At 39.1% G+C, this 60,486-nt stretch overlaps 1 protein-coding gene across 2 annotated transcripts; it reads right to left on the bottom strand.

Moving 5' to 3' along the window:
• Window positions 1–15,091: 15,091 nt before the first annotated feature.
• Window positions 15,092–54,585, bottom strand: slc6a9 (solute carrier family 6 member 9). 2 transcript variants are annotated; one of them, XM_072440993.1, is made up of 13 exons: window positions 54,321–54,585; window positions 27,815–27,971; window positions 25,998–26,129; window positions 25,661–25,922; window positions 24,937–25,069; window positions 24,715–24,849; window positions 24,525–24,628; window positions 23,214–23,451; window positions 20,968–21,102; window positions 20,790–20,889; window positions 20,619–20,719; window positions 20,032–20,202; window positions 15,092–19,581 (listed from the first exon to the last, which is right to left on the bottom strand). In XM_072440993.1, the coding sequence occupies exons 1-13, from the start codon at window positions 54,348–54,350 to the stop codon at window positions 19,351–19,353; spliced, it is 1,929 nt and encodes a 642-aa protein (XP_072297094.1). In that variant the 5' UTR covers window positions 54,351–54,585; the 3' UTR covers window positions 15,092–19,350. The 2 variants fall into 2 exon arrangements, with proteins under 2 accessions (XP_072297094.1, XP_072297092.1); XM_072440991.1 differs by lacking the exon at window positions 54,321–54,585 and adding an exon at window positions 42,787–43,025.
• Window positions 54,586–60,486: the final 5,901 nt, after the last annotated feature.

Below are 60,486 nucleotides of genomic sequence, written 5' to 3'. Positions count from 1 at the left end.
AGCAAAAGTTAATGAAATGCACTCTGACTTCGGTATAATTGACAGATTTTTATCACAGAGCAAATGGGAAAATCAATTTAATCCTCACAAAGGAGAGGGCTTGTCCATATCCATCAGTGTGTTGAATGTTATTGTTATACACTTGGGGGCTGTGTTTTTTTTTTTTTTAGCTTTGGAAAATACATCTTAAGTCTGCATGAACTTGGATTTGACTTTACTTAGAATTGAAGACAAGAATGCATGAGGCATGAAAAAAAAAAGATTTAAAATTTCACCTGTACCGTTGAGGCTTCGCTTTGAGAGTTACCACAGACAAACCTGCATTGAATAAAGAAGAAGAAATAGCTTTAAAAAAAAAAAAAAAAATCTGTATGGACTTCATGACTCAACAAGCTCTGTGAATAAAAGTATGCTTTTGCCCTGGTGAGATTGTTTGATATCTCAACACAAATTATTATATCTAACAGCTGAATAAGTGTCAAATAATGTTAAAAGGGTTTTTGTAGTCTTGGCCATGAAGGCAAAGAAAATACCACAAGACTCAAAAGACAGATTTAATCACCAATGTAATGTGAATAGAGATGTCTAAAAATACAAAACTCAGACACTATCAAAACTAAAACTAATACCAAATAACTCTACACTAATAAATATTGCAAAAATCACTTAACCTTTCCTGATGGTCTTGAGTAACATCAGATCCAAGACAACATGGTGAAATTAAATAATTATGGCTGATTTTCCCTAAAGCTTGACTAAAATGAGCCCAAATTCCAACTGAAGCTGTTCTTAAACCCTTTGGAGTACAAACAATTCGCTGGGCTTTTTGAGAAGCAGAGACTCTGTAGTTTTGCCTTTGGTTGTCTGGCCTGATATTCTATATATATTTTGTATTATCATTTTAGGGTATTTGTTGGTTTGATGTTCAACTGACCCTGATTCTTCCCAGAGGTGTTGATTTGACTCAGACCTGACCACTTTATCTTTATTCAATCCCAGGAGTTTTTTTCAGATAGTGGACAAAATTGCAATGAATGCAAAACATGTCAAGCGGCTCTGCATTTTTTTAAGGAGGTAAAGGGACATGTTATTATTTAATGTGGTTATTGATGTCGGTATTAAGCTTTGTCATTTTTATTGTAATCAAGTTTCAGATTCTAGTGTTGACATCATTTCTGTTAATGTTGTTTTCAAATTGTTGTAAAGGTTACATTGAAACGCCACAGAGTGATTTCAGCACCATGGAGAGTTCCTCATTCTGACTGCGTTCTTGTGGTCCGTGGCCTTCTCTCTTGCTCTCTCTTTCTCTTCCTCCCTCCCTCCCTCTCTCTCTCTCTCCCTCCCTCCCTCTCTCTCTCTCTTTCTCTCTCTCTCTCTCTCTCTCTCTCTCTCTCTCCCTCTCTCCCTCCCTCCTTCCCTCCCTCTCGCTCTCTCTCTCTCCCTCTCTCTCTCCCTCTCCCTCTCTCTCTCACAATGAGTGAGTGTGCAGCAGTTTTAGCTGTGGAGGAGAAAACGTCCCTTGTGTTTGTCCAAGGCCAAGTGAATTCAAGTCGAAGCCGCGCACTTCAATATCCTCCAGAACCATATTGCACACAGGTCGCAGTCCATTACTCTACTGTGCCTCCACTATTCCACCAGCACTTCTCCGAGTTATTGTTCACCATCACTCATGAGAACTTACAAAGAATTACTGTGCACGTGAAACTGGGAGCATGCACGGCGGCGCAGATAATCCCACACTAATCACACATTCGCTGCTGCAATCTACGCTGACCCACATTTAACAACTTGATTAACAGACGAGCGAACAAATGTTTTCAGGGCTTATATCACCAGAACTGTACAAGTCCTTCCAGCTGAACTGAATTGTGGGTTTTCAAATTGTATTTGCTTAAATTGATGGAATCTGGAATGTCAAATTTGAGCCACAACTGGTCTTTTGACAACTCCTAAAGCCAAATAGGCCTGCAGCAGGAAGGGCAAATATGCAGAATTTACAAGCCAATTTCTTTCAGTCCATTTTTTGTTTTGAAAAATGTCACTATTTAAATTTCTCACAATTTTCATTCATGCCAGGCATATTTTTTAATGCTAACAAACATTAAAAAATATGTACTTTTTTATGTTTATTTGTATTTTTAATGCCGTATCACTAAAGAAAGCTCCTAGTTTGTGAATCTTTTTTAAAGTGTTTATTCACTGACAATGGTAAGAAACCTTTTTTTCTGAATCTGATTATTGATTCTGACAAACCTTTTACTGTTACTGTAATAACATTAACACTTATTTTAATATGGACTTAACAAATATCAGTTCTTCTGAATGATCAAAACTCCTCCTACATAGGGGATCCATGAATAGAGCTTGGGCTAAAATGTCAAAAACATTGCGTCATAGTCACACACACATTGATTTATTTTCTTACGCATTTATTACAAACTAATTACAGCCACTTATCCCTCTGCTTGCTATATTATATTCATATTTACTGGACTATTCTCCACAACCTGTGCAATACTAATTTACATTTACTGATATGTTCTCTACATTATGATCCCTGGTCCTGGCCAAGACAAACGTATCAGTAACAGATCAGTCATAACATCAACACACGCTGAGACAATCACATTTAATTGTTCCCTAAAACAGTTACAAACTATAGATTCTATATCCACCCTTCTATTATTTAGTTCTTTTGTAAATTGCAAAATATTGAAACGTTGCAGTACCAGTTTCTGTGCAAACAGCTGCTATGTAGAAAGTAAGCTGTGTACAGTTGTCTTACACACAATGTGATCTCTGTCATGTTAAGAAAGACTCGACACTCAACTTACAATACTAAGTTGTCAATAGGTACGAGCCTCTTCATAATATACCATGAAGTGTGTGCTTGGGCAGTAGTCTTAGCCGTGGGCATAGCTGGTGTTCCAGTGTTGTGTTCTGGAGTCTAATGATGTCCTCCTTGTTTCCCCTCTGGCCTTCTGAGCGCCCATATCAGGATAATTAACATCACACTCAGATGTCTGCAAACTACTGGGCTCTCATTGCACATCGCATTGCACTCTAAGTCTCCCCTCTGCCTTATGAAGCAACTGCAACCAACGCTAAATTGGTGCCTGTGGTCTATTTGTATGCAAAAAGAGTCCCCTCTACTTTTATTTGCACATAAATTGGACTATAAACTTTGCTAACAAGTTGTGTTTTCCTGCCATAAACAGCAAAAGTGCCTTATTAAACAGGCAGACAAATGGACTTTTTGGTTGCCAGTTTGTGTTCCCAGATGAGAGTGAAAATGGTGAGCCCTTCTCTGTCTAGCAACTAAGTGCACTCCAAACACAGAGGGTCAATTAGAAGTTCTCACACTGTGGTACAGCAGGTACAGGTACTGAACTTGTGGAAAGCTCTGGTATGATATGATTCGACCTGTATTTATCCTGGTTCAGTCTCAATATTACTTTTTTGGTCAGTCGGGTCAGTTTGGACACATACAATATTTAGTCGTATGTCCAGGTTTAAAAGCTCACACTTTGTTTTGTCCTGGTACTATAGGGAGTTAGTTGAAGAACTGGTTCAATCTGTGTTGTCCAGATTTGAAATGTACGTCTAAATGCACTGGTTTCTGCCTTAGACCTGGTTCACTGCTGATTCTTATTTAGTCCTGGCTTTAATAGTGTTAATAGTGAGGTAAACATTATTTCATTAATTATTCTGTGTGTGCGTGCATGTGCGCGCGTGCGTGCGCGTGTGTGCGTGCGAGTGTGTGTGTGTGTGTTTTTGTGGGCTGGTATTGATCACATTGCCGGGCTCTGAATGTGTACACACACTTCATGTAGACCTGCTTTGTGGGGACCAAAAATCAAGTTCATGAGGTTATCCTTCATTATTAGATTAATGTAATGTCTCTACAAATCATGGAAACCTAACATGTGTGTGTTAAAAAACAACCTTTTCACAGTGATTCCCATTGGATCTGACAATAATTAGGAGTGTTGGCTGCAACTCTTGGCTCACTGTGTTAATGAAAGCACCTTCATGGGAACACTATGGCACCTATAGTCTCCCCTCACCTCCAGTATTCATGTCATGTATTTGTACTCCTTTCTGTAAAAAGAAAATACTTGAAACAAACAGTAGCAGTAGTAGTTAACTGGCATACATTGAGTGTATATAATTTGTGTGAATGGAATGAACAACAGAGGCTGAACAATATGAGCCACTAAAGTGAGAGAGTAAATAACTGGTGATAAAAGGCTTGGTGAGGTTTTATAATAAAAGAACACGGACTATTGATGTATTCTTGCATGCATTTATGATGTTTTCATGTTCTGTTTTATCAGGAAGGAGCATGATTTGTCACTCCTTATATCAATGTATTATATTGACTAACTCCAGTTAGTCCAGTTTTGAGGACCTTTGAACTAAAATGATTGCCATGCGTGAACATCATGAGTCATCATGAATACTGTTCGCAAAAGAAACTGAAACAGAAACAACAGAGTTTAGTATAAAATGTAAAGCTGTGAAAAACTTCAAAGTTTATGATTAATGAGTCTTCTCAGCTAAACTGGTGCTTTGTATAGGCTCGTTAAACAAAGATTCAAACATGCTTTTTGCTTGGATTATTACAAACAGCACAGTTATTACTCAAAAAGCAAATAGGCATGGTCATTGTGGGATATTTACACAAAAAAACAAATGTGCAGAAGAATTTAAAGGCCATTAGTTTGTTGGAGGCTTGACCAACTTGTCTCCAGCTTTGCCTGAAATGTCCCAAAATATGGCATTAAAAATATCTATAATTAATTTTTTTGGCCTACAAAAATAAATACAACTATATCGCCTCTCCACAGATCTGACTGGTAACTTGGCTCTCTGATTCCATCTGCTTGTTTCCATGGTAATTTGAGTGCAGTGTGGTGTAGTATTTTGGGCTGAACAAAGACATCTCAGTGGATACAAGGTGGTCGACCCTCAAACAAACTCGAGGCACCTTGAAATCCTTCTGCCGTGACACTGTCAACAAACAATGTTACACACAAGTCTGAAAACAACTGTGATACATCTCGTTTATTGAACTATTAACTGTGTTTCTTCTTAGTTTTTCCTTCAGGGCTTTTCCAAATTCCACCAAATCGTAACCCAGACTGTATCAAGCTTAAACCAGGTTAAAACATGGTCTGAAATGAGACTAAGTTGTAAAATTATATTAAATCATTGATGAAGTAACTATAACACTAGATTTGTCTCCACATAAAACAAATATTCAAATGGCAGAGGGTTCTGCGTACCAACTGAGGCAGTTTGAGAAACAATAAAGAACTCTCTATCGTGTTTGTTTAATATTCAACCAGTGGAGAGTTTAAGATGACATTCTGTGCACATAGTAAGCCTATTTTTATTCTTATCTTATAGCAGGTTTTAATTGTTTTTCTTTTTGACTTATAGAGGTTGTTTTATCATTGTTCATTGTTTTATGTTGCACAGAATCACCAAAGCAAGTTTCTATATTTGTGAATTCTGTTCATCGAAAATGGAAATAAACCTTTTTTGATTCTGATTCTGAAACGTACCATTGATTTAAAAGTATTCTGACACACTAGAGGGATAAATGTATTTACCAGTAGTGGCCCAGCATTTTATTGGGTTGTTTCACTGCACTTTTGTATACTTTTTAACGTTGTATTGACTAATGTATATTTCTATGGGCTTTTTACACTGCCACTTTATCAACAACACTCATTTTTATCATTCGATTCCAATTTTTACATCCGTCTCTCTCACACAAACACAAATCATTTCACAACAGCTTTTTATACAAATGTTTTAACTGTATCAATCTACTTCTGACAAACTTTAAACAGCACTGATCTATTTTGTGTGATTCATTCATTTTCTACTTTCATGATTGATACTTGGTTTGAAACAGAAGTGAGTTTTCTAACAAGCGTAATTTGTTTTACACCTCAATGCAAAACTTATCCATGAAGAAATATTTGGAGCAGAGGGAAGACTGTAAATTTGACTGGTCATGTGTAAAAATCCAAGTTGGTTTCCCAAGTGACTAATTAAGCTTTGTTTAATGAAAACAGATGTTGAAGGGAAACTACTGGTGGAGAAACGCCTCAAATCTCTTATAATATAACTTAACACAGAAATAAACACAGAAAACAGTCATATTCTTTCCCTTTGAGCAGTTCAGACTCATCTTTTCATCTTTATAGAGAGTTTATATATCCTGTGTCCATGAAAGTCGGAGAGAAAACACAGTAACAGGGAAAAGATGGCCTTTATGTAATTGATGATGTCCCTGATGGGGGTCTCCATTCAAGGGGTTTCCATTTCCTGTCCTCAGATTTTGAGGACATTTTACCTTTCAAAAAACCTTCCTCAAAAGGTTTTGAACCTTTTACTAATGTATTCTTACATTTCATAGACCAACTATATGGTACCTTCATAGGGAATCGCTGAATGTGATCATAAGCACTTCAATTTGCTCTTTTCATACCAAAAAAATTCACTATATATGATTCCATTTTGGTCTTCATTATTGCTTTGTCAGGCGTGTTCCACAGTTTGCCATTAAATGTACATATCAATCTCAATTACAGGTAATTTTTATTGCTATACCTTGAAAAACATGCACTCTCACTGTGCGCGGGGGTCTGCGCTCCGTTGATCTGGCGTCTCATAAAAAGGAATTATTGCTAAAAGTGTGCGCGCAGACAAAACAGAAACTTCCTCAAAATCACACATCTCTCATCTCTCTGAGCACAGATCACCTCCTGCCTCATCATTGACAGCTCCGATGCACAAACTTAATCATTTTTGGACCGAACCGTGCAGTTTAGCGCAAGTTGTCGTTTTATAAATCCCAAATTTAACATTGAGAGTGACTTATAGCATTTTCTACCTACTTTTCTATCACCTGCTTGTATCCATGGAGATAGGAAAATGTAATGTCATATTGTGGATCATTTCAGGTTCTCATGAAGACAAGCAGGACCCTGATTGTGCAACTTTACCAATAACTAGTTCACCTGAATTATTCTAACCTATCGCATGTACCAGTTGTGTACCGGTAATCTAAAACCCACTTCTTCAAATGTCTATATGTTTGCTGACAGTGGCACATTTCCTCCTGACATGTGACATTAACTAAATGGCATAATGAGAAGAGCAAACGGTTGTGACATTTATGTGAATCTGCCGCAGAGCCGTGATGTCACTTCTGTCGCTGTGATTAATGACATCTTTCATCTGACGTTTGAACAAAGCTGCAGTGGACGGAGTCTGTTTGGTTTATCCTCCTGGCATTATTGCGTTTGCAGAATCATGAATGTTTTGCAAAACACAACTTGTGATAAGAGATCAGATGCAAGGACAGATGCCTGATGATGGATGGTGCATGGACTTTTTTATTATTTTAGTTTGTTGGGCATTCAACTCTATTTCTTTTTTACCCGATTTAAAATGAAACATAAGAGCACTTTCCTGGAGGTGGCACGTCTTATTGGAAATAAAAAATCAGAACACTCTCCCTGGTCACATTTTGGTTATTTTTATTGCCAATAGTCATACTCAGTTAAGTCACGTTTCTGTACAGTCACATTTCAAGTTTCATTGTATAACTTTGTCTAGTTATTAACAGACAAGGAGATGCAAGCCCATCACATTATTGTGTGATTAAAAACATTTATAAAAAGCATACTTTTATTTTAGTCTATTTTTGGCTATAAAATTAAATAAAACAGAGCCCAAAATGATAATCTGATTTTTTAAATAAATATAAACTAATTGCAACTATCCCCAAACTAGTTAAAAACAATATTGATAGAACTGTAATAAAGTACACCAGTAAAAATATATATACATCATCAATAAAAATATTACATTCATAATTTTTATTTTTTTATTTTTTAGGTAACCACTGTTGTGATTTTGGGCGTTACAATTGAAATTATTTTAAATTCAACCCTTATTTAACCAGGAGAGTCCCATTAAGATGATGACCTCTTTTACAACAGATTCCTGGTCCAACTAATGGGTTCCTCACTTGTATTATTTAATTTGATCTTTGGTTGATTGCAAAGCAAAAGAGCAAAGACAAAAACGGGACAAAACTTGAAGCAAGACAGGGACATAATAAGTCTTGTGCACATCCTCCCAGAAGTGCAGGAAATATTAGTATAATGATGCAACTTTGGTAATGCGTTTTACATTCACACAAATGGTTTTGTCCTCATGTAGCTTTGTTCTGGGTGGAACTGCTTAAGTGTTTATAGCGCTGGTTTGGTCTTGATTTGGTCCTGAGAAAATGCTACTCCTTAATCCTGAAGTTCAATATTTGCCTTGTCTATGTCTTATAAATTACCACAAAAACGACCCTGCAGTTTTTGGACCTCACACGTGAAAGATGGAGACGTGTGTCGAAGTGTGAGGTCTTAAACAAAGATGATGGACTTTAATTTGTGGTTTTATCTGATGCCATAATTCTCTCTCGGCCCCGTAGCTGACAATTCCCTGTGATTAGTGGCTCCATCTCTTTTATAGCTGTTGTTTGGGACGTTTGTGATGTTGTCGTGTCTGGTGCTTTTCACTGGGACATGATCGCATTACTTGGCCTGTCTGTGGATGTGTGCTAAGTCGCTGTTATCTCTGCAGCATCTGTTATGGCTCCAGAACAGCTTTTTGACATATAAACAGCATTTTCCTTATCTGGAGGATAAACATTAGTATGCAAATGCGGCTCACTTAAAATGTCCGTTATTTGCCTTCTTTGTTAGTGCTGTCATCTTTCACAGTAAATGATGTTCTATAAACAAACCGATTGCCATGCGATTTTATGTGATTAGTGCATATATGGTTTTACATATGTTGTTTGTAGTAGTAGTAGTTTATTCTATACGACAATTAGACAGACAGGTTAAGTAAAACGTCAGAGAAAAGAGATAAATGAATGAGAAGGTCCATCTCACATCACCAAAAGATGAAAAAAGATGCATGTGTGCAGTACTTATACCCCAGTCAAATATACTCAGTTACAGTTACTCAAGTACATTTACTTTTTAATAGAATTGTACTTCCGGGAGAACAGTTTTCAGAAGCCAGACTTTTACTCCTCTATTTATTTTACAATGACTTTTTAAACGTTTGTCTTTCTTGCACAGCTCTGTCAGATATACTTCCTAACATCTGGTCACCTGCCAACGATAAGCCAAAAAGTTGCATTAAGTTGTGGACGTATGTGTGAATGCATTATAGTTATTATAGTAGATTTGGTGTATATCTTGAACAATCTGAACATATCTGTGAACAAAATATTTGCCTTTTGTTTGTTTACGTTGACAGAAAAGACACTGAACTTTGTGCCAGTTTTTGTTTGTATAGATATAAATATTAGAACTATGAATGTGATGTTTTAATAAGTGCTATTGCCATTTTCTCATTTATGTGACATTTGAAAAGGTAAATGATAATGAATGGTAAGGAAAGTAAAATATGTATGTAATAGTCTGATCAAATCATAAACATTGGTGACTTCCTGCCGCTCGTGTCAGTGTAAGAACACTGACATTTAAGCCCCTGTTCTTATTTATCTCATTTAGAGAATGTCTTACTTTTTCACTGGTGTAGTCACAATATTCATTTTCACACTCTATTAGCTTGATTCTCCTTAGTGATTTGGATACCTCAATGACAAAAAATAAATGTAATTAAATATACGGTATTTAACAACATAACATAGTAGTTCCTATAATATTCCAATGTGGGCTAAACTAGTTCCGATTTCTGTGATTTATTTTCAGTATTGATACGTTCCAATTTGTCGTTTTGGAATTTTTTTAGCATCTGGATATTAATAGTTTTGTCAAGCCACATGCATTTAAAAGAAAAAAAGTTAGATTCACATAGAAATACTCTGACTACTGACTTTGTTATACAGTTGTAATACAGTATGCCGGGAACTACTGCAATTCCAATCTCTGTGCATTGTATTTGGTAAAAACTGACACTGGAAAGGTGTTATTTCAGTTATCATGTCGAGGTCTAATCTTATCATGTCCATCCCTTTACGTCCCACAACACTTTGGTGCGGTCACACTACACACACACATGGGGTCAGACTAAACATTTCAAATATGTAGACTTCATTTTTACACGGTGTTGTCATGTCCGCCGTGTTCAGGTGAGCATCAACAGCCGTCGTTTCACTCTCTCGTCTCTCCTCGCTCTCTCTCGGTGCGTTTCATCTCAGATCTCGCTCCATTACTATTGCAGGGGCCTATCATGCCTCTGCGCCACAATCAATACCCCTCCATTACGGTGATGAACGGCGCGATTCCCCGAGCGACAAGTCCGAGCTGCTGATCTGAATCCATCAGTGTGGGCAAGACTGACAGAGAGCTGGACATGGAGCTTAAATAGGACATTGATATTTATACCGCGGTGGACTGAGTCGGAGAAATAAAGTTTTGAAGACAAGAAACTGTTTTTATCTTGTGTTTTTTGAAGCGTCTCACACGGGTGAATACAGATTAGACCTGTCACCTTAAAACTGTCAACTGAAACTCTCTTTAGTGTGCAAGTTTTCTACCAGATGCCCTCCCTGGTGCATTTCTACAGATGTCTCACAGACAAGGGGCGATTGGACAGACTGTGGCACATGTTTTGTACTTTGGATTTGAGAGTTAACGCTTGAAAATTGATTTAAGGTTGTGCGCTGAGTAGCCAGTAATAACATAGTATTAATTTAACCTTCTCTGTCAACACGGAAGAAATAAATGAACAAAAATGCATTTTATAACATGTATTTTCTTTACTTACCAGCTGATATGTTTCATAGAGATCAGAAGTGTCCAAACTTAGGGGTCAAATGTCAGTCAGAGCACATTTTATTGGCTCGTCCCAAATTGCTGCAGTGCAAAAGGCTTATCTAACTTATTGCGGTGCGATCGCTGATATTCAGATAGTGTGACTTTGACACATTGTGATGACGGTAGGACATCCAGAGTAAACTCGACAACATAGCGTTCAGTAAAATGTTGAATTTAGAGCCCTCGTTATGACAAGGCAAAACCGTAGATGGAAAGTTTAGGGCGTACATGAACCAAAGAATAGATTTGGCATCACCCTGGATGGTTTGAATATTCTCACAAACACAATAGAAAGGGTAAAGTGTTCTTCTCTCGCTTCTGTCAGGGCACCTCAGAGGAGACGGCTGTTGTAATCTCTCAAGTGGTGGCAATACCCAACGCTGTCAATCTGGGCCAAGTCATTTCCTCCTGTCTGAGCAACCTCCGTTCTGAAGCCCAATCTGAGAGCGTTTTACTGCAGCTGGGAACCCTGTAAACACATGAAACCTCCAGTCTTGTTTCATGGACAATTTCTCTCTTTCATATTGTAGTCCATCAATTCACTTCCACATCCCACTGTAAATGCATTTTATATTTGCTTTATGCATATTTTGTTTTTTATTTACATATTTTTAATTGAGTTTATGTAAGCAATTATATTATTTAAAGGTGATGACCACTTTGTTCCTAAAAAACAAAACAAAAAAGGTTTTAGACAATGGTTTTAGATTACTCTAAATACATAGTGGTGCTCCTGATTAAGGTATTAACCAACTGTGAATCCAAGTACACAAAACAACTATTTATAAAATTCTTCTGTTCAACTCCCACAGTGTATTATTATAGCTTATAGCTGCATTGTTTATTATGCTCTTAAGCTAAGTCAAGTACCCCCTCTGCAAAACTCTATCGTCTTATAAAGTGTTTCGATAACACCATATAATGTGAGTCATATTTTCTTCCAAAAACTCTGCAAACAGGAAGTTAAATTGCAATAAATAAGGTATGAGGAGGAAGATTATAGCTTATCTGGAATGATAACACATTTTGCAATATATTGTTACAGAAAATATAACAATAAATTATAATAGTGACACAATAACCATAAAGCAAGATAATCCCAGGAAACCATTTTAGAATGTAGAGTATTATTAAAATGAGCTGCCTGCAACAGATACAGAGCAGAATGAGCACAAGTACATGGCCATACTTGGAAGCAAAGCAGGACATGCACTTGGATGGGAAACCGCTGGGGGGCCACAGTGGGGCGCTAGAGGGAATGTTGTTGTGTCTGCAGGCAAGACACTTCACTCACATTGCTTTTGAGCGCCTTGAAGGTGGAAAAGCGTTATTTAAATACACTGTAATAATAATAACTAATAATAATAATGAAACAGCATGATAATGATTCATAAAGGTTACATATTTAGCCTTCTGCAGAGTCAAATCTTATCATTTTTAAAAAGAATATTGCAAAAATAACATTCTGGAAGTCCGTACAGTAACGTGGGAACTTATAGCATTTCGAGGCAACTGCTATTGTGAATTTGGGCATTACAAAAATAAACTGAAATGAACTTATCAGACTCATCGAGCAGAAGACTCTGAGATGCCCAACAGGATGATGGGACAGCAGTTCCATTATCCAGCATGTCCTGGACTTCCGCCTCCATCACCTTACGTTAGTGGGGTGCACACCGCTGCTTGATTGGGTGCCTTCTCCCACATCAATGTCATGGTTGATCATGTGTTTGCGCGGCGGAGTGCCTCTGAATAGTTCTGGATACAATCTGATTAGACCAGTGAATCCGGAGACAAATGTGTAAACAACGTCTGCAGACTACAGAAGGTGCACACGCTTTTATAACAGACCAGCCGTGATTGTGCGCAATGGAACAGGGCTGAATACCTCGTGGTTTGGCTCAATACAATCAGCTCAAATGGGTTACTTACTTATCGCTGGGATTGGACAAAGTGGCGCTGGCTTAATTGATTGACTGGCTTTTGCAGTTAACTGACAAACGTGACAGGATTGAATGTACCTCACCACGCTTTAATTAGGCCCAAAAAATAGCGCGGCCATCGAGCACATGTTTTCCTCACTCCCAGGTGACCAGACTCATCATGGGCAATTTTCAGCACTTCGCCATGAAACAATCCAGGAACAATAATCTGAAATACGGGCTCACCCACAGTGTCACCATAACATGACACCCACTTCCACAACAACAGCCCATGTTGGATGAAGTTGCTGCAGCTGAAATGGTGGGGGGCATTTCTGGTAATCTCCATCTCCAACGGACACTGCTTAGCCCTGGTGCTTCTTGCAGTCTCATGCGGCGGGTATTTATGCACTGGGCGTAAACTCGAATGCTTAATTTGTGGCCTGATGAGTCCAAGTATCGACCAGCAGGCTGGCAACACCAGAACACCAGAGATATGCACCCACACCGAAGCTTCAACTATCGTTGTCCTGATCAAACCAAAAGGAGGTGAATCCCCTTGTGAGTAGAGCCACTACTGCCTAATAATGGACTCTTAACAAAAATATTTGAAAGTAGGACGGCCACTTACCTTCTTTTCAGATCACAAATTATCTTCAACACACAGAAACGCATGCCACAGATGAGCAACGGGCTTCTAATAATGCAAACAGGGCACGCAGCCTAGGCCTAACCAAAAACATACGGGCTGCAACAAAAAGTTCAACTGTACTTAAACTAACCGCCCCCACGTTACGTTACGTCACAGCCATGGCTCAAAGCCTCATAGAATTCAGTAGATAAACATGAACAAATACATGTACATGAACACGACTCACTGGGTCTGGTCCAGGTTATTGGTGAGAGGTCATCAAAACATCCGGGACGGCCCACTTCTGTACAGCCAGGGGTCTAGGCCCAGGTAACCCTGATTGCAAAGCCCAGCGCGACTAGGACGACAAAGGCCTGTCACTATGGTAATTGTCATACAGGCCTATTATTCCAATCTGTATTTAGTTATGACAAGCTAAATGATATTCCAACATTGTACCTATTGCATATAGGCAATATGCATATGTTGTTTCTGTTTGAAATGTAATGTGTTTATTTTGCTATTTAAGAAGGTTCAGTGTGATCTTATATAATGTTATGATATTGTTAAATTTGTAGTCTTACCTTACAGTACGACCCAGGACCCAGCTCACCTTTGGACAAATACTATAATGATCCCACTTGCTGCTAAATTGTTTTCACTGCCAGGAGGAAATGCCCTTCCTGTCCTTCCAGTCAAGGCTTCACTGCAGAGTTGACCTGAGCCTGTGATGTAGGAGCAAACTGACAAACTGCCCCTGTCCTACTCCCTATTGTCAAAGAGTTGCATCTAATATGTAGTTAAAATCTCACGATAGGCGCATTACACTGACTTAAACTACAAATCATTATACATTGTAGCCCCATATTTAAAAACTAAACTAAACTAAAAAGCTCAAAGCTGGACAGCGTGTGCATCAGTTGTGCTCTTGTCACGTGATGAATACGTTGTGAACTTGCAGCACGGTTTGTACAGCCCACACCATTAGGTTCTATGTTCTATATATTCAGAACCACACTGACCCCTCGTGACTCATCTTGGAAACGACAGAAATGAGCACTGACCAAAATCCAGCACATGCCATTTGCTTACAGTTTATGTGGAGGAATATCTACAATACAATATAGTAATACATAAATATTGTTGTTTAGCCTGGAATGTTCCACAGTATAGCTTTCAAGTTAAGTCAAGATGTCAAGAAGAAGTCAAGTTACAAGTCAGATCTGTGGCACACTTGCAATAAGAAGACAAAACGCTTCAATACTGGTGTAAACTGAACCTGCTTTGTGGGAGTAAAAGAATAAAAAACAAAAACAACAAGAAACCCGAAACCTTTGCCATTTATTATGCCAAAATACTAGGGCTGCTGGTAATAAATAAGCAATAAAAAACATCTGTAATCAAACAAGGGCAAGGTGGAGGAGTTTCATTCTATACTGTAAAGGCAAAACACAATCCTCTCAACAGAAAGGGACACGTGGGTGCTGTCTGGACCCTCCATTAGAAAAGTTACATCAATGTAATATAAGCAGTTGCGTTTGAACCAATGGGTTTGAATGTGGATTGTAGTGTCGCCCTCTAGCGGTCGTATAACATAAGTTGTATCATTTTGCATTTGATATTCTTTATTATGGTGACATTCAAAATAAATGAGCCACATGGTGTGATCTTTAAAATACAGTTTATTTATCATTTTGTAATTCAACAGTTTACGATATACAGGACAGGACTAAGACATTTCAATGGATTTTGGCCCTAAAGGTTGAAGAACAGACATGTTAGATAGATATATGATAGAATAATTGCATTTGTGCTTTTTTTTCTCCTCCAGAACAATTGACACTGGCATAGGAACATCAGCAATACAACCGAGACAGATATTTGTTTAACTGTACATACAGAGCTCCTGTAAAACTTTAAGTACTGAGGATGAGAATATGAGCAGTACTTACTATATAAGAAGAAGTCATGTTTGGCACCTTGTGGAGAATCAGGTCAAGTCACAGTTTATAAGTACAATGTTAACAGTTGTGCAACAAGGAAACTATAAGCATTTAGTGAAGCAGGCTCTTATCCAAAACTACTTCTTGAGCAACATTTCTGTGCTTTAACCAGGGGACAGTTTAGATTGATGCACCACTTCCATAGAAGTACATGAAGACAAAATGAAGATAGGTGCATTAACACATGTGAATGTACAAATGCTTGAGTAAACCTAGTAGCAGTCATTTGGTGTTTTCTTTTGACATATCATTCAGAAGTCAGACAGTTGTACAAATGTGTGCAACAGCAGAAAGCCATGTTGTTGTGCATCTGTACTTCTGCCCACTGACACTTCACAGTAATAACTACCCATTCTTTTGTAGTTCAAGTTTCCATCCAAGTGTTTGGCAATGCCTTTAATATCAACTGGCTTCATCTTTTTATGTTCAATATAGCTTTAAGGCGATACACTACAATCAAAATACCGTACACAGAAGCTTTCACCTGGAAGAACTTGGTCCAAGTTTCATTATATCATTTAAACTTAAACCATAAGTCTTAAAACACATAGGGACATAAAGATCAAAGTTGCACCTTAATGCACGAATGTGTTGTTGATATCTAATTCTAAGCCTTGTTTATTCAAGTTTGAACTCAGTAAGAGCTTAACTTAAATACTAAAAAAGATATCCAAAATCCCCTGTCATAGTAGGATAATATATCAACAAAATTAAGCAAAAACTTTAAACCTAGATACATTTTTCAAGTTTATGTCCCAAATATATTCTTATTGCATGACATTTTATGTGTAAAAATGGCCAAAATTGCTAGATTTTACACATAAAATGTGTCATGTAATATGAAGACATTGCTTTTATTTTTAAACTGTACATATCTTAATTTGAGATTTCTTCCAATTCAACTGCAGTGACTCGCCTTAAAGGGGAAAAACCAAAAGTAGTGTCCTAAATCATCAATGAACTATTCAAATCCAAAGATAAAACATGTACTTTCGCTCCTTTAAAACAAAAATAGCTTTTCAAAGATACACTGTATATATTAGTAGAATATATGAATTGTCTAGTTCCTGACATTATTTTAGATACACTGACATCAATACAGATTCTATGCCTGCACCTCATGCAGGCTACACTGCTAATCTACTTCACAGTGAGCGCATAGTAGACATCTAGGTTACACTACATGAAGCACAAATGAAAATAAAAGTCAAATAAAACAATACTCAGACACCTCCTTTGGGTCAGTCCTTCTAAACTCCAAAAAGAAACGTACACAGCAACACTGTCTGAATATATATTTTTTTACATTACTGTACAAAGGGGCAGCCACGATTGCAAAGGTGACACCATGACAGCACAGACGTTAAATCCACTTGCTACAGCAGCAACACACAGGCAAACTGAACACACTCATGCTCCCTTCACAATACACTGTAATGCTCTAAATGCAATGCTAGAAATCCTTGTACTCAGATGTAGTGGGAAAAGAGGAAACATAAATGCTGCAGTTTGCCAGCTAATACTGGCAATAAAATATCTATATATTGAGCTGGTAAGAATATTTGTTGCTTTTTTAACTCTTGTGCTTCAATGTATTTTGTAGCTTTTTATTATCTCTATCAGACCCCAGGTAAATTTAGCTCTTGCACTGTACACTGACTTTGACTTGACTGCCCTGAGAGTAAACAGGTCTCCCTCTTGTGGTCTGATGAAGGAGTAGCACAGATTTTAGTTCTTGTAACTGGCCAATACTGTCAACGCGTCAACACACTGAATACAAATTTGGATAGTAAATAAATAGTACAGACAGTCGCATGCTCTTAAAACTCATGAGCAACGCAAGTACCAAACCACATCTGACAACGACAGGAAGCATGGTACAGCGGAAATGAGCTTCTAGGGGCATCAGCTCCCCACCTGAGCAAACATCCACCCCAGCATTACAACACTTCTTTCAGGTCTGAGACACAGTGGCTGGCCTGCTGTGAGGGTTTGAACCATGCTTTACACACTAAAGGAGCTGACCACACTAAATGCAACCAAGCCGCCAAGAAAACAACAAATTATGTCACAAAAATAAATGGTAAATATTTTTAGTATGTTTTTTTTTTTTTTTTTTTTTACAAAATAAAGTTTGCTTAGTTAGTTATAACAGAGAGAGGCAAAGGGAGAGAAAATATAGAGTAAACCTATGTTACGAGTAATTCTGTATTAACACTTTCTGTGATGTTGCTGTTGACAGCCCACATCTGGTTCTACTTTAAAGGTTCCGACTGTATGAGACTGGGTCAGTCGCTGTAGGACAAACATGTTGGCTCTTTAGTAAAACATGTACAGTAATGAGGTAAAATAAACTATTGATTTGGTCATATGTCCCTAAGGGCCACAGTTTTGCTCCGTACATCAGAACATTACAAGCATAATTCTGTGATCTACAACAAGCAGCTGAAAGCTTTGGCTGCCTCGTGTGATGGTTCATGAGGTCTATTTTGTGAAGGAAGACTGGGACTGCACATAGTTGGCAGTAGGCATGCTGTTGATGCTATTTAAACTTTGTGTACTTTGTGCAAATGACCTGTAGTAGCTACAAAGATGGAAGCAAAAATGTGCCCCTTTAACATGAACTACGACCTACCTTATAAACAATGGCAAAACACACACTGCTGTCGCTTGTTCTTTTTATTACAACACAACATTTGAGTGAAACAAGTATTGAAAGACACAATCTTGTCTCGTAAACTTAAGTTGAGGACAGCAGTATAGGTAGAGACTAATCCGAGACTGGGTGGATCACCATTTGTTTCGTGCTTCACCAACCATGCTTACACAGTACATGTATGTGTCTATGGCTAATGGTGGGACTGAATAGCAGCCACACTTCCGTCAGTCTGCCCAGGGCAGCTTTGGCTAAAGAGATACTAGACCAAGTGTGGCATAATAATGATATAGTGTCTAGAACAGCTCTATAAAGGAATACAACTATTCTAAGATTGAAAATGCATTGTTAATCTCAATGTGTTTCTTTAAGATGTTTTAGGTCCCTAATATATAACACATGACATAAAACAGGACAAGGTTTCCACAGGTGAAAAAACAGTTCATGTGGACCCTGAGAAATTTGCACTGCGATGTCCTGTGAACCTGTCTCAGAATTGGCTTACTTTAGAATATTATTGTTAAATTCAAAAGCAGAGAAGAGAAGATGATATGAAGTATTTGATGACATCGGTTGAAACAGCTTTAGTGAAACTGTGAAAGTACTTCCCACTGAGCATCACACCATCCACGTCAGGTTAGTTAAATATGTGCTCTTAATAACCTTACTGAAGAAGCAGCAGCATAAACAACATACTTAAGATTTAGTTGGAAACTAAATTTGAGGTCACCATGTGCTGTAAAATGTATAATGGTTTGAATGTGTTTCTCTCTTTCCATCTTCCTGCTCTTGTGTACGAGCCAGTGCAGGCTCTGTCTGCTTAATAACAGCACTGCTACGTCCTACAGCACACGCTTCACCGATGACAGTGGACAAACACGAGTCTGTTGTCTCTATGTCGCTGCATGCGGCCACACACCCTACCCTACACCCACTAACTGCATAAAGATGAACACAACTTTGACAGAAAAGGTGGAAACATAACAGCATTATTAAATTATGTAGAACAAATTAAAAACTCACTCACAAAACACGTAAACACACAATTCATTTTGTTGTTGATCCAATTTTTTCTTCCTTTTTAAAACTTGACTCCACAGACAAACAGATAGAAGGTTAGGATAGATATAATAAGCCTTTGCAATATGTAAAGGTCTCCAGCAAATGGGATCTCCCCCACAAGGGCTGTGGAAAAGTGGCTTGTATGGGGCAGGCTGAGGGCAGGCAGGCGAGGAGCTGGCGTTGGGCTGATGGCACATGGCATCTATACACTGGGGTTGGGGCTGTTTTGTGTGGAGCCATTGCTTCCCTGAATGGTGAGACTGATCTCCTCCTTCTCCTCCTTCGGCTCATCTTGGAGCTCCTCCTTCTCCTTCAGAGGGCGCTCCTCCGCTGTGTCTTCAGGGACTGCGGCCAAGGGTGCATAGCGGCCTGTCCGGTGCTCTTGAAGGGCTGGGCCCCATTTTGGATGTGCGCGGCATGCATACCTTAGTCGCTGTTGACAAAAGCACAAATATAATATTTGAGCCAAAAAAGCCAAATATAGATTTGTGGCTATCCAGGCTCCTTGAATTGAAGGCACTACTTTCTTTTCTAACATACATATGGTGTGGTCACATGTTTCTTCTCTTACATCCATGAGGTATAAACACATTCTCAATTCATTAAAAATAATAATAATCTAAATAAAACAAGTAGCATGTTCTTTTTTTAGTTGATAATAATGTAATAACTGATGTTACCATAACTTTTTAATAACAAAACCCTATTGTCTTATATCTGGGACATACTGATCAGATGTAAATACCTATATAAAAAGCACCTGTGTTTCCTTACACAACTTGTGTAACTGGTTAAAAACCTACACTTATATACAGCAATACTATAGATAGTTTTAACCAAATCTAAATATGATACATAACTACAACACGATGCAAATGCATACCTCTTTGAAGGTGGCACCTGGAGATCTGGAGATCTTGTAGAGAGCATAGATGGGTATGCAGATCACAGAGGACATGGCCATGCAAAAACCAATGCCCAAAGACCAGCCCGGGTACACATAATCATTGTAGGTAATAGGTTTGTACTGGATCACTGTGAATATCAGGATGAACTATAGAAGACAAAAACATAAATGATAAGACTTCTATTTCCATGATTGAAGTCACAGATATTACAATAGCTTAGATGCACAGTTCACTCCATAAGTTACTGATGATGTACTAGTATTACCACAGAGCAAATAGAGCTGTATAATCTGTGACGACAAAACCCCAAAGTAGCTGAAATCGCACCACTAATCCAAAACAATAGATGTCTTGGTCAGTCCAGCAGCTCAGTCGGCTTCTGGGATGTGGCTCAGCCAATAGCCTCATGTGTCTTTGTTCCACTCAAACAATAATTACTGTACTTATATCTGAGAATAAGAGCTATTCTGAATATAGTAAATGCATGTTATAGCACCACAGACACCCTTAAGTAATAGTCAAATCATTTAAAATGCATGGATATTGCAGAGCCTCTGCTTACACTGATAATGACAGGAGAAATGAATCTCCAGCAGATCCTGAAGAACAGTGGAGGAGGGAAGCCCAGCATCATCTCAACATCTTTAAAGTAGTTCTGGTAACCTATAACAAAAACAGAGTTTAGAATATAATAGTCGTTTGTTTAAATTAAAGCACTATGATAAATGACTACCATAAATGTACATGATGCAAATGCACATTATGCAAGAGATTATGACCAAGGAGAAACTAGCAGCATAGTTGTCCATCAACAGCAACCAGTAGATTCCCGCCTGCACACATAAGTAAGTTAAAAAATATATATATTTATGAACAATAAAACAAGACTTTCAAACATTTTTGGCACGGACCTGTGATGTCAGAGGTACACCTAATAAAAAGCCAATGATAGCCACTGACAGAGTAACCACAGTCTTGTTCTTGATGATCCAGTCTGTCCCGATCTCATCCACAATGGCTGTCACCAGAGTTTCAAGGAGACAGAACTACAAAAAAACAGTACAGTAATGAAAACAAATAGTATTTTGTGGTACAATCCTTGTAATTAATCAAGACTTCCGACTGGTACAAACATATTAAATTATTCTGAATGAACTAGTGTATGTTTTATCATTTATTTATCAAGACGGACAACAAGAATACAAACAAAGTTATAAAAGACAGCTGTGATTTATTTTATGAACTGTATGACTGTATGACTGCATGGTCAGAGGCAGACTTTTGAACCATTCTGTGGTCATCATCATCATCATCATCATCATCATCATATATCCCTTAACTCTGCCAGTCTGCAACACTTGCTTTGAGTGAACTCAAAATATGGGTAAAGGAAGGGAGACTTTTTTACCAGTCTAGAGGAAAGCTAATGCGGTCACATAAATCATGACTGTATTGTAAAACTGGCATGTTAAATTTGCATGTGTACAATGTCAAAAGTGCTTAATATGAAGCCTGTCGCACACGGTATACATCCCATTTGTAACAGCTAAATACAAAAAGATGGAGGTTACATAATATTTTATTAAAGGACCCCCAATGGTATGGAGCACCAAAATGACATAATGGGAATAAATAAATAAATATGATTAAATAAATGCATGCATTTATAGATTAATACATAAATATTGGCCATTGAATTATTCTATATTTCTGTATTCATTATTATTTATCTTGAAATGTATTTATTTTTACAGTTATTTATCAAGTAAATGGTCGAATTTGTAAAGCCCTTTTCCTACTGTCAAGGCACTCAAGGCGCTTTACATCAAGGAACCAGTCACCCATTCACAGCCACGTTACACAGACGCTGGGGGCGAGTTGGGTAAAGTGTCTTGCCCAATGACACAATGGCAGTCTTTACCTGAGACAACTGTGATCGTACCATAAACCTGTGGCCCAGTGGATCTGACCACTCTACCAGGATGTTAATGTCGAAAGCGCGATTTGAAGCGCCGTCCTTCGGATCAGAAGACGAGCACTCTGTTCTATTTCCACATTTATTTCCATTTTTCTTTTTCTTTTTTCTACTTGGTATGGTCTGATTGTGATTGACAGGATGTAGGGACTCTCCTTTCTCCTGTTTCTGTTCAGACACCATCACCATCATTTTTGTTTGTTTGTAGAAATTCAGTATCATCGCTCATTCGTCCGGGAGGGCTTGACAAGACATTTCAACTTTCATCCAAAAACATTGAGAATTACTTTTGGATGAAAGTTGAAATGTCTTTTATTTATATTTTTAGTTCAAAATGTTTCTATGATACTTGTAGAAATGCAGAAATCAATACAGAAAAGTTAAAAACGAGCTTACCAGGATTATTTTTACTTTTCAATGGCCAGTAAAGCAATCAAGCATAAATGCATGTATTTAATTATATTTACCTTTATTTTTTCTTTCTTTCTTTCTTTCTTTCTTTCTTTCTTTCTTGTATTTGTTGATTTATTTCCAATTATGTGATTTTGGGTCCTCCATATAATGGACAAGTCTGCTGTTTTTGAAGCTAATGTTTTTGAATGCTATGATTAGAATAGTTGCATGTATACTATAATTATTAAAAGGGACGTTTCAGCTTTTATGAGCTTTTAACCATGTTATAATGGTGTTACCTCAATAGTCTTTATCGTCCCCGTACGGAAATTTGTCCTCTGCATTTAACCAGTGCCACTGGGGCAACAACCTGTGAGAAGCAGTGGATCAATCTCCAGATCTCGAGCTCGGCTTGGTCAGGACTACTGCTCAGAAATAATCTGTTTCCACCCCCCACTGCTTTGTACTTACTATCCTCTATGATTCATATGAGTAGTGTTCAAAAATATCATGTAGACAATTCCAACAATAAAAACCTGTGAAATGCCACTATGAAGAGGAGGGGCCTCTCAGTTTTGCAGCTTGAATAAAAGGTCAATGGACATGTTTCTATTATTATTGCAATTCACAATTAACAAAATGTAAAATAATGATCTATGTGTACATATGCAGTTTAATACTAAAGAGATTATTGATTTCTGTTTGTCAAAGCTCTCTTTTGACTTTTTCTGCTGATCATAAAATAAAGCTTGATTATTGAACGCTAACTTCAATGCTTTGTTGATTTACCTGTGTCCCCAGTCCCAGAAGGATGAGCATGAAAAAGAAGAGCAGTGACCACAGCGGAGAGATGGGCAGCAGAGTCAGGGCTTCTGGGTAAGCCACAAAGGCCAGACCTGGGCCATGATCAGCCACTTCAGACACAGGGACATTCAGGTTGTGAGCCATGAAGCCCAGGATGGAGAAGATGACGAAACCAGCGTACACACTCGTAGCACAGTTGGTAATACTGATGATGATGCTGTCTCTGTTACAAACAAAGTAAAACACATGGCAAATAGTAAAATTAGTCAAACTTGTCATGTGTAAAACATATTACCGTATATTATATGTATACGTATATGTTTGGCATTTAATTTCTGATATGACTTTCATTCTTGGATGCCCACTTCTAATCATTTTGTTAAACTGGAAATTTAGAGATAGAGATTAACCAAGATAGCCTCACTGAGGTTTGGAATCCGCAGAACTATTGTAAATGTTTTTAGTGACCGTGGAAACCAGAGCACTCAGAGGAAACCGGAGCGGTCACGGGAGAACATGCAAAGTCCATACAAATAGTCCCCGTGCTGCACAGGAGTCGACCCTGTACCACCCAACAATAACAAAACAATCACTTTTTTATTTCACAAAGTTGGATTCGTTAAGTGTGGATTTCATGATTTTGAACTGTATCCTTAGCTCAACTTAGCAAACTTTTCCTCTCGTATGACTCGACGTGGATTTTGTTCAGTGTTTGAACACGGGAGCTGTGTTGGTATTTTCTCTACACTTATCACAAAGGATGTCTTGGATGTCTTTCAGATCTGGTACCAGTCATAGCCGTTTGCTGCAGACTGCCTGTGTACCAATGGGCTGATTAGGCTGCTGTACAGCTGTGTGTGCAGATAGTATGACCCTGAACTGCTGGGAAAAAAGGCCCAAATTATATCTTGAGCCCCTCGTGCGTTAAGTCCTCACTGAGTGGATGAGCTCAGGGGAGAAGGGAATTTCTTATCTACCTCTCCCTCTTTAACTACGCACTAACCTTTTCTGCACTTCACCTCCACTCCCTTGGTGTTTAAACACTGCAATCAGCTTCTGACCGGTCCAAAACAGAATCTGCTTTTCTGCCTGTTCTGCCTTATCTCAACTTTCCTCACGATCCTCCAGGAAACAGGAATGACTTATCTAACTGATCAATCCCACACACAGTTTTCATAATCACTGCTTCAACATATTTTGTCTTTACAAGTGTTATGTAATCAACCATGCAATAAAATAATAATGAATAATCAACACAAACAAAATCTAGAAACTACAAAGAATCGTTGTACAAACCTGAAACAGTTATTGTGGAACTTGTTATAGGACGCCATGGTAATGAGACCCCCCCAGGCACAGCCGAGGGAGTAAAAAATCTGAGAGGCAGCATCTCCCCAAACCTACAATACAAAACAGTTTCATAATGTTTTAGTTACAAGGAAGCAATCGTTTGTGTTCTTATGCATTACTTATTAATTATTAGCACCTTGGCATCCAAGACTTTCTGCCACTGAGGGGTCAAGTAGTATTTGATGCCGTTGACAGCTCCTTCCAAAGTAATGCCACGGATGAAGAGAATGGTCAGGACCACGTAGGGAAAGGTTGCAGTGAAGTAAACAACCTACACAGTGTTAAGGGTTGAGGAGAGTGTTGTGTTAAGTTAAGAAAGCAATTGTCTTCATTGTGTGTTATGTAAAATGAAATGAACCTTTCCAGATGATTTGACACCCTTGATGAGGCAGAGAAAGACGACAAACCAGGACACGGCCAGGCAGCCCAGAATTGGGAGACGCACTTCACCAAAGTTTCCAATGTCATCGGAAATGTTCAAAACGTAATGCCTGTGAGAGCCACATGAGTAAATCAGATTAAACAGATATATATTTATATTTACATTTCCATCCAGGCTGAATATAATATCAAAACAGGTCAGGTTTTTTTTAGAGACAAAGGTTAAACGCTGAAGATTCAGTTGAAGGGACTGACTGTATCACATAATGATTGAACTATGAATCTCTGTAAAACAAGCTGTTGAGTGAAGTTGTGTGTTAGCAGTTCTACAGATGATTGTAAATCATCTGACTGTTAGCTGTAGTTTTCTAAGAATTGTACTTCTCTTTCTGTCACAGTCAGTGTAATCCCACACAAATGAGTAACAGCTGTCCAGTCAACTCTAGTTCAAATATTGAATTAGTCCTTTCCCCAAATACATGGCTTGTTTGAAGTGAGTTTATCCAGATTGTCAGAAGTCCATATTGAACTCTGTGTCAACTGTGATAAGAAGTGACTTATATAACACGGAAAACAAGATATTCGATACTACAAAACATGTATGTGACGCTCTGTAGGTTTGATGATAACCACTCCACTTGGGCCTGATAATCCTATGTAAACATCCACAAATAACTGATCCGTTCATCAAAAGCACTTACTTCCAGTACTCCTCACTGGGACTGGTTCTCTTTGTGCGGTTCACCTCAGTTAGCAGGCTTCTAGTAGCATTTGCCAAGCTGGAGTTGACATAGCTGGAGTCCATGACTCCAGAGCAGTCCGGTGTGTTCCATGGATTATTGCAGTAAGTCCATGGGAGCAGGTTTGTCATAGACATGAAAAAGTAGTAGAAGGCAATACAGATGACCACGTTGTAATATATCCCAATGTAGGTGGACACCACCATCATGCCATAGCCCACACCTGTTCAAAATGCAGTAAGAGAAATGTAAGATCATTCAACTGGGCCGAGAAGTACTTTTCCACATAAATACTTACCTTTGAACATAGGGCTTATCTTCCAGACACCCAGACATCCCTGACTGGCAAACTGACCAAAGGAGAGCTCGAGGAAGAAAAGGGGAATGCCGCAAAAAATAAGCATGATAAAATATGGCAGCATGAAGGCACCTAAAGAAGTAAAAACGTGTGTTATTAGGAGACTATAGATGCTTGGTTTCACACAAAACACAGTACAACAGAAGTATATTATAAGTAAAGAGTAGTTCAACTGGGAGGGCCAAAACACATCCACAATAACACCGGGGTCCACAAAAACGAGATTTTATTGCTGATAAGTCCATAAACCATCTGTTTTTCATAGACTTTTAAGTTATAATGATCATTTCTAACCAGTTTACAACACATAGTAAACGTTCTTTGTGTAAAATAAAATTATTGTACGAGTTTCTTATAGGTCAGATGTGTCATCAAAGACCTGTGACGTGTTGAAAAGCGCTCATTCAAAGTTTTAAAGCATGCAATATGTCTAAACTGTTAATGTGAATGTTAATTGCAATAAACTGCAATTAATGGGGGTCTATTTCAATTACAATGAATTCATATTTGTCATTTTTTTTATTCCTGACCCTAATAAACATTGATAGTGTTCTCTTGCTTTACTTCCTGTCTTGCATAAGGTCTTGGCGCGACTAAAAGACATATAAAAACATATAAGTAGAGATGGTAGAAAGTAGAGTCATCATAAAACAAAAAAATCAAACTTGATTTTATTTTAAGCAATATAACTTCCCTCATCTGATACTAGTTCAGATGTAGATTGAGACAATTTCTACAATTCAACTACTCAGACCTTGGAAATGTAAAACATATACACATTACACATATTATTTTCAGAACAAAAACATGAATGAATGAGAATGAAGGCTCTAAAAGGAATCTTTAAACAGAAACTCAGGATCAGCGCACATGTTTTTAACATGTGCAAATGGCCTATCGTAATTATTAATAAGAATGTGTTCTCAGCTGACCTACATGGTGAAATATTGAATAAATAATTTAATATTTAATGGAAATAAATAAATAAATAAATCTCCCATTACACTGCACATCTACTGTTAGGATCAAGTGTGCACGCTTGGTCTTGGTCATCATGATTTGATCCTCGCTCTGTGTGCTCGCTCTGTTGACCGCTTCATCTAAATGATATTGACTTATTGACTTTAAATACAACTTTGAATTACATTTGTTGGCACATTTTTCGTGCAGTGTGTTCTTTATGCTAAATGTAAATAAAGAGCCCAAAGCAAGACAAATAAGAAAATAATGCTTCTCTAGGAAAAAAATAACCTTTCTGCTGTGTTTATACAATTGTGTCCAGGGTTTAAAGGGTCCAGGATCAATGCTTGCTCAAATTAGTAGCTAGTATCAATACCAGTTTTAGTATTCATTACATAATGAGATATAAATCTTTTTGACAACCCTAGTATCAGTATCTTTCTCCACACCTTTCGATTCTGAGAAACAACCATGACCATGTGAGTGGTACAGCGGTGTAGGTATGATATGTATCTATTATTTAATTGCCATATACTTAGACATAAGGAAAATAAAAGGCACTGTCAGATCTTTGCAAGCCAAATGCTGCCTATTGGAGATTCATGCTAGCACACCTGTACGCTGAAACTGAAGTGTATACTGTAGTTAAAAGCTTATTAAGTGTGGTAAAAAAAAAAAACATGCAGACTATTTCTATCTTTTCTATTACAAGAGTGACTTGTCAGTGCATGCCACTGTGTCAGCCCTTTGACTGACCCTGACCCCTGAAATATTCGACGATGAATTGAAGAACGCACCTCCTCCATTTCTATAGCAGAGGTATGGGAACCTCCAGACGTTCCCCAGGCCCACAGCATAACCCACGCTGGTGAGCACAAACTCAATCTGGTTGCCCCAGTTCCCCCTGCGGGAGTTTTCATCCTTCTTCACCGGCTCGCCTGGAACCGCTCCATTCTGTAAAACAGTGAAAAGAAAGAAATAGTTTGTACCTTAAGAGTCACACAAACCACAATAACAGTTTTTCGTCATCTGCTCATCTGTTAAGAGGGGGCAGTGGCACAGAGAGAATGAAAAACAAAATCAGTGCCTTAAAAACGATGCTGCCGGGTGATCAAGTGGTTAGGGCAGCAGCACACATGCCAGGCTCCATGTGCATCTCTCTCATCCCCATTTCACACTGAGCTTTCTTGTCTAATAAGCCTACGGACCAAAAAAGCCTTTACAAAAAAGATGAATAAGCATTTGGTCTTGTCGTCCTGATTTGCAGTTCCTCCTCACCTCTCTGCCTCCCCTCATCATTCCATCTGCTTGCATCAGATGGGTCTCTGCTGACCCGCTCTTAGAGTGTTAGAGTGTTCAGATGAACATATTCAGGCCTCTACAGGTGAACAGCTTGAAAATGTTTCTATTATGCAATTCCAGACATCCTGAATCCTTAAAATGTTTCAATTTTAGTTTTATGTATAAGCACCAGACGCTGTCTTTAAAAAAAGCTCTAATAGTACACAACAAACTATCCGTAGAGATGTGCTTTACACAAGAGCAGATGTGTTTAATAGAGCAATAAAACAGCATTGCTGCATAACGGTACAAAAAGCTGCGGATCACCATGTCGAGGGAACGGTTTGCTTACACATACGATCCCGTCAGCCACACAAATCCTCTCAATGAAAACCAATGGATCCTGCTAACCAGCGAAATTATTTTAAAAAGCACAGCACATTTTGGCCCCATGGTGCTGGAGATCAACATTAGGCCCTGACCAAGCGTGACTAATGAGACAGAAGGTTAAGCAGCAACAAGTACAGAAAACAAACAGCCATTTTCCCCCACAGCTTTGTCTATGAGTCTGAACATGCACTCCCATTATGAAATACAGACTTTCCTCAGTCTTTTTGAGTGGGATTGGAGGATGCAGGTGGGACGGAATTAAAAATCAGCAAACATTGATGTTGTTACAAAAAGAGTCATAGTGATGTGTTCTCTCCGCAGGTGGATGTAGAGAACTCCAGCTGAGTGTTCCCAAGTTGACTTTGGACAGAGAACTCTGCAGCTGTGTGCTTCAGCATGCCGTAAGACACATCCGGTCTCAATTATGAGCACATCTTAAATAAGCCCAATTCATAATAGCAGTAACACGCAATTAATCTTTTTTTTATTATCAGCATTACCTTCTTGTTTGTCAAAATAAATTATATGAATGTATTTTATGCTCCTTTCAAGCATGGCAAAACAGAATGTTTCAGGCTCATTGTTTCAGGTCACTGCATATGCAGGGCAAAACATCTTGTAATGTGACGGGTTTAGTTTTAAAGTACTGCAGTGATATGGTACTTTAATAAACTGTAATCATATGCAGTTCAAATTTGAAGAAGATAGGGATGCGTGAGGAAACAAACATACTCAGGTCAATGATACTTTAAACTGACTGAAGACTTACGACCAACACAGGTCAGACAAGTTTAGTGGTGTTGTCTGCAAGTTCAGCCATGTTGTGGCATTGAGCCTTCAGGAAGGAGATGAACTTAGTATTTCAGCCTCTCCCCTGGCTGACCCTGCTGCTGCCCAGGTGTTATAGCCCATGGTGTTGGCTTCTGGGAGCCTCCTGGTCACTCAGTCAGACAGACACAAACACAGAGACCTCCCTCCATCACATGTGTCACAAGGACCATCTGCGCCTTATATAAGACCACACATGGCCCACTCAGTCATCCTATTAGTTTGTGACTTTTTCTTGTGGGGTTATTTAGTCATAATATGGCTCTGAAGGTCTCTTCGGAGCTATATTAAGACTAAATAACCCTTATGTATTTATGAAAAACAACACAAACTATAACCATTCAAACTGCAACTGTCTACAAGAAATGTACAATGGAATGTGAGACACATTATAAACCTGTTTTCCTAAGACGTTTTTGAAGATTTCTACCATAAAAGCAATGTTGGACATGTCTGGACCTCAGTGTAGGATCACATCATATCTCTCTGAAAACAGTATCAGTTTGCAATACATTATTGCTTAATTGTGAATGTTGCTCTCAAAGATCATTGGGATAATGGAATGTATCAGTTTAGTTAAGAGGCATGGATCTTTAAAAACATTGTCAGAAAACTACAGGTCGGTCGGTGTGCATTGGAGTGTGTTCTTGTCAACACTCCAGATTTTATGGACAGGTTTGGTAAAGTGAGCACAGAGTCATTTCCACACCATTTTTCTATCACCCAAATGCAGCATCATTTTTTAATTAAAGTGACCAAAGGAACGGGACGTGTGCGCAGCCTGATAATCTCTGCAGCTGAATGAGATTCTGTTGTATTTTGCAAACTTGTGCTGACTGGATGTGCTGGCATTCTTTATCTGGGAGATTTTTTTTAGCAGCAGCACCTCCTATAGAGCACTGGCATTTCAATGACAGCTCACTGCTTCACTGCTCACAGCTTTACACAACTGCAACCATACGCACAAAGGACTGGGGAGCAAACTATTAAATAAGGAAGGAATGTAGAAAATTTGCATGTTTTGCTGGTGCGCATTTTAATGAATGGTTTAATGAATTGGTGTTACCTTCTCTACATTGCAATTTGCTACTGAAACAAGTCAATCAAATCCACTTTGGTAGTTTGTTCTAACAGCAATAAAATGTAATAGTTTTATTATTAGGCCCGAGCGCCACAAGCTGGCGAGAGGCCTATTAATCTCGTAAGGCCGTGCGAAGCACGGCTGCGAAAGTGCGCACGTAGTGCGCACGAAATCGAGTGCGAAGCGCTCGCCCACTTCCAAACACTCACTAACGCACTCCTTCACTCATGCACGCCCCGTGCATACTAATTAGTAGTAGGAAAATGGAACATTACCGTTGTAAACGGGCGAAGCCCGTGCAAAAGTGCGCACTAAACGAGCACTTTACATTGAGATGACGACCGCGAAGCGGTCGTCATCCCCATATAAAGCACTCATTTGCGCAAAGTAGCTCACGAATACGTTCCCCATCTCTTGCATGTTCCGTGCATATAAGCATGTAATGCAAAAATTGAATATTATTACTGTTCAGAGGGCCAAAAACACAAAGTGGGCGGAGCCCACTCAAAATTAACGAAAGTACCCGTCAGTGACCAGGGACCCACACCATGAGGTAGGAAAGCGCGAGCGCTTTCCGAAAATGTATAGTTTATGATATTTGAAAAATGGGAAACATTGTTTTCGCATCGGAATATTATTCTTTCTTCTTCTTCTTCTTCTCGGGACCAACCCCCCTATTTATCACCCAGTGAACATTGACGAAAAGTCACAAAAATGTTCACACCTCTAAAAATCCTGCCTCTCTACATTCTGGCTATTTCCCTTTTCTAAAATAAAAAAAATTGGCGCGTCAGCGCCCCCAAATGTACCAAAAATGCATTGAGAGATGGGAAATGACCCAAAAAAAATCTGATCGTAGAATCAGGAAATTTGGCGCAGAGGTAGATGGTGACAAGAGAAGTAAAAAATATTATTACGGCAACACCGTCCGCCCAACCAAATGTCGGCCATATTGCTTAAAAAATGGCTAAACATGACTTCGGAGTTTTTCCAAACGTCGTACTTTTACGAACTCCTCCCAGGGCGTTGGCCCTAAAAAGCTGAAATTTGGTGAAAATGCTACTGAGGAGTGGGACATCAAAAGTTATCCAAATGACATTGATACCTCTCACGGTCTCTGTGCGGCGAAGCCGCAAACTGTAGCTAGAATTTCAGAAATCTCCCATATTTAAAATTTCTGCCGTTTGCGCAGATAAAGTCCGAATTGCGTCAAATTAGAATCAGTTGTTAAACTCTTTGCCCTAAACCTACTTGAAGTGAAATAAATTCATTTGGCGCCACAGCGCCCCCTACAGATTTTATATGGAGGTTAAATGTTTAGTTTTGCGAAATTATATGAAATTTGACACACAACTCAATTTTGGCATCCCCATCAAAAAAGTCAATGAGACCCATGTCATAATTGTTATGGCGTTGCCGTAACGATGACCGAAACCTTTCATGTTATTCCAATGGGGAATTCGCCAGAACATGTTTACACTTTAGACTTTCACAAACTCCTCCCAGGGCGTTAGACATATTAACCTGAAATTTGGTGAGACTCATCTTCAGGACCATCAAAAGTTATCCACATTTTCATTCAAAGAGTCACGGTGTCTGTGCGGGAAAGCCGCACATTTTGCCAAGAATTCAAAATAAAATAGCTTTTTGATGGTAAAACAAAGGGGAGAAGATGTGACAGCGTCACAGATTCAGCAGTAGGCGTAATAAAAGGACAATTGGGGCGCGTTAGCGCCCCCTCCTCTTGCGGCGTGGCGGCGGTGTGGCGGCGGCGTGGCGAGGGCCGATCATTGCCGCTTGCGGCTATATTTATTATATATTTTTGTCATTTTAAAGCTCTGTGTATTGATTAATGTTTGAAACAGGTAAACTTCTGTCGCTGAGTAATGGGGAATTGTATACTGTACCTTAAAGACGCAAAATAGACGCACACAGCGGCTAATACCAACAGTGATGATTAATTTACTATGAGCGACATATGAGGTTTTTATATGAGGTTGAAGACAGGAAATGTCTGGCCAAGATATGCTGGATACATCTGTCCAAACACTGAATGCCATGGGTCAAATCAGTTTACTAAGTCTCTGAGGGTTTATTCAATCACCCATGTTTGTTAAAGTAGTGTCTTAAGTCTTCAAGCAGCCAAAATAATGTCTAAACTAAAAAAATACAGTTACAAGTTACAGAAGAGAGACAAACATTTCAGATTAAACAATACTGCTTCTGGGCACTTGACCATACAAAACATGTTGTCGGTCTTTGCCGATATGTAGGGTATGTTTATTCAATGTGGGACACGTAATCTCACCCACTCCAGCAGTGCCTAGTTTAGTAAACACGTCTGTCTGCGGGACAGAATCTAGTCTGCTTTTACAGGACAAAAGGCCCAACGGAACCCCTCAAAAACAGGCAGCTCAAAGCTCTTTTATGAGTGGGCTCTGAGGTGAGAGTAATGGGCCTAAAGAGTCAACCATGGCTTCTCAACCTGCAGCCACTGGGGCCACATACCACAGGATCTGTTCGGCAGTGGCTGAATAAATCCAACTCCATGTCTGATTAATTGAGACCAATGGGATCTCCTCCTCCTGACTAGCCTGGCTCATGCCAGAGTGATATGTGTATGACTTTGAATTGAGTTTTATACAATATCAATCTCACTGAAAGCAATCAGTAAAATACGGAACGTCATAACAAATATTTATTTTCCCTTAAAGCACTTCTATTGTCATGTTTTTAAAAACAAAATAGTCAGTAAATCTGCTCAAATAGATAAAAGTATGTCTGTCTGCATCGCCATGTTTGTTTACGTTCCTCCTTCTGACTTCCGCCCAATCTACAATGTGTGATTGGTCAGCCACTCAAACCTAAATGCACGAGCCTGACCAGATGGATTCTCAAGAGTTTGTGAAACAAATATCACAAGAATGTATCTGGTTGGCCAGGTTCAGGGAGAGCAGTGTGTGTCAGAAGAAGGATTGAAGCCTGCCAAGACCCTGGGTCGCACCACTGGGAGCCCTGACAAGGCTTGGTGCATTCCGTATGTGGGGCTTGTCACACAACACCTAAATGCTTATTGGAGTGCTGACATACATAAATTTAACGATGCACCCTCGACCATCTCAAGTGACATTTGTATTTGATGATAGTGACATGTTTAGAATTTAATTATTTTCTATTACCCCTCTGAATATGTGTACTAAATTACCAAAAAGCAATATGTTCTGTGTAGAGAAGTAAACAGTATTTTATGTACTATGATTCCGGTAATATCACATTCATATCAACCAATTGTGATTGTAGTTAGAAGTACAATGTTTCACATCAAGATTTAATGAACAATGATGTTTGTATAGGTCTAAGGATTTGCAGGCTTTACAGTTACACATACAGCTTTTAGGGAAGGATTTTCTGAAGAGAATGTTAAAATCACAGCTTTACTGATCATTAATGCTACAATTGTGACCCCATACTAGTACTGTCCCACTTTGAATCCTTGTTACATCTAAGTTTTTATTTCACCAATGCAATTTTTGTCCAGGCAAATTGTTACTCTCAGTCACACATACATTTATTGTCCGATTTGACGTCTTTTTCTTACCTCAAGGTAATTCTTCATGATGGAAGGAACATTGGCAGCATCAGAGACAAATCTCAAAACGATTTGGCTAGATACTTTCTGCATCGTTTTACAAAGCTGTCCTATTACTACCTATGCAGAAGCCCTTGTCGGCATGGAGAAGGACTTAAGGCTGTGAGGAAAAAGAGAGAGGGGGTAGGGCCACAGAGAGGTGAGAAAGGGCAAAGGGGTGGGTGTTGGGGGCAAGGGGCAGATATTTGATGTGAAGAAACAGTCTGACAGCTCAGTATGAGTTAGTGTCCTAGATGTAAAAATGGACTTTATGTATACGGTAATACTAAAACACTATATCGCTTTTCATGACGCTTGCATTTAAAATAGAGTAAAATGTGTTGTTCATCTTGGATGTCCATACTATGGAGCTTGGGTAATATTTTGGTCCCTCCCTGTCCATTGTCCATGCATGAAACATGTTTGACAAGATAGTCGAAAATGCTTTTTTTGGAGCTATTTGTGTTTGATTTCAAATAGGATTATATGAGTAGATGGAAACAGACAACGCAATTGTGTGTGACTTGATATTAAATGCCATCAAAGACAGTGCGAGGATTGAGGCTACTTGCTGATGTGACAGTGTTGAGCAGAATCCAATGCAGTTGGCTGCACGTCCATTCTACCCCTCCACAGTCTTGCTGATTGTTCACTCATTTGCTTAACAAGTTCATTTGTGCATAGGCCTTTATCGGGTATGGCTGTCAAATGATGCGCAAGACTGGCCCGCGGAGCTGTTGGCCCTTGCAAGCTGTTCACCTGCATTTGTTCAGCCCCCACATGCAGCGATACATCCCATTAGCATCATAATGGTGTATAATAAGAACACTGACTTTAACAAGAACACTATTAAACCAGGCACTTTACTACACACTAACTGGGCAGTAATAATACCTATTGTTATCTCAATTGCAACTAAATAGTAGCCTACTTAAGTGTTTTTCCATCCATTGGATCCTTCATAAACCATCTCTATAAAAATAAACTTCACTTCTGATGTTTAGCGCGCTCATTGTTTATCCATTCTTCTCAGAGGAATTGCCCTCAATCCTTGTGTACAGCTGTGCAGCCATGACAACAGAGCATAAATGCAGTTTTATTTGAATTGTGCCAGCTTAGACTGGCGATGTGCCAAACTACAATATAGACCCGTCCAGAAGTGATGGGTTTAGAATAGTTGCGCACACAGCCTAGTACTGATATCAATGTTTTAACTTATCCCATTCTTTTTAACAAGGCAGAGACAGCAAAATAAAAACTGTAATTTTGACGTTTGTAGACAGCACAGGCTGTTTATGTGTATGTCACATTTTCCATCAAACGTCCAGCTCTATTTTCTAAACTTACTGTATGCAAGTTTTGTGGTGCTTGGTGTAATTTGAGTATCATAACATGATTAATCCCTAACATTCATAATCTACGTAAATTATGTTTTCTAACTACTACAGGTTACTTGCCTCTTGTCAAGTGGTTGTCAGCTGCCAAAACAGCCCCGCTTTCTCATCACTTGAGGAACACTGGAAACGTCTATAGAGCTACTGTTTCCTTTGAAACTTTCCATCCACTTTCCATCATCTCATCTGCCTTACACATTGATATGCAGTGGCAGACTGTCGTATACTTAGATTCAATGAATTCCATTTTAAAGATGAACTTGAATCTGACCTGTCCAGACTAAGACTAAGATTACAAGAAGCAGGTACACACTTTTCTGGTCACGTGTAATAATAAAGGGACATGAATTCCATTATATATCATGCTTGCAAAAGAAAGTATAAAGCTAATTAAATTACATTTAACTTTCATTGATACAAGCAGATGGCATCATAGGGCCAAGTTACATGTCAGATCTGTGGAGAGGTGACATACTCATTGTAAGAATGCATGTTTTTCCAAGTAATTTTCCACTGTAAAAATAAACATAGCCAAACAAATGCAGGATCCTATTAATGCCATAATGTGGACGGAGCAGAGCAAGAGTTACACCGTGCACCTTATTTCTTACTGTCCTTGTTAAAACGCTGTACATTTCTTATGAATCAACAATATCACAATATGGCTCCGTGCATTCCCTTTTTAGGTAATACATTATGCTGTTTGTAATTGTGCTGTCCAATATAATTTATTTACTGTCTTAAAACACGGCTTTAGTTGAGGGGGCACAATCATGATGAATTAATGAGCTAATGATGAGTTATAACGTTCATGGATAATCTTTAGAATCAAGTTTATTATTTTTTTCTTTTCTTTACATGCTTTCAAAACTATGATTAATTACTTAAATTCATACTGAAGATCATAATGGACATTACAGTAGTTAATAGTTAAATTCATGATTGAAGTTTGATTGACATGGCTTTGTCGATGATGACTTTGAGAGTGGCACTTCACATGATCATCATTCTGCTCTCTTGGTCACGTTTTTCTTCCTCAAACTTTGTCCAAACAGCTTAGAGGCTGGCAGTCTCTGTTTTGGCTGCCTACTTCCCTCACGGTGCAAAGTACTCAAACAAACACAAGTTAATTGATGAGCAGAGCCACATTCTTAGATAAAATTGCCAATAAACGCAATTTAATTGGATGAACTAGTTAGATTTCAGATCCAGAATGCACAATGCTTTACAAAATGTGAGTCTGGCCACCACGCTCTATGTCGCGCCGTGAGTCAAACTCAAACAGAACTGCACAATCAGATTTGTTTAGTTCAGTGACACAGAAGAGCTCATTGGTCATCCATCATTTAAAACCAAATCAAACTCTTGTTTCGCTCATCAATTTTACAGAAATCTGCCAATCTGAATAAAGCGACTTAAAACAGGTCGTATATTACCTCTTTATTAATTTTTGTCACAATTATATGGGGAAAAAAGGCTACTTGCCCAAATTTTGAAAATATTTTTGTCATTACTAAGGACAGAAGAAATCACAAACACGTATTGAGCTGTAACGGGCATTCCAATTTTCCTGCTAACACAGAAAGCCTGCAGATTCATCCCGCACGATCATAAGCCCTTTACTGTTTTTTCTACTTCAAATCCTCCACAAAGCCCATGAATAAGCCTCATCAGCCTTTCCCCGACACCTCATCTCAGAATTTTGCATAGCATCCCTGAGCTCCAACACTGGTGAGAAGAAATTGTAAGAAGCAAAATATTGTCAGAACATAAAAATGATGCTGAATCTCTCCTAAATCCTTAATTAATCTTCAAAGTTGCGAATTACGGACAAAATTGGGATTTGTTCAAAACCATGTAATATTACTTTGAGAGCCCTGGGTATGCAATTCATAATTTGATTGACTTTTTAAATTGATAAATACAAAAATAAAAATATCCTCCAAAAGAGCAACAGTAATAATTTAATGGCTTAACAAATAGTCACTCCCACATTGATAACAGGTGAGATTACAGGCTGCATATTATACAGATGAGATAAGTATTTATTTATTTTTAGTTTGAGATGAAAACACATCAATGGCGGTAGATAAAAATCCTAAAATATAATCACAGGAACAATAAAAATAGCCAACTATGCCACATGTTAATTCACTGCCAGTTAAGATCAGTTTAACATCTTTATCGTATATTTTTCAACAGTTTATTTTCTGTTGCAAAATATGAACATTGGGGTTTGAAGGCCCTTCAGAAAGACAAAATTCAACCAGCAGGAAATCCTAAAATCGGCTATATCCGACCACTGTGGAAACAACCAAATCACAGACCAGAACAAGGCACATATGGTCAGAGCAGGGACGTATAAGCACAAACACAGAAGCATTGGGATGAGGAAGCGGGGCATAGAAACCTTCCATCCTCCAAGAGCCTTTCCTCCTGTCGCACACCTGTATCTTCTCCAGACACCACCTGCTGGTGGAGGGTGTGGTTACTTTGATTGACATGTGTGATGCCTCAGGCTGACCACACTGGATGAAAATGAGCTGATAATACTGATCATGGTAGCTTTGGTCCTCAGAGGCCTGGGAGCTTGACCAGTTTCAACCCATTCTGCGCAGTATCTCTGCTGCTCCTAGAATTGGACTTTTCTGGACTGAAATTTTTGATGCTTATCTTGAAAGTTGTTACACACACTGGACACGCATGGGAACATGAGTAGACGTGAAAAGACGAGCTGTTGCCCTGGCTCATTGACTATGTTGGGAGATCACCTTGATGTGAAACCACTTTTAAATATCACAAGTTGTAATGTAGAAACTAAAAAGCAATGAATGCTGAGCTAAAAATACCAAAACCATGACAAAATGTAAAGTCCATTAACGTTTCATTGCGCAAATACAAGAAAATATGTAACGAAATACGTAAGAAAATGAGTTGGCCTTTTGACCCTCTTCAAGCGTCTAGGGATGGGCTAATAAGGTCCAAGGGCCAAATCAGGCAATTTAATCCGATAATAAACCCATCTTCCAAAAAATCTGGCCCTCCGGAAAATGAAGTTGAATAGCCCTGGTCTAGGGGGTTGTGACTCCATATTAACAGCCTGATTGTTTTCTTCGCCTGAGTCATAACTTAAGGGCTTCCAATTTCACAACACATTGGTAAGTAGAGCAACATCTATTTTCACTGTTTGGGCCAGTCAAAAGGTTAGAGCCAACAGCTTCAGAGTAAATGCTTGTACTGTGCTGTGAAAGACCTTACATACTGTATTACAACATAGCTGCATTTACTATGTCAATTCCTCGTCACATCCCACATCTTTTTTTTAATCAAGAACTTTGCTAGAGCTGACATCACATTAATGAAAACACATTGTAAGAGGAGGAGTGTAGTCATATTTAGGACACTCCTTATTGAGTTTATAAGATTGGCCTTACCAAAATACTGGTAGCTACACCCAGGGGGCAAACTCTGAGATTGATGTGGGGGGGGGGCAGTGAATCACAATAAACACTCAAAGAAATGTTGTTGTAATTTATGAAATATTATCATTATTAATAGTAGCAGACCTAGTATTATTATTAAGATTAATATTAATAATATTAATATGCTATTATAAATCGGCCCTAGTATTGTTTGAAACAATATTATAATGTTTTTTTCTTTATAATTGTCATTTTTGATTTATTTTTCATAAAAAGGCTATTTAAATAGTCTTTTTGATCATCTAACCCTAAAGCCTAGGATTAAAATGAGTAACTTTAGTCAAGAGTTATAAATATAAAGCCACTAATAAGCCTTTAATTTTAATGTAGGCTGCTGGTCTGTTGTTGTGAGTTTTATTCCCTAACAAATCCACATTATGAGTTTGGTTTAAAGTTTTGAAACACAGCAGGGTTAATTTCCCTGCTCACACAAACTCCTCTGCTCACTGCCCTTTAGTTTAGAGACGGACCGGGACCAGAGCACATGGAGCGCACTGACCACTGACGGCTGAAATGAGCACACACAAACTGGACCCAGCGCCACTGTTTGGACCCATTTTGCTGTGTCGTGTTTCTAAAACCTTCAGCCTCTGGTCCACAGACCGAACGAACACTCACTGTAAACTTTAGAGGAGAGACAGAGGGGGCAGAGAGCACTAGTGATGCGCAGGTTGTCTTTTCTAAAAGGCCGTGGCTGCAGAGCCGCGGCGCGGTCAAATAGCTTCATGGCTAACCCTAACCTTAACCCTAACCCTAACCTTAACCTTAACAGTAACCCTAACTCTAACCCGGCACGGTCAAATAGCCCAGCAATTTCAGGAGCCGCGGCACAAAATAGCCAAGCAGTTTCGGCCGCGCGCCGCGGCTCTGTAGACACTCCCTTTCTAAAATGCTGAAGCTGAGGACTATCCTCTATTCTATCAAACAATATATAATATTTCATTTCACTTGCAATCTGTTCATTGCTTTTTCTTCTTCTCCCACTTCTCCGTGGGGAGTGGAACAAGATGCTCCTCAACTACCTGGAGCAACAGTCTCTACTCCAGTGAACGGTTCTTCATCTCTTGAGTTGAGTCTCTCTTGAGTTGTTCCAAAGAGGTTTGAAAAAGATTGCGGGACCGTGGGTTGGAAAAAAACCTGGCCCGCATATCAGAGAGTACCGTCAGTTAAAATAGAAATGTTTAAGTTCAATTTACAAATAAAGGTTTGGATGAATAGGGGTCAAATGTTTTACTAACTGTAAAATCACAATTAACATTTCCATTTGTACATGGGCAGTAAGACTTTTTCAACCATTGCCACAGACGAATAAGAAGATCAAACCAAACACACCATATTGTCAGTTTATGTTTAGTTACAACGCAGCTGTTGACATCTTTATTCATCTTTAAGAGCTTTCGGCATTGATGGGTTAATTGAGACAGCACAGATTTTACTGTGTCAACCTCAAGCAACTTGGTCAGATTTTCATCTGCTTCACCATCCAATTATTGTTTTACTTCTCAGTATAATTCTCATCTATTTGCTTACTCAATCATGCATACATAGTCAACTTGCTTCTAGCCAGCTGTGAGCCTGGAAGCTTTGAAAAATCTAAGAGAGACCAAAGGCTGAATCCACCACTGGGAAAAGGACAGGACTCAAACTGTAGTCGGGTAAAGAAATTCTTGGTTTAACTTGCCCGTGCATCAGTATTTTGACTATGTATATATACATAATACTAGTAAACTGCATATTCTCAAGTGAAAAGGCCAATAAAACTGTCCAGTCGCTCCCAAAACTCCAGCTAACTCACTCCAAACGTTCTCCTTAAGTTTTGCATTTAATTCCCTATAATCTTAAAAAGACAAGTACTAGTAGGACACCGTGGACCGATTCATTGACTGAACGACTAAAGGCGTACAACCCTAGACAGGAGGGACACATACCTATTTGTCTCTCTCTTACACATGTGTCCATTCCCTGGCTTATTAAGCCTTTGTGCAGTGAGTAAACATAACTGATTTGCACTTCTGCTCCATAAACTGCAACACCTGCCCCGGACGAGAGGCCCCTGCTGCAGTGCTTCTGCATGTCTGATATATACCGTAATGTCATATTAGTAAAAGTTATTGGGTTAGTTCAACAGTATTTGGGCACTTTGTATGGTATCTATGTAAAACAATAAATTCTGAAGTGAATTAGGGCTTTAGTTAAGACCCAACACAGCAGAGATTTTCACAGAAACCTGCCTCATTAGGTCCTTGGCAAGTCATACTTATCATGCAGATTGATTTTCTTTTAAAGCAGGACTTGTATGATATTTTCACGTATCAATAGTACATTTGCATTTTTTATATATATATTTTTAGGGCTTACAAATTTCAGCAAGATGAAGTGAACAAACAAGCTAAAATGTAATATTCATTACATAACAATTAAATAATAAAACAGAAATATGGCTTTAATAACACTGGAGATAGACATGAGAACTGTCCTCCACAAGACAATGTGTGACTTACGGGACGGATAGACACAAAGGATGGATTTCAAACAAGAAATTAGATGTTTTATTTCACACCATTGTATGTTGTATCCCATTTCAGGTGCTACAATTGTGTGCTTGATTCTTAACTACTATTGCTCTGACGTGATTCCCAAATAAATATAAATGTGTGTATATATATATATATATATATATATATATATATATATATATATATATATATATATATATATAAAAATCAACAGAGTGATGAGTTGAACAAACTCTTTTACAACCAAAATGCTACCACCGTAATATAGATTTTTGAGTAGAAATATATTTTTTTAAAAGTGTATTTGATGGTCATCAAGTTATGAAACTATTATAGTCAATCCGTACAATCCAAACATTAATATCTGCCAGGAATTTGCGACCTTCTCTTGTCAGACTCGGCGTTGACAGCGGCATTTGGAAACAAGCGACATGACTTGCCTGACAGCAGATCAAATGTATACAAAGAGCCACCGACTTATTGTCCTTTCCTGCAGTAAATGAAGTAACTGTAAAACATTGCAGGACCTTTGAGGCAGACTATGAGCCAAAGTGTGCGATTAGGGCAAGTTGGTGGGGCTGCAGAGGAGCATAAATATTGGCCTTTTCTGGACACTTGTGCTTTTCTCCTCTGACACTCTCTTTCACACACGGCGGACCAGCCCACTTCCTTACCAACTCCATCTCTCACAGAGCAGCCCCAACTTCCCACTGCAATTACTTATAAAAACTTTTCAGGGCTGCCACACGTGGTTAGGTTTTTAAAAAGCTCTGCCCCCCTCTTCTTGTGGTACGGGGAGTATTGAGTCGTCACAGACCCCCTGAATGATCACTGAAAAATAAGGCAGCAGAGACAATAGCTCGTCTTGATGAATTCAATTCTTTCAGGACCCTGTACCGTTGTCCAGGCAGCTCTAGGCAAAACAATGGTTGCTTTGATAGTTCAAGAAACACACACTCTTAGTCACTCTTAGAAACTCTTTTCAACTACTTCCGAAAGCTAAAGATGATATACATCAAACCGGAACTTGGGGAGTTGTATCTATTGTAATCCCACAAATTAGTCTTGATAAAGAGCAATCTTCAGGTGGGACACACTTTAGGCAAGGCACAAACACTTACTGCTGGAATGTGCAATTCAATAAACAAAAAAATAAATGTGAAACTGACCTGGTCTGCAGTGGAAGCGGCAATGGTGTTGGACTCCGACATGATTAGATGCTGTGACCCAGTGGTGCTGCACGGTTGGCCACTGTAGACTCCTTCATTCACACCTTGCCTTTCAGTTCCGCAGCAAAAGAGGGGGTCGCAAACAAAGTATACCTCCCTTTTGCCCTGGCTTGATTAATGCCTGAATTACTTTCACCTCATTTCATCTGATGGAGCTCTGCTTCCTCTCCGCCTCTCTTCCTCATTCGGCATGGTAGCCCACTCTCTCCCTCTATCCCCTCCCTTTGCACTGAAATCCCTCCTGTCCCACCTCCCCTCCCTCCACTAACTTTTCCTGCCTCTCTTCTTTCTTCACACCACACATTCTACATTTGAGGCTCTTTTAATCTAGCGTAAATCACTATTTTAGCATTTTTCCACCCCTTTCCTCACCAGATAAGACCCAGGAGAGGTCCACCTCACTTTTTCTCTCTTTTCCTTTAACTCAACAATGAATTGCTTGTTGTCACTCCAGCACCTTGGCTGAATACAGAGCGGGAGAGTTGGTTCGAGTTGGAAAGAGAGCTAGGGGGGTCTTAAACTTTCTAGCTAGCCAATGTAAAGAGGGGGGCTCTCATTGGCTGTGGCCAATCGTTCTCTCTCTCTCACTGATTTGTACTAACGGATTAAAGTGCATGAAAGTGAAGAGCCCACAAGTGAGGAGTCCCCTGTCTGTTGCTCTTATTTCTTTCGTTTGTTTTCAGAAGCAGCTGCTGCAACTCTGCAGACCACCAACAACTTCCCATTCAGATGTACTTGACTCTTGCAAATCCTCATCCGTCTCTACAGTCTGACATTGCCAATGCCCCCCTTAAAGTTGCACTGAAAGCCAGGACCCTCCTTCAATACATCATCCACAGCACGTTCACAGTTACGCCCTTTGCGATTCAAGCTCTTAGTTTGTTCCACATATTGTTGTGCTGGTTGCTCACCACAGAAGAAGAAACAGACAGGAAGTTCAGGTCCCAGACAAAATGATATAAGGGCATCACAATTCACGTCAATAGTCTGAGCCACCCAAACAATAGAGATGTCTTTTAGTTTGTCAATCAGTGTCAGAAGTCTGACATAAGTGCGTTTTAAAAGAAACGTCAAAAGTCGACAGGCAACTGGCACTTTGCCTAATGGTTGTTTTATAGAAGTGGACAATGGCCCTTGCTGCTTGAGTGGGGGCCCTTCAATTATGTCTAACACGAGACAACCTATGCAGACAGGATGCTATTCATTTGTCTATCAATTCAGAGGATTAGAATCTCAGGGGGGATCTCATAAAAGGATCATTACCATATAGCCACTCTATTCAATGTACTGAGAGGAAGCACTAGGCCACAGAAAACGAGAACCCCCCCTTAAATACACACATGTTGACAGTTTTGCATTACATTTTGCAGTCTATTGTGATGACAGCTTCCATGGATTTCTGCTGACTTCATCACAATTAAATCACTAACAACAATATAAACAGCAAAATATGTGTGATAAATAAATATATATGTTTGTATGCATGCATGTATGTATGTATGTATGTATATCTCTTATTAGCAACATACTGCATGTCATCAGATATCGGTCAATGGCAAAAACGAGAAATAGGGAAAAACTGTCCAGACTACTATTTAAAGCACTGACAAGTACTAATTGAAGGCAGAATGGACGATTTTTTGGCGATTTGAGAACGCAGGCGGAAGTGCGCATGCGCACTCCCCCGTGTGGACTGATACAACACACACGTGCATTTGTTTATTAGCACGATGGATAACATCGCATCTCTCGTCTCCAGTAGATTTCTGTCCACTTCTGCGTCAGCTCGAACTGTCTTTCTCCGTCTTCATTTTTCCCCGTACACTGAGGGAACTATATTATGATAGATCCATGCGCTTAGGCACGCGGAAACGTGGGGATGAACCGCACACGGCTGCAGGTGAGCGGTAGGTGCGTTTTATGATTGATACGTGGCAGGACAAATGATTTATCCACGCCACGAGGAAATATGATAAAAAAAATTGCTGAAAAAAATCGTCCATTCCACCTTTAAGAGACTGGTCTAGCTGTAACTTTAACTGGCTGACATTAAAATGAGAGCTTGAACTGAACCTTTAATAGTAGCGATATTTGGTGGTAATCATTGGTTTTCAATCAATCCATCAATCCAAAACATTCACAATAGGTTGCATTCACATTCTAACATTTAATTATGTCATATTTTTATATGTATAAGTCTAATATATAGGAGATTTACAATGTTTTAAATACACATCTCAACTTATGATGCACCAATGCTGAACCTTATCTACCTCATTATTTGTTTGGCATCGCCTCCACACACATGCCATATTAATACGGTGGAACGTCTGACTTTCTTTCTTTCTTATTATTGCGGTGACTTTTATGGCTGGGCAAGCAGACATGTTCATCAATATTTAGTTAATTAAGGTTACACACACAAGTGAAAAAAACTTACATACTAAAGACTTGAACCCCACTCTCCCACGGGAAGAGCGAACACTTACCCTACTGAGCTAAACGTACTCAGCCCTTCATAACTGCAGGATGGATTGAACAGTCTCACTTCACCAATCAATTCATTACACACATAAGCGCCCTGTTATTAAATTACTGCCTGTATTTCGAACTAACGTCTAATCAATAGAAACAAGAACAAAGCCTTAGCTATAAACAAAAACTTCTAAAAGATAGTTTGTATGTCACTTGTTGAAACTTGGCCCTGCTGTTGCTTCACTTCTCCTCTGCACATTCTCAGTTAGAGCAGAACTTGCAAACATCCAAGATTCCCACACAAGTTTATTCAGTGTGCTTTGAGGCTGTGTTGTCCTCAGAGCGCATGTGCCGACCTCTAAAACCAGCTGCTGACCGCTCTGGTTGTAAAAGCACATGTTGGAGAGCGGAGAATGAACAGGCCTCTGGGAGAAGAAGACCCAAGCTTCCCACGCAGTACTGCTCAGTTGCCTTTAGAGGCCACTAAGAGACACTGTGACTTCCAGCCAAGCTTCAGCAGCAGAAGTGAGGGGGAAACTGGCTTATTTGGATATATTTCTGAACGATTTAAAAATAGTTGTGACACATGGTAATTTTAGATTTTATTGGTATATCACTGCTTGCCTTGTTAGTAGGGATGTGTACCGCTACGACGGACCGGATCTGGACTTGTAAAAACGTTTCGGTTCAGGTCCAAAAAAAACGAAACCCCGGTGATTCGGTTCTGGACTCATATAAAATAGAGCACTCAAATACTATCCTTTTTGTTCTAGAATCTAGACCATCTTAAACCTTCCATTGATCGGGAAATTCGCGCTGGAAAAGACGTAAACACTGCCATGCGCCGCTGCCAATAGCGCACACGGACCCTAATTAGCGGCGCACGCGTCTTCCGGGCATAAGTTGAAGCCGGCAAAATAAGTTTAAAGATGCGAGAGCGCCTCGTACGTGTCGAGCTGTGCAGAACCGTGTATCCACATCTGAACATTGAAGCGGCAGCCGGTAAGATTGCTGGCGTTATTTGAACTGTTTTAAGCTGTGGCCGCCGCGTGCGATGTTGTGATGTTTAATATGCTGCGTGTTAAAAGGCGGGGTCAGCGTGGTCTTGTCTGGGTCTTTGGTCTGGGTGTAAATATGAATGAAATAACTTAAGTGTTATGTTGTGGTGTGATGTATTTGGTATTAAGTAAATACAAAGTAAAGTCAAAGTAATATTGCTTAATTGCTGCATTCATTGATTGGAGTTTATATTTTGTAATAGTATTTTGTATTTGTATTCTACAGTTGTTAAATATGGTCTGGTGTTTAATGCTGCTAATATGATGTATTATTTTGATTGAGAAGTTGATGCTTTATAGTGATTCAAGTTGACTTTTATGCTAGTTTTTGTAACTCTGTTATTTTACACTGTGACTCAATTATTTACACTGGTGTATTGTCTGTTTGAAAGTTTTTACCTGACTTTTGATGCCAATGGATCTGTAACATTAAAGAGTGGAAATGTGTCTAAAGGCAAAACATTGTATCAGATGAAACAATACTCAACATGCTCTTGTTGTTGAGTTGAGTCTTAGCAAGTAGCTTGTGATTTGTAAGTTGTAACTTCTGTTAAAAACAGTGAATAAACCAGACAAGTTGAGTTTATTTCAATCTGCAGTTAAGCCTTGTGTTTGATAGTCGTCCTTAATTTAGCGAAGTAGCTTGTGTTATGCTGTTATAACATTATGTAAATATGGCATGGTTCAGGTCCGGACCTAATGAGTCCGGACCTGAACCTAAACCTCTGGATTCGAATCCGGACTTGAACCTGAACGCGGGTTTAGGTCTGCATCCCTACTTGTTAGCCCTGACCGCACGCCACTGATTTACTCCATTTTGTCAACCATAAGATAAAAGGGAACTCTCAAACTGCTATATATGTTGTACAAAAAAAATAAATGTGTAACCCACTTATTTACAGTCAAAGCAACCATTCTGGAATTAATTAGGGTCTGTTTGTTCTCAAAACTCACAACTAAAAAAATAACCCTAACATTTAAATTTAAATTAATAAGACTTTTGTATGGACTAAATCCGCGTGGACTAAATCTCACTTTTAGTTTGATTAACTTTTTTAAGTTTAATTGTCAAAACACAGCATATTTAAACTAATGTCACTTAAACCAGACACAAGAATGAAGAAAAAAAAAAAAAAAGAAAAAAAGATATTCCTCTGTGCAGAGCTTTAGCGTACATCAGACAACCGAGGGCAAAACAACAGAGGGTCAGCTTGGTTGTATTCTAGATGGTTCAGGAACTGCTGGAGTTGGAATTAGGGCTCATTTTAGTCAGGGGTTTAAGGAACAATAGGCCCTAAGCCTAGTCATTTCAAGTTGCAACACTTTCTGAATCTAATGTGAAAATAATTTCCCCTTTTGGGGATGCATTTGTTCTGATATAGAACATATTAACTTTGTGTCAGTTTTTGCTTCCTAATGTATACTGTATATTATTGTCCCCGTAAATACATTTGTCCTCTGCATTTGACCCATTTTTCATGTTTTGGGTTGAGGGAGGAAACCAGAGTGCCCGGGAGTCAAACCCAGAAGCTACCCACTCTGCCACCGTGCCACCAGTCATTGTTCCATGTGGATAGACCCACATAGGAACCTATTGGTAAAATCCTCCAGCTTGGTGGTCTTGACCAAGTCGAGCTCAAGATCTGGAACTGGGCCCCCCGAGTGCTGCACCGCAGCAGCTTGCTCCGGCATTGATTAATGGGTCAACTGTAGTGAATGAATTTCCCTTACAAGGGATTCACAAACAACACATTGATATTTCACAACAATTAGATAGGATAGGATTTCTAGCACATAGCAGCTCTCTTCAAAATGCAGTTCAGAATTCAGATCCACTTCAACATTCAAAGATCATGACAATAACCAAAACCAAGCCTAATACATCCACGTTCTCTTTGGCATAAGGTTTAGGGTACAACTCAGATACAAAATATGCCTGTCCCGTGAGTGTGAGTTCACATCTCAACTGTCTGCCCGCTCCCTTCCCTTTTGAGCTGACTTCACAAATCATTTGTAGCTGTATTCTATTGTGAGTCAACAAGCAAAGAAAAACATATATGGACAAAATATAACAAATATGGATTTGTTGATGAACAGTAATCTCTCATTTGTCCAGGAGTGATCCATCAAAGAAAGTTTACGGTAGTCATTTTTAACAAGTCTAACGTGTAAACAAAAGCAGGGCTGTTTCAGGGTAAAACTCCACCCAGAGCGCACGGTCAATTCTACTAACAGTATAGTCTAGCTTCTCAAAACCAGCTCCTTCAAATTGTAAATGACATTTGGATGAAAGTCAAGTCCAGGTATTACGTTTTATTATTAGAACATTTAGTTCCCAAACACCCCTACTGCTCTGAACTGTTGTTTTGTCCTCAAAAAGTGGTCATACAGATAGGGTTCAGCAGCTCTCCATAGGCGAAATGTCAGCACGATCCGGCAACGCAGTTTATGAAACGATGATCCATGTATAGATTATGTGTCTAGTCTGTTCCTATTCTCATTTCTGAAGGTCAATTATAACTACAGTATGTATCCGATAAAAACCTGAATGTCTTCTTTAATTACTGTGCCTTTCACAACGTGTGGTTCTAAAATCAAGACATATGTACAAACAAACAATCAATCAGTCTTGTAATGAGTTAACAATGAGTAGAATGCGTAGACGCTAATCCAAGATAAAAAAAATAAAAAAAAGAAAAGGCTTTTTGCATACAGCTGTATGAAAACATTAATGCCAATAATGTCATTTTTTTACCAAGTAGTTCAGTTGAGAATACATTCTCACTTACAAAAATGACCTGGCAATGAAGTTTATAAAAGAGATACACTTTTCCTTTTTGCACATGAATCCACAATACACTGACTAACGGAGAACAATAAACTCAAGCCATAACTAGCCACATGTTATCATACAGAGCGCATGCAGCTCATTAATGAACGGTCTGTTACAAGAGCTCACAGCGTGACTCCATGTTCTTTAAGAGCCATGAATCAACTTGCTTTTACAATGAAAGACTAATTTCACAGGGGAACAGGGAACATGTCTTGGCTTATAACATCACTTTCAATCTATGTATCTGTCCCTTTTCACAATTAGTCTAATATGTTCCCCTCTCATTAGCCCAGCAGGCCTGTGATGGGACTCCTGACTGTGACCGGGGCACTAGGGCCAAGAGCATCGATGAGCCTTTCCCCGAGATGTTCACAAGTCGCAGAGAGGGACAGTGCTGCCTTTTGAAGAAGTAACTGACAGAGACTTCTCAGTACTTAACAATGTGACAGTTGCCACAGGAGCAGCACAGCAGAGAAGATAATAAAGCTCAGTTTTGCAACAGCAGGTTGGCTTTGTCCAGTGCAACAAAAGGACAAAATGTGTTGAATTGCAGTTGGAGGGAAAATCAGGCTTTCTTGTCGAGTTGTATGAAGGCCAGCTCTTTAATACGAGCTGGAAAGATGAAGTGTGCTCAAGAGGGGTAGAAAGTGACAGTTGCCAACAAAGACCTTAGAAAAGCAGGATGCCACACAGGACTCAAATTGGTAAGTCATGTTTTGTCCGCTGCTTAGTCTCACCTGACCTGGCTACTCTTCACACTCAGGTGAGATGAGACGAATGACGTAGAAAAGACAAGAGAGTGAAAAAAGATATGAACAGAGAGACATTTCAACCGCTTGGTTTAATTCCAGGATAATTTCTATCCCTTCCCCCGATCTGCTTCATCCCTCACTGCTTTGGCTGGGAGGGCCCCAGCTGTTGGGTCTGTATAAATAGCGTGAGGCTTGGGCTCAGACCCCCGGGGAGAGTGGGGCTCATTGGAGAGAAGGCATGGGAACAAATCGGGCTGGAAAAGGCACACAACATACACATTTTGACAAACATATGGGACCTTTGCTGAGGATGAAAGTGAGGGACATGTGACTGAAGTTGGCCTCACGTGGCTCAAGTAGTTGTTGATGAGATAAGAGAATAAGGGTAAAAAAGGAGTAGATGCTTCAAAAGTATGCATATACTGTAAGTGGGTGATATTGTCTAAAACATAAAAGCAGAAATGTTGTGACAGCATGCAAAATATAAAAATATCGAGTTGCTAAAATTTAAAACAAACTAAAAAGCTGCACAAATCAAGGCATGTCAATATAATAACTCAAATACCACCATCAACAATTAATATGATTACTAAAATATTTTTTTCACGGCTAAGCTAACCAAATTGAATAATAATATTAAACGTGAATTATGTATAAAATCTAGCACAATTGCTCTCAAAAGAGTTGACTAAAATAATCATTAAGTATATGAAGTGTACAGACTTTAATCCTCATATTGATTATATAATTAAAGGAACATAAACCTCTTAAAGTCCACTTTTCTGGTCATCTAACCAATTCACTCAATAGATCAGAAAAAATTGGTAGTTTTAATCATCATTGACTATGCTGATAGAATTGACCAAAATACACATGATTCATACCTCAGAGTCTCTTCAATTCTCAATTCATTTATCCCCCCCCCACTCTCTTATCTTTTATGTCCCACAAAACTATAAGTTGGACACAGACAAGTTTTTCTGTTATATCCCTCTATATTATATTGACTTATATGTAATTTAGTTTTATAAACTATGTCCCATACATAGGAGTGTGGAGAATTGATATGAGGGAGCAAGTTTGCCTTGTCTGTAAACTGGGTAAGTTTTGTATTGTGTCTATTGTATTATATCTATAATGTGTTTGTTATTTCCAATAATGCAATACAAATCAAGATTAATAACAGCTTTATAACAAAGCAATGGTTAATTGTGTACTTACAAATGTGGTAATTTGACAAACAAATCAGGCAGTTTAGTTGGATTTGGGCCACTGCAAAGGAGGAGGAACCCTAATAAATAACACCAAGGAGGCGTGTGTCCGGTCCTGAGAAAATCAGACCCCCCTCGTCCCAAGCTTATAACTGCCATTCAACAAAAACATCACAGAAGCGGGGTTCAAGCGCAACCAATGACCTAAATATATTTCTGAAAGGCTTTTGAATAGGCTCATGAAAACCGTCGAAAATTATAATACCACCAGAAGAATATGGAGAAGATTTAAAGGGTACAAACTACAAAGTGTTAACCAAGTGTTAGCACTCACTTCAGGAGGACGGGAGAGGAAGCACACATGTCTTATTTGTCAAGGTATAAAAAGGAGAGCCATTAAACCATAAAAAGAGAGGAAGAATTTCAAAGAAAAAAGTACATTTTCAGCCTGAGTGGTTTTATCAAATGAAATCTAAAGATCCAGAACACAGTGTGGTGGTGGTGGTGGTGGTGGTGGTGGTGGTGGTGGTGGTGTGCATAAACATACACTGGGGGTGGGTTACCTTTTAAAGAGTGCCCAGCAGTGGACGTGTTTGGCATTTGCGGCCCTTGTCCCTCAATTGTACATTCGCCACAGTGGCTGCAGTTAAACTAACGTTGTTTATTTTTTGCTCTTTCTCAGCTTGCCAGAAAGGTTGAGTACAAAATGTCTAACTTCTCCAGCACCGGCCTTCTCTACACATCTGTTGGTCCGTCTCCCTAAAGGCAGACAGCAGGGATACTTAACCTTGCAGTAACTCAGGATAGGCACTATAAATGCACCCTGTATTTGTTCATGTGTTATTGCCCTTATAAAAATATGTGCAATATAACATATATGTATATATATATGTATATATCAATAATCAATGTATTGATTAGTAATACTGTATATGAATACAGAAAATAATACATGAATACATAAATAAAATATACATTAACCTGAATAGATATAAAAATGTATTTATTCACTGTATATCAGTGGTAGTGTACCTTCATTTATTACATGCTTATTGGTTGGCCCCTGATGAAGATGCATAGATATGCACCTGCTAAGCTTGTATATATAAATGAGCATTTTCCATATAATGATAGTATGCACAGCACCCAAATAGGTTTCTGTGTGTCCTGACCTTGGGCACTAACAATTTATTTCTATTTAATTTTGTTCCACTTCACTGACTGTAGCACACATTAGCAGCACAACTCTGGGACATGAAAACTCACACTCACATACTGTACACACAACTGACTGTGGCTGTAAACACATCTGCATTACTTCATGGCTCTCATATGTCGTCAGTATGTATTCTATTGCCAACATAGATTGTTACAACTTTAGAATATCTTTCACCAAGTTACTCAGCCACAACTGTTCAACTCATATTGGATCAAAATTAAAGGCAAACTTGCGGCCAGCTCAGTGTTTGACCACCTCCATATGGTCTGTAACTGAGGGGCGGCCTTCCTCTCCCTCCACCTCGGTGCGTCTTAGACCCTAAACATATATCCTGGAGCAGAAAGGCCGAGCAAACATATTGTGGTGCACAGACAAAAAGACAGCACCGGCTCCAGTCCGGCTTGTGCCAGAGCACCATCTGCTCGTCTGTTAAGGGGAAGCGGTGCACTAAGAGCAGGCGTGACATGCAGAAAGATTAACGAGATAGAACGCCATTTGAAACTGTAAATGAGCAAAAGAATTCAGTTTGGACACAACCGTTCTGGCGGAAGGTTACCGGTCAAGCCAAACAGTAGCAAGAAGGAAGTGCCTTGTGTTTCAAAGATTTAGGGTGATGGCTCCAACTACTTGGCCAGCATAAATAAGTTCAAGGGAAAAGGAGGAAGTTAAGAGAAAACATACAATCTGGAGCGTTTCTAAACAAATCAACAAAAAATATCCATCAAGGTGGCAACAGAACAGTTTTCACGTTGTTTTTCACAAAGAGTTCTGAATGAAACACTAGTGCCATCACTACGAGTCACCACCAAGACAAAGGTCCCAGCCATGAGCAGAGCAGCTGTGTGTCCCCAGAGCGAAGCTTCATTGGGTATAGTCAAGCACTTCTGTCCATGTTTACCTTTAGTATAAGTAAAAGCATGTTACTTTTTTACCATTGTCCTAATTTCTCAAGTTAAAATGTGGCCTCACCTCAATGTATTTATTACACTCTTTTTGGATGATTGGATAACATTAGGTTTAATTATAATAGGAGATATATTTGGTTTACAACTAGTTATTATTATATTTAAGGCAATACATCTTTTTTTTACATTTGGTTCAGCATACTGTGAAACAAATTACTGCAGTTAATGCATTATGTGTCCCTCTAGTGCCTGAGTGTGGCAATAACAACCTACACAGTTGAAGTTTGGCTGCTCAACAATTAAAACCAACGCAAGAAATGTAACAGCTATACATATTATACAATGTTCATCATGTTGTGCAAAAGCTGATTGACACCTACACTTACTCAAAGAACAGATAACAGACAAAAACACAAAGACGCAAATTTCCATCCCACATCTTCAAATACGTCTTGTGCAAAGAGAGCTGGCTGAAAATGTCTCCGTTTTGATCAGGCACTGCTTTCTAACAAGGAAGGGACATTGTGAAAATGCCACTGAAAAGAGAGTGGAGGCGACTTCAAACAGGCAAGAATGTCAAGGAACAACAAGACTTTAGAGTTGTTTGAAGGACAGAAAATGTTGGTGAGGAGCAGGGAGAGTGAGCAGTGACCTGACTGCCAATGACACCGGACCCCTATTGAAAAGTTCACCCACGGCCCAGGACGGACACTGACACATGTACCTCTACGTTTCCAAAAGCATTCTATAAGGTTTAAAGCACCAGCTACCACCCTGGCAGGTTGAATGTAAAGCTTTTATTTCTATTAAATACAACATTATAAAAGATGAAGTTAGTTGTGAGATGCCACGCGCTTGCTGCATGGTGAAAGTGCCCGCTTTAGGTCAAGGCTTTATACGGCTAGTTTGAAAAGGGGAAAAGAGGACATGCTGTTACTCAACATGTGGCCTTGTATGCTTGATAGCAATGTTCTACACACAGTTTTTGAGTAAGATACATTATTATGAGCTGCCAACTTACCAGTATCCCAGGACATTGCTTCTGTTCCATCCTTCAGGACCTGGTCACCACAGATCCTGGTTGCTTGTGCCGATGGTGGGGATGGTGCCGCCTGCCTGTGCACTGTGGACTTCTGGGAGATGTTGCAGAACACTTGAGTGTCTTGAGCGAGCCGTGTCGCAGTCCTCCTCTGCCTCGCCTCTGTTGTTAGGAGTGGAGCTGGAGTGGCGTTGCTGCTTTGTGTTAATTCTGCGCTAATCCAGGAACTTTTCTATGCTGTGAAAGGAACATGTGACAAGCAGAGAGGGGTGGAGGGAAGGAATGGGGGTGGGATGGAGGGTTAGGCAACAGTTTTAGTCATTTGTGCTGTTCAGCAATATTCTGCTGTTCATATTCTGGACATGAGGAATATACTCCCTAGTTTATGACATGCAGCGCGCTTCCATCAACAAGTGCAAAAACTGCCCTAATCAAACTTGGAGAAACATTCCTCACAGATTTACATATTGTAGCAAAGCAGTTGCAATGACAAAGTGGCCTTTTGTGTAAAGAGATTAACTGTTAGGGAAACGTTTAGACTTCTCATTGTATGGAACCCAAACTAGAAAGAACACTCAAAAACATTACAATTTTAGCAGTACAATTTTTTACACAAACAAACCCATTACATTACATTCAGAAATCTGCTACTGGCTACTGTGTAAATAGGAATGATAGTTTTGAGGTATTTTAAAAGCACTATAGCATTAGGAGAGAGTAGCCTGTTATACTGTCACTCCTTTCAGATTCACACACACTTTAAACACAGGAGGAAAGCCCTTTGGCCTCATCATTCACAGCAGGCTGCATGGTGACAAAAAGAAGACAAGAAACCAAACTAAGTTAAAAACTCCCCTTCCACACACTGAGGTCTGACACAGTAGAATCCAAGATGGCGTAGTGTATGGATGCCCTGGCGCTGTATGGTTCCGTGAGTGAAGATTAATACACCACCTTGTCTAGTGATGACTACATGACTATTTGACTCTGATGTTTATCCTGGGGGAACTCACTTTCTAATATACACTTATTTTAATTCATCTATGATTTCCTTGTAGCGGAGACGGTCACATTTCTGTCATTGTTAATATTATTATTATTGAATGTTGAATAAAATAACTGCAATGCCATTATTAATCTAATCATGTTGTTGTAATAAATAACCCTTTCAAATGAAAAAATAATAACATGTGGAATACTTTATTTTGAGACAGGGACAGTGCACAATATACATTAACCTTTTCAAGAAAGATGCATTGTACCAGGTTGTAGCTCAAGCTAATTTCCACGTGTCGTCCCTGGGCAGGCTGAGGATGTTTTTAGAGGTATGGGAAACCAGAGCACCTGGAGGAACCATACCCAGACACAGGAAGAACATACAAATTTGTTCCCCAGATAAGGAACATGATGAGTAAAAAAGAGATTGGGTGGGTAAAGTCTTTTATAAGTGTGAAGTAAAGAAGTGAAGAAGTGTAGCAGTTTTATTACACCAAAAATTATACAAAAATATCCTAAGTGAAAAAAATTAAGATGGAAGAATATTAGTGGTTCACTGGGAAGGACCACCACATTTTTATTGATATACGAGAAACATGAAAAACACAAATGCACAGAAGAGGATGCTGTTTTGGGGCTTCTGGCGATGAGGGCTGTCGGCTCCTGGGCCTCGATACCCCCGTCTAAATAATTTAAATATTAATTAAATTAGAATAATTTAAATAACAAAGGGGCACAAAGTCACAAACAGTGATGTGTGTGACCTGGATACTTAAATAGTGTAGTTTCCGGAAGGGGCGTGAACCTGCTCCTGAACTTAAGACTATCTTATCTTATCTAACTTATCTTCATTAATAAAAAATTTACATATTTTTTTTTTTTTTTTTTTATTTTACCTCTAGAGTCTGCTTAACTATACGGTCAATGTTTCTCAGGGGGAGATTTGAACCTGATTCTAAACTCAAGCATGGATAGATCAAGTAAGGCTCACATTCCACTCTCAAAGGCTGCAATTGTCTTAAATATTATGTAGATATATGAAGACGAATGCATCCAACGGAAAGAGACTACTCTAATTATTTGCATGCTCATGAAGTGTATACAAGAATATGTTTGTAACTGCTAGCTCTATGCTGCCAGATGTGTTAGAATGTGAATACCTGTCCAGAATGATCTCTGCTCATAGCCACTTGAAAATGAATTAAATTGAAGTAAATGTGTACACAAAAGGTGGAAACTCCAAGCACATCTCCTAAATAATTCATCATTAAGCAAATTTCTACAAAAATAAATTACAGATTTTCTAAAAATGACTACTTGTCTTGCCTAAGGACACAACAATATTTCTTCCAGCCGCCCGCTGTGGCACCTTGTGATCCCGCGGTGTCCCATCTAAGTACTAACCAGGCCCTGCCCTGCTTAGCTTTCAAAAGATGACAAGATTGGGCATTGGCAAGCAGGTATGGCTATATAATAATGATACAACCTCAGCCAAGGCAATCTGGGACTCTTTGCTTGCTTATATCCATGGGCAAATTATTTCATATACTATCTTATCTTAAAAAAAAAAAAGTATAAAAAGGCTTATCCAAAATTAGCTAAAGCAGAAGCATAGATGGCACAAAACCACCTTCGCTCCACCGTGAGCTCAGCCATGGACCCGCTGCAGTTTGCATATCGGTCTGGCATCGGAGTGGAGGACGCCGTCATCTCCCTGCTGCACCGCTCTCTCTCTCACCTGTAAAAGCCTGGCAGCTCTGTGAGGATTCTGTTCTTCGATCTTTCCAGCGCCTTCAACACCATCCAGCCGCTGCTCCTGAGGGACAAGCTGGAGACGGCTGGTGTGGAGTATGACCTGGCAGAGTGGATCCTGGACTACCTCACAGACCGACCCCAGTTTGTGAGAGCACGGGACTGTGTGTCTGACACTTGGACCTGCAGTGTGGGGGCGCCCCAGGGCACTGTCCTCGCGCCCTTTCTCTTCACCCTTTACACTGCAGACTTCAGACATGACACGGACAGCTGTGTCCTGCAGAAGTTCTCTGACGACTCTGCTATCATCGGACTCATCACGGACGACGATGACGCGGAGTACTGAGGACTGGCGCAGGACTTTGTGGACTGGTGTCAGCGGAACCACCTCCTCATCAACGCGGGGAAGACCAAGGAGATGGTGGTGGATTTCCGCAGACGCCACTCCACTGCCCCCTCACCAGTGAACATCCAGGGACGGGACATTGAGAGAGTGGACTCATACAAGTACCTGGGTGTTCATCTGAACCACAAACTGGACTGGACTCATAACACAGACGCACTGTACAGGAAGAGCCAGAGTCGGCTCTACCTCCTGAGGAGACTCAGGTCTTTTGGAGTGACAGAGCCACTCCTGAAGACCTTCTACGACTCTGTGGTGGCATCGGCCCTCCTGTACGGTGTGGCCTGCTGGAGCAGCAGCATCACAGAGAGGGAGAGGAAGAGGCTGGACAGAGTCATCAAGAAGTCCAGCTCCGTCCTGGGCTGTGCTCTGGACTCGGTGCAGGAGGTGGGGGACAGGAGGGTCCTGGCTAGATTCACATCTATGCTGGACCATGAGTGCCACCCAAGCCCCCGGAAGCCAAGATGGCCGCCATTGAAACCTATGGAGCTGCTCATTGGCGCATGGTTCCAAAAAAGTTTTTTATTTCCGCATTACTTCCTGAACAGTGGTATATCTCCTCCCACTTTTGTGACGTCATCGCCGTGAGGCTTTGGCGTCGGGAGAGCGCACGTCACAGCAGCGTGAAAGACTGAGAAGTCAACACGGACTTTTGGAATAATTCGGCTTGAAATATTCTGTTTACGTAACGTATAATGATGGATTGTTATATCCATCTATAAATATACATGTATCATGTTGTAAAGCTCTGATATTTAAGAGAATTATAAAGAAGTGTTAAGATAAAAAGTCTGGTTTAATGACAATGAATTACATTTAGAGGTTTAATAACGTCCTCATCATTTTCTGTAGTTTTTGGTTTGGGTATTTATTTTGTTATTAACTTTTCAGTTATTTATTTACATAATATAATTTGGCCAATATGCATTTTTTTTAATCAGATGAGAAGAAATATAAAATATAATCATCTATTCTGTTACATAATTGAGTTAAGCAGTATTTAATTATATTCAGTTTCCTTTTGTGTCGTTTTTTTTATCATGTCAATCTTTAATAAATACAAAACACATTTGTTTATTAATGTATTTAATACAAATAATGAACATGAATGAACTTGTTCAATAAATGCAAATCTGATTATAACTACAAATGATAAATTGATTTTAGCCAGTTTTAGTTGAGTTTTAAAGCTCCAATGAGTTTTAAAGCTACAATGTGGGAGTCCCTTATTAAGGGGTTTTGGAGTCTGTGTAATGTTCATTATTATTATCATCATTAATATAATCAGAAAAGGTTTATTCCATTGTCAAAGAACAGAATTCACAAACAGTGGAACTTGCTTTGGTGATTCAGTGCAACATAAAAATATTAACAATGATAAAACAACCTGTATAAGTCAAATAGAACAAACTGAATAAAATAAGATATTCCTTTATTGTCAACACATGAGGAAATTTTGTTGTTGCAACACAGTAGATACAGAGGAAAAGGACAGAAAACTTATAAGAAGTTTAAAAAACACTCTTAATAGATTGATCTTAATAGAAGAACTCTTATAAACAAAAACTCCTCTAGACAGAACCTCTCATACCTTAATAAAGAATGGAGGGGGAAATAAAGACACTCTTTTTACATCAGTTATATGCACATGAATGTGACATTATTGCGTTAAATACTGAATATCTCAGTATTTAACAAGACTTTGTTTCCATGGCTACGCAGTCTTCTGTACTTCAGTAACTGCACCGTTCAGCTCCATCGTATGACTGAGACAAACAGAACATGTCACAGCTTTAGATTATACAAGTCATATAACATACACTTCATATGTTTTAGATTATACAAGTCATATAACATACACTTCATATGTTTTAGATTATACAAGTCATATAACATACACTTCATATGTTTAGATTATACAAGTCATATAACATACACTTCACATGTTTGTCCTGAAGCTGCTTCACAGACACATGTGACACAGCAGTGGCTCTTTTGAAGAACAATTATCATTTAGTTTTTTTGGTCATAACAAAACAGACATTTTATAAATTCAAAATACTGATTCTACACAGTTTACTTTTAGTCGAGGCACAAGTTATTATTAAAATACCTTTTGCTTTGGAGTCGTCAGGAGTTTACTTGAGATGATTCTGTGTCTGCAGTGATTAGGTCTGCAGTGACCTGTAGTGACCTGTAGTGACCTGCAGTGACCTGTAGAGCTCTGGTCAGCACAGACAGACTAAACTCACTGGTCAGCACTCTGAAGATGAGAAAGATACTCATTAGAACATTGATATATTCTGCACATTTAACAGAGAAAAGCTGGAATATGTTATTGACAGATTTACATTTCGCTCTGTAACACAAAAGTTCCACTTTTCACATTAATTTTTAAAGCTAGAACCAAAAGTCATTTATTTATGCATAAGTTTAAACCTTAGAAGTTAGAACATAACTCACATGTTTGCTAAATCTCTACATATTCCATGGAAGTAAATCCATGACATTCCTATAGAAAACAAGCGTGTGCTTTGTTTAAACATAGCACACGTCATTATGAAAAATGTAATAAAACCTCAAATGTGGTCTCAGCCCCTGTAAGTACAGCACTGTCACTTTTAAACACCTTTACATTTATATATGTAAGATATGACCCATTATAGCAGGTTATATTTGAATTATTGGTTGTTTTTTATAGCATATAATACAAACATCACTTTATTTCCCTTCTTTCTCTAGTTTTCCTTGATCTGTGCATAACCTCTTGTCTAATAGAACATTTAGTAAGATAAATAATTAGTTATTTATTTGCAGAAGCACGAGCCATCACGACGTGTTATTGCATCTTTGTGTAGCTAAACTTTAGCTTACGTTAGCTCGTGTTAGCTCGTGTTAACTTGTGTTAACTGTGTAATCGTTGTTTTACACTTCATATGGAACGATGTGTGAAACGTGAGGAATGACATTCAAACACAACTTACGTGTATCGTGGTC

This window comes from Eucyclogobius newberryi, unplaced genomic scaffold (genome assembly GCF_026437365.1).
Source record: "Eucyclogobius newberryi isolate DKJ021-1_F unplaced genomic scaffold, fEucNew1.0.hap1 SCAF_12, whole genome shotgun sequence".
NCBI classification, from domain to species: Eukaryota; Metazoa; Chordata; class Actinopteri; order Gobiiformes; family Gobiidae; genus Eucyclogobius; species Eucyclogobius newberryi.
Note: the sequence above shows the minus strand (reverse complement) of the source record. Positions and strands in the feature narration are given on the sequence as shown.

What these genes read in the sequence shown, in the direction of transcription:
- slc6a9 (XM_072440991.1), bottom strand. Translation starts at nt 42,828, where the DNA reads ATGTCGGAGTCCAACACCATTGCCGCTTCCACTGCAGACCAG. An exon ending in CCGCTTCCACTGCAGACCAG is followed by an intron (nt 27,972 to 42,786) that starts GTCAGTTTCACA and finishes ACTGTTTTACAG; the next exon opens with AATGGAGCGGTTCCAGGCGA. An exon ending in CTGCTATAGAAATGGAGGAG is followed by an intron (nt 26,130 to 27,814) that starts GTGCGTTCTTCA and finishes TTACTTCTTTAG; the next exon opens with GTGCCTTCATGCTGCCATAT.